At 35.4% G+C, this 72,089-nt stretch overlaps 6 protein-coding genes and 1 pseudogene across 8 annotated transcripts in view; 2 read left to right on the forward strand and 5 right to left on the reverse strand.

Moving 5' to 3' along the window:
* Nucleotides 1-1,399: 1,399 nt before the first annotated feature.
* Nucleotides 1,400-4,846, reverse strand: LOC132278437 (codeine O-demethylase-like; annotated as a pseudogene).
* A 2,135-nt stretch (nt 4,847-6,981) lies between these two features.
* Nucleotides 6,982-11,015, reverse strand: LOC132277353 (heparanase-like protein 3). Its single transcript, XM_059779205.1, has 9 exons — nt 10,517-11,015; nt 9,714-9,750; nt 9,434-9,617; nt 9,196-9,341; nt 8,776-9,006; nt 8,490-8,679; nt 8,276-8,401; nt 7,635-7,734; nt 6,982-7,554 (listed from the first exon to the last, which is right to left on the reverse strand). Exons 1-9 carry the CDS (start codon nt 10,763-10,765, stop codon nt 7,174-7,176), a joined length of 1,644 nt encoding a protein of 547 aa, XP_059635188.1. The 5' UTR covers nt 10,766-11,015; the 3' UTR covers nt 6,982-7,173.
* A 4,349-nt stretch (nt 11,016-15,364) lies between these two features.
* Nucleotides 15,365-22,034, reverse strand: LOC132277354 (protein OS-9 homolog). The gene is made up of 8 exons (XM_059779206.1): nt 21,825-22,034; nt 20,316-20,392; nt 18,661-18,864; nt 18,384-18,455; nt 17,586-17,701; nt 17,418-17,484; nt 17,223-17,329; nt 15,365-15,748 (listed from the first exon to the last, which is right to left on the reverse strand). The coding sequence occupies exons 1-8, from the start codon at nt 21,913-21,915 to the stop codon at nt 15,580-15,582; spliced, it is 903 nt and encodes a 300-aa protein (XP_059635189.1). The 5' UTR covers nt 21,916-22,034; the 3' UTR covers nt 15,365-15,579.
* A 2,072-nt stretch (nt 22,035-24,106) lies between these two features.
* On the forward strand, nt 24,107-32,483 carry LOC132277355 (protein S-acyltransferase 24). The gene is made up of 13 exons (XM_059779207.1): nt 24,107-24,684; nt 25,172-25,312; nt 25,747-25,859; nt 27,017-27,096; nt 27,239-27,402; nt 28,272-28,410; nt 28,551-28,650; nt 30,292-30,349; nt 30,554-30,631; nt 30,735-30,833; nt 31,327-31,405; nt 31,528-31,676; nt 31,933-32,483. Exons 1-13 carry the CDS (start codon nt 24,403-24,405, stop codon nt 32,362-32,364), a joined length of 1,914 nt encoding a protein of 637 aa, XP_059635190.1. The 5' UTR covers nt 24,107-24,402; the 3' UTR covers nt 32,365-32,483.
* An 18,929-nt stretch (nt 32,484-51,412) lies between these two features.
* On the reverse strand, nt 51,413-55,497 carry LOC132277356 (cuscuta receptor 1-like). Its single transcript, XM_059779208.1, has 6 exons — nt 55,047-55,497; nt 54,759-54,914; nt 54,445-54,519; nt 54,196-54,363; nt 53,859-54,005; nt 51,413-53,709 (listed from the first exon to the last, which is right to left on the reverse strand). The coding sequence occupies exons 1-6, from the start codon at nt 55,456-55,458 to the stop codon at nt 51,488-51,490; spliced, it is 3,180 nt and encodes a 1,059-aa protein (XP_059635191.1). The 5' UTR covers nt 55,459-55,497; the 3' UTR covers nt 51,413-51,487.
* A 5,192-nt stretch (nt 55,498-60,689) lies between these two features.
* Nucleotides 60,690-63,618, forward strand: LOC132277358 (protein ALP1-like). The gene is made up of 2 exons (XM_059779209.1): nt 60,690-62,102; nt 63,251-63,618. The coding sequence occupies exons 1-2, from the start codon at nt 60,790-60,792 to the stop codon at nt 63,441-63,443; spliced, it is 1,506 nt and encodes a 501-aa protein (XP_059635192.1). The 5' UTR covers nt 60,690-60,789; the 3' UTR covers nt 63,444-63,618.
* Nucleotides 63,619-68,136: 4,518 nt separating this feature from the next.
* LOC132277359 (cuscuta receptor 1-like) overlaps nt 68,137-72,089 on the reverse strand; it is a 4,529-nt gene continuing 576 nt past the window's right edge. Inside the window, exons 2-6 of one of the 3 annotated variants that reach the window (XM_059779211.1) lie at nt 71,965-72,089; nt 71,591-71,665; nt 71,327-71,476; nt 70,753-70,899; nt 68,137-70,621 (exon numbers count right to left, since the gene is read on the reverse strand). The exon at nt 71,965-72,089 is cut by the window's right edge and continues 31 nt beyond it. In XM_059779211.1, the coding sequence (XP_059635194.1) occupies nt 68,370-70,621; nt 70,753-70,816 (2,316 nt within the window). In that variant the 5' untranslated portion in view covers nt 70,817-70,899; nt 71,327-71,476; nt 71,591-71,665; nt 71,965-72,089 and the 3' untranslated portion in view covers nt 68,137-68,369. Of the gene's footprint in view, nt 70,622-70,752; nt 71,477-71,590; nt 71,666-71,964 lie in introns of all 3 variants that reach the window. The other 2 variants (XM_059779210.1, XM_059779212.1) reach the window with 2 other exon arrangements.

The following is a 72,089-nucleotide window of genomic DNA, read 5'->3' on the forward strand; positions in this document are numbered from 1 at the left end:
CCGTGCTCCTTGAGCTCTCCCATGATGGGTGGCTCGGGGAGAGTAGTTATATCACAGGACCCTTGGGCCCTTATCCCGAGTACTGCAGGAAACGAGGGACCTCCAAGTTATGGCGGGGCCTATAAGATTGGAGCGGGGTACCTCCTTGGAAGGAGGGTGAAGGGTAACGCCCCCCTCCTCTTGTGAGCTTAGTGCTCGCACATTCAGCCCTAATAGCTCAAGGTTTTTAGGGCTTCCAGAGTAATGTCAGATGGGACTCAGTATTGCCCACTCAGTGCTGACCAGTTGTGTAATATTATTCAGTGAGGACTCGTGGTGTCCTTCGCGGCAATGACCATCCACAATAGTTCAACTGCTTGCTTAGGTTTTAATTATTTATTTCAGATTTATTAAGATGATCAGTCCAAGACTACTTCATGTGTAGGTGTTGATGCCAAATCGAGCACAAAATTGGAGTAAGGTGAAAAGTACAGTTTCTTTTCTTTCTTCTTCTTCTTCTTCTTCTTCTTCTTCTTTTTTTTTGAAAAAAATACAGTGATTTTCATTGTTGACTTAAAGAATAGATAGCACACACATATTCTTCTTTCATTTTCAATTCCTTTTGGGTCAGAATCTCACCCTTCCGTGGCTCACAATTTGAGTAAATGAGCTATTCAACATGAAAGAGGAGAAGTTGACTGTAATATATGGTCCCAGTGGTTCAGTTTTAGCTTTGATCATATTGAAATAAATTGATTCTCAGAGCACTTGAGCCATAATTTAATATAATAGAGTATATATTTATATATATTATTTATGCATTTTTTTTTTTTTTAAATATATATTTCTTTGCGTGTATATATATTAGATGTGCATAGCTTTATTTATTAATTATTATTATTTTTTAAATTCCAAGTGCATATGTGCTGATTTGCTTTCTATACTGCAATTTAACTGCAACATTGAAAATTCAGGGTTGAAGTTTTTCAAATCCCATTATCTATAGGTTAAGGAGTGGGGAAGGTCTCTTGTTGAGACAGTTGCTGCTAATTTGATGCTGGCTTGCCTGAACTGCATCTGATATTTCAAAAGTGTGCTAAGAAACACTTGGCTCTTGAGTTTTGCAGAGAGCTGCTGGAACCAGATGGAAGATATTTCTAAACGGGTGTCTATAACTCCATTTCAATGCTGGTATACTTATATTGCATTTACCAAAATAGATAAGTCAGGGCATATAACATTTTGCATGTGTATTTATTTCCCTCTTTTAAAAGCTATTTGACATTCTTCTGTAGTTCTATATAAATTAAATTAATTTAGCACTAAGAATTGTAAAAGAATCATGCCATCCATGTTTTATAAATGAGTACACTAATCTGAATCCTCTTGCCTGTCCAACAAATGCTCATCAATTCTCATGCATTGATTATTAAAAACAAATCATCATCCTCGTCTTATGCTCATATAAATGGGGATTGATAAATATGACAACTTCAAATTGGAGTTTAGTATGCCAGTACAATTTATTTGCTTAAAATGATGAAATACTGATACTTAAATCTTTGCTGCTTCAATTGGTCTCTTACCTTGCTGGAAGTTCTGAAAATAGATATCAACATACTTCTTCACTTTCTTATATAACCTTGGCCTTTTCTCGTTGACCAGCTCCTCCACTGGTTCAATCTCTTTCTCCGGTTCTGGAACACAAAATACAGCCAGTGTGATCCCCTCCTCTACAGGGTTTGTCACTACCCTGTGTACTGGGCTCTTGAATATTCCATTACTCATTATCTACAGGTGCCATATATATATATATATATATATCGATAAGGCTTATAGCCAACCGAAAGTAATTGATCCAACTAGTACTGCTACTAGAAAGGACATTACTCACGTTTACAAACAGAACAATTATACCAATGTTTGCTTACAAACTATAGGATCCCAGCTTGGGAGAATTGAAACAGGAATAGACACGGTATTAAATACAATTAATACTAAGTGTATTTCTGTAAAAACTTCTCCTCCAGAAGCTTCCTTATATATATATATCGATAAGTATAGTTTCATTAGAAAATAGGGAAATTAAACTACACAAGGATCAAATAGGCTCCTCCTAAACTTTCAATGTACCCAAAAATCTACTCTCTCCCCGGTAAATTTACAATTTCTCCCCTAAGGAAATTTGATGTGCATACCCAACACTATCTACAAAGTGGATAGTGTGTTGACACGGCCATCCACTTTATTTTACCGATCATACCCCCTTTTGGTGTACAGCTCACTATTTATTTTATTATTTTAAAAATGTTTATTAAAAAATTATATTATTACTCAATTATTTTTGTTGAGAAGTTTAAAGAAAAAAAATATTTAAAGAAATATTCATTACATATTTAAAGAAAGAGACAATTAATTTTATTATTATTATTATTATTATTATTATTATTTTTTATTATTATTTTTTTTTAGGTGTGAGAAAAAGAGTGAAGGATTCTCCAAAAGTAAGAAAACAGCTTTTACAAATCTCTATTTGGTTTTATACATGTAAATATTGTAATGGATAAGGGGGTGTGGGACCGCTGATGTGGCTCGTCCTTTCACACCACAGCCTGAGCAATTAGATAACCATGGAGCTTTGGAGGCTAATTTGCAAAGTTATAGAGTTCTTAAAGTTTGAACTGGATATAGAAAAATATTATTTATTTATTTAAAATTTCAAGTACCACTCTTTTGCATAGAAGTACCATTCTTATGAACGTATTTATCATTTTTGTGCCAACCAAGTCACCAAAATGGACTGCACAAGAGTGGTACCACATACACAAACGTGATACATATGTGTATAAGGGTGGTGCTTACATGTATAAAAGTGGTACATCTGCACAAGAATGATCTCCCTGGTCACAAGAGTGGTACTTAAATGCACGTGCAATACTTACATGCACAAAAGTGATACCTAAAAATACTATGGGTAGTTTGGACAAACAAGTACTCTTTTCCATATCACCTCAGACTTTCTGGAAAATTTGTGACTGAAAAATATTGACTTTGACTCTATGACTTTGTAAATTGGTCTAATACTATGGGTAGTTTGGACAAACAAGTGGTGTTTTTCATATCACCTCAAACTTTCAGAAAATATATCGCAGAAAAATATTGACTTTAACTCGATGACTTTGTAAATTAGCCTCTAAAACTCCATTTTTAATAATTATTCCTGTATATATATATCAACTATTATAAGGGTCAGCTACTGAATTAGCAGAAAGGTGTAGTCATCTGGTATATTTGCTTTCAATTATATTGAATAGCTGAAATGTGAATAAACCAGGAGGCCTGTTAATAACTTAATATGACAGACAATCTAATTACCTCTGCTTGATCGCCAACATTAATGAGAAGAGCATGAGGAATGATGGGAACTCTAAACCACTGATCATCTTTCAGGACTTGGAGGCCTTCCACTTCTGTGTCTTGCAAGAGGAAGGTAATTGCTGATCCATCTGAATGTGGTTTGCCGCCGAGAATAAGATCACGCCTTGGACATGGAGGGTATAAGTTAAATCTTGCAACCATTGTTCCTCGTTCTCCATACTAGTTCAGAAAGCAGTTCTCCTCCAAGTTCAATGAATTCGCCATGGCCTTAAGGATGAGTTCGTTCATCTTTCTTAACTTCATGGTATGTTCATGTAAAATTTCCCTGCATTTATTTAAATTTCACTAATAGGAATAGCATGATCCATACACATTGAAAGCCTTTAGATATGGTAAAATGTGATTTGATTGAGGCTTACCCTTAGATGTAGTAGAATGAAAAAAAAGTAGTCATGTAATCCCCAATTAGTTAGAAAAAACATTGTTGCTTTAGTTTTTTAGAATTGAATCTTCTGAAACCATTTTTTACAATTTTATTTTGCATCAATTACACAAATTGACATATTTGGATCCGTATAAAATATATAGGAAGAGTGGAGATCACCCCGTAAATGTGTGGACCCCAATGCAAAGGAACTCCACACCGCGAGGGAATCTCCACCCTCTCAGTTCAGTACACGGGAGGATCTGGTTCTAATTAACTGGCTGTCTTAAGACGGCTTTCTTACAAGTATTTAATTTCAAGGAAGGCTGAGCTCACTTATATGGGATCTAAGGGAAGAATGATGATAATGATTTAATTTCAAGTCAACCTGCGTGATGAACATACCTAAAATGACTTTCGGGCCAAAGTTTCAGCTTTCTCTGATCCACTGGGTATACAGTAAGAAACAACCTATCAGACCAGTCCAGATTAATTTGATTCTCCAAAAGAACTGAATCTTTTCCGTACCCTTCAAAATCATCTAATGTTCTGGAGTATTTCTGTTTCTCTTCTCTAGGAAATGCAAAAAATTGTTTGGCAACTTTTTGCACTTCATCTAGGAATGAACTTGTTATTCCATGATTTATTGCCTGAAATTCCATAATTAAATCTGATTATTTTGCCAAGCCAATTAAGGCACTAATATGCATGGTTAATTACAAGAAGGAAAAATCAAAAGCAATTCGTTGATTCCTTGAAAAATATTAATTTTTACTCAAATTATTCAAAAATTTAGTATGTAAGGAAATAAAATCAAGACTGTGTAGATGGAAGAGAGACCTGAAAGCAACCACATGAGCTGAGAGCTGATTGAAGTTTCCCAAGCTCTTCTTTCCTGGTGGGTGATGAAGATGTCAGTAGACTAACATCAATAACTGGAACTTCCAGCAGAGGAGAAGATGTATCAATGACATCACCGCCTTTATAGACATATCTTTGTGGCAGTTCAACGCCATTAATGACCAGTTCTTAGACAGGCTTGGACGGTGATTCTATCTTTTGCATGGAGTTGGAGTTGTGGCCATTTTTCTGTCTAGGGCAGCTACATATTAATTCAGTTAAGAGCAGGAGTGGCAAAATGGGTCAGAAAACTCGTCCATATTCGCTCGCTTTTTAATGGTTATGGATGAACCATATTTAATTTGAGGGTCAAGATGGGTTGAATATGATAACCATATTTAACCCATATTTCATCTATCACATAATAAACACACAACACACATCTATTATTCTATTATTTATTGCACTCAACTCATTTCTTTCTCTAAAATTCTCTCATTCACAATCCTCTCTCTATCTAAATTTGTCTCTCATCAATCCTTTCTCTCTAAAAATTTCTTTTAAAAAAATAATAATTAAAAAATAATTTTAAATAATTAAAAAAATAAAAAATTTTAAAACCTTTCGAAAAAAATAATTTCAAAAAATTAAATAATAAAAAATGTTGATGGCTTTTTATCCTATTTTTTTTTATATAACTCCCCATGCATTAGCTTTCTTGATGGCTTGGATGAAAATCGAGTTGCTTAATTAAAGAAAGACAATAAACTATTTTAACCTATTAAAGAAAGTTGAACGTAACAATTGCTTAAGTTTATAATTAATTTTTACCTGCCCGACCATGTCCCAACAACTTTCTTTAATTTGTCTAACAAGTTCACAGCAATATACTGTTAGTAAAACTTATATTGTTCTGCTATAATTAATTTTATTTTAATCATATTTTTAATCCAAACAAGAATTGGTCAAAAAGTTATCTTCCTCAATCTGCAATTCATATTTCTTAAGAGTATGAAAAAAAAATCATGTTATATAAAAAAAATGTAAAAAAAATAAAATAAAATAAAAAAACATTCATGAAGTTTAGTACGTGCACATGAATTTTTGTTATTTGAAAATGTGTAAATTATTTTCTAATATTTGTTGACACTAAATTTTTTTTTATAGAAACCTCAAAACACCCTTATAATCTCTCTCTTTTAGTGTTTTTCTAATTTTGTTCTGTTTTAAGGATGTTTTAAATATTTCATTTGATATATATACTTTAATTTATAGCTTTCATATACTAATATACACATATACAATAATTAGTTGATGGTTCGTATTTAAAACTCCTATCTATTCATTACTAAATTTTCATTATTTTTCTGAAAGTATAAAAAAATTTAAAATTTAAAATAATAAAAAATAATAATTAATGGGTTCACGGGTCATAACGGGTTGACCCGTCTATTTTTAACCCGTTCTGAACGGGTTGAATATGGGTCTTGACCCATATTGACCCGTTCATTTTCAACCCAATCCAAATTCGGCCCAACCCGTCCATTTGCCACCCTAGTTAAGAGAGAATTCAATTTATATGGGTAATGTTTAAGGTTGCTGTAATTTGGATTGTTTCTGGGTGGTTTTTTTGAAGATAAGAACATGAGGAAAGCACAATTGGACTGGTTTACGATTACAATAAAGACTAGGCCCTTTTAATTATTTATTATTTCAGTTTTCAAAATCTGAGTTTACAATGCATGTTGTGTGACAGATAATGCATGGATTTTTCACATACGTGGTACTTTACATTTGGAATTTTTTTTTATATTTTCTAATGACACAAGGAATTTGGATTTCATTGACCAACAATTTGGGTACATTCTGAATCAACTGAGAGTTTTAAACCCCATTGGATTTGAGTCCAGCCCAGCCAAGCCCACCAGAGTTGCACCTTTATCTATAATTTCCCTTAGATTCGATTGCTTTTCTAATACTCATATTGATTTCATCCTCTAACCACAATTGCTTAGTTTTATATATTACTACATTCTAAAATATTGCAATTTTGAAAAGTAATGTATAATTGTGATGTATATCTTTGACCAAATTGGTGTTGCTTGCTCGGCCACCAATACATTGAATTAGCCTTTTAGAATTCCATTCTGAACAACCTTTTCAAGGGTCTCCATTCCACCATTTTTACCAAGTCTACAACTTTTGTTATAAATTCCAAAACGGTAGTTGAGACTATCGTTTCTTTCTTCACCACAAGAAAGTAACATTTGTACGGAATGGCATTTTATAGTATTAAAATAGAAATCAAGCAATAAAAATATAGTGTATTCTTTTTCCTATTTGATGCACAACCATTCACATTGTCTTCAAAAAACACACAAATACATGTATGTAAAATTTGTGGTTTCTACCAAATAATGGGAAAAAAGAAAAAGAAAAATAGTCGCACTCTATTTCTCCATAGGAGAAAGAATGAAAAAAATTGCATTTCATTCTATTTCTTATTTGATGAGAAATTAAATGGAACCAGTTTTTGTTCCATCTGTTCCCACCTACCTGCAAGCTGGATGAACAACGCTTGGAATGTGAGCAAACACAATAGAGAAAGGAGCCACGGTTATAGGCTCCCATGAATTTACATTTACAGGCTCCAAGGGAGGGATGTCCCCAGATGAATTTACTGCTAATATATTACCATTAAGCAACATGGTTTGACTGTGTAAATTCCCATCCTTTGCTGTCAGATGGTATTCTTCTCTGGCCATTCCACTTTTTTTAGTACCACGAGGAGGTAACCGAATAACATTTTTTCTATGACTATGAGACCTGTGTTTACTGTGTTTGTGTCGCAACTTCCAAGTACCAGTAAAGCTTATCTTGGCCTCAACAGTGGTGGAATTGTCTAGGTTGATCAACAACAGTGTGATTCCTTGCTGCAATATAATGAATCTGGTCAGATCACTAAATTAAAATATCATATTGTTTTGCCAAATTTGGTTTGTATTTAACTTACTGATTCTTTTGCACAATGAGCATAGGCGCGTATTTTCTTTGTACCAGAGAAGCTCGTAGACAAAACATTTCTTCCCATTAACCGGTGCCAAAGAAGAGCACTGCAGGAAGAAACCAGAATATCAAGCTATAATCTACAAGGACTTGGTAACAGTCAGATTTGAAGTTCTCTCAATGTAATGTTCTCAAGCTCAGGTTCTTAATTTCAGTAGAAACGAGAAGCTGGCAATGAGTTGTCAATCAAGTTTAATCAGATTAATAAAAGAACAGGCCATAAATCTTGTTCTTGAGGAAGTCTAATTATGTCGCTAATTTTAAATAGAATTTCTAGTTTACTGTTATGGTCCTGCTCCCTTCCTTGTAGTGATTGTGAAGCTAAGTTGATAAGGAAGTTATTACAAGACATGCTTATTAAAAACCGATAAGTCATTACAATTTACAAGACAAAATCTAAAACTTTGTACATTGAACTGAATCAAGTGCCAAATGTATGCATGTGTGATAAGATCTAGTAGATATATTGATTATGATATGAAAGAAATGTGTGCCGAAATAGCGAAAATTTTGAAAAATTATAGACTTAATGAAAAAAAATTGGTAATAAACAGGCCTATGTAATGCAAAAATTTCAAATTCAATAACCTGTAGTAGTCTGGATTTGGTACAAAGGTAGTAGTATTGAGAAGACCATAGTTTCCACCAATCAATGACTGTCTACAGTATGTTTTTGTATCATAAGCTGATGACATTCCAAGCTGATCCAGATACCTGTTATGTCAAAGACACCAATTACTGAGAAAGCAATCATAGCAATCCAAAAAATTTAGCTATAAAACATGAGCTATAGCTAAATTACCAGAAACTAAAAACAAATGCATTGGTGACAAGATTGTGGCCGCTGTTGTAAGCCCCTCCTGCCTCACCAACCCATGCAGTAGCCGAAGTTGATGAATTCTTGATGGTGCTTTGGAGTTTGCTAAAAGTATTGGCCTCGCCGTCAAGATAGGATGGATCAAGAATCTTGTCAATAAGGTGCTCATCAACTCCTATAAATAATGAGAAGATTAATGTTTCATTTTAAACCAATGTAAGAGCCATGCTACTCAAGAAGGGTTGTAATCAATTTTTGTTAATCAAATTACCTGGGCCAAGGTTATATATGTGGTGAGTAACAACATCCAATGATTTGGTTGTTTTATCTATGAATTCTTTGAACCAAACACCATCAAAGAATCCTCCTGGGGCTATGATTTGTGGCTTAATCTCGGCACTCTTATAGATATCCTGAACAATGTTCTGTAGAGCAATCGTGTCAGAGGCATACCGGTCTGCTGCAATTCTTACTCCAACTCCACTCCCACTCAATTCATTACCTGATAAGAAAGATATACCAAACAATTGGTTGACGTATAAAAGACCTCATGTCATTTCATATTGTGTAATATTAGGGGCTTCTACTGAATAAATCATTCAAATTTCATATCCATTTCATAAGTATATGTGCATGCAAGGCTGTGTGTGTAAAAAAGAAAAAAGCACACAGCAGTAACGGGTGTAATTACCTAGCTCCCAACCACGGATACTGTAATTCTTTTTGACAGTATAACGGATGAGAGATTCAGCATTTGTGAAGTTCCAAGGTCCTAAAGCAGAACCAGACTTTATAGATCTTCCAGTGAGAGCATTCAGCCCAAAAATTATTACAGCCCTGCATTACGACAGGATTATCAGATAGATGCTCAGCTTTCAGAATTTAAAGTTCAAGTTATAAACATGACATAGGAGGAAAAGTATTGTTACCCTGATTTCTCGAAGAAGGTGTTTAGTGCATCCCATCTAGACAAGGGAAGGCACCCCTCACTAAAACCAAACATCTCAGAGGCATTACTTGCAAATGGAATGCAAGGTTGCCGATGGTCTTCAGTTTCATAAATTAGCTTATCTTGCAAAGTACCGCCTAATCTAATCTTCAATGGTGAAAAGGCTGCATAATTAATGGAAGTAAGTAAAACTTTTAGGACCCTAGACACAAATTTTTGTGATTATTGGTGACTTCAAAAATCCTTGAAAGAATTCATACCTTTAACTGCATTCAAGAAAATATTGTTCTTAAGATCCTGCAAAACAGAGAAGGCCAACAAATTTGGTCAGAACTTCATCAACTTTAAAATTCATTTTTCCTGGTATACACACTCATATGAAAGTTTAGCATTCAAAACAGAACAGATAATTTTTTTTTTATTCAGCAACCATTAATGTTCAACATTCGAGATCAGTCTTAAAAATCAGATGCATACAAAAATTACAAACTGTAATGAAATAATCAAGCGAAACCAAAGAATTGGTTTTGATATCAACTGTATTGTATGAATGGCAATCCTAATTAACTAAAGTTACAATATAAATAATCAACCATTTTGAGATACATTCTATGAAGAGGGCAATTAAAATATTTTATATATAACTACACAATTAACCCTATGACTTATGAGAACCCATCATCACAAAATCAAGCAAACATTTCTTCATTTTCTTTTTTCCTTTTTTCTTTCCGGAATAATAACCATATATTTTCAATCAAAAGACCCAAAAGGTAAAAACCGAAAGCAGAGCTGCATACACCCATGCATACATATATATATGAATACATTATACATACATGTTTAGATGTATATCATGTATATATAGATGGATACCATAACAAAATCAGAGAAAAATAACTTGAGGAAAAAAGTCCCTTAATGTAAGAGGGCAATGAATACTGCACTATGAGTAATTTTAGACAAACTGCAATTATAAAACCATCTTAATGTACATTTTCTCTCTCACACACACACACATACAAGCAAGCAAACTTAAGAAAGGCATTTCACATAAACATACCAGATTAAGCAGAGAGGCATGATCCCAGCTACAAGTGCCATAGTCACACTTCTCAGGAGGCCACCAATCCAAAGTGGCACATATGAAATCAGCATCTGTCCTCCCAATGGCACTCTGCACATCTATTGAAACAATCCCTCCCACAGTTTCACCATTTCCTACTTCAGTCTGTGAACTCACACAAAACAAGCTCAAACTAAAGAAAAACAACAACCTACAAAAACCCATTTGGTAAATCATAAAACCCATATCAAATGTTCAAGATCTGTAGCTATAAATGAAGGACGAGGCTGTGAAATTTAACAACTTGGGTTAATAAAGAATTTTCCATTGAAGGCTATAAAACAAAACATATGGTAAGGAGTTTAATGAACTATAAATGAACTTGAATTGGATATATGTAAAAAAACCTATGTTGTGATTTTTATGGAAGTAAGAGAACAATTCAAGATTTGGTATTTAAACTTTGGATTTGAAAGATTTAAGATATTAAATAAAGTAAAGTTTGTTGGCAGTGGGCCTTTTTATGCTTTGCTTCAGGAAAGTGTAAGAGGTTGGCTGAACAAAAGGGAAAAAGATAAGTTGCTGTGAGGAAGTACAAGTGGGGTCCACTGGGTTAGGGTTTTGGGCGAGTGGAGCTGAATTAACCCTGACCCGGATGGGATGCCGACGGGGCGACCGGGTTACAGTTTACTTCAGACAGATTGGATCCGGTTGAAGGGCAATTGAATCTCAATGAAAAGGCTAAGGATGTATTTCCGTTTTGAGATTAAACTAACCCGATCCGGAATCTTATCTCCTAAGTTTCTTTATGGAACCCTACCTGTAGACTAGTTGGTCTAAGTTCTTATTAGTGTTTAGATTGAGATTATATTATGAAGAGTTGTTAAGTTTTCATTGAATTTAGGGCTAAGTTAACTTGTAGACTGAGGTTAGGTAATGAGGAGTAGTTAAGTTTTCATTGAATTTAGGTATAAGTTCTTAGTGTTCAAATTGAGATTAAATCCTGAAGAGTTGTTAAATTTTTACTGAATTTTTGTGGGTTAAATTGCTTTATGCTTGACAAATTGAAAAAATTAGAAATTGATGATTGATACTGGGAGGGAGGAGCATTGGTTGTCTCAATTAAATGAAAAATATATAAACAAAAAAGAGAAATTATTCAGTACTCTAGATGGTGGATAATGCAATATACACTTATAATTTTTGTTATTAATAAAAAATAATCACTTATCATTCATTAGTTGGGTCAATTATATTCCTGAAATAAATATTTTCACTACAGAATGTCATTCACATTTCGCGTATTATTTAAAAAAAGTAATTTATCAACCTGAATGGATCTGTTTAATGATAGTACTTAAAAGATAAATATTTAAGAATAGTGCATTTTTGTATCCTAGAAAATATAACTTTATATTAAAGTGCTAATTAAAATCTTGAATGACCCATTTAGATTGAAGAGAAGCCTTAAGATACATAAATGTGTTGCATTAATTAATATTCCATTCATTAAAAAGCTGTTGACTTCAATACCTAAACTTAAATCATGTACGCCTGGATTCACAAATGTGTTTAAAAGTCATGTTGGACTTGGAAAAACGAGTTATACTATAGTCCAAATTAAAATCAACATGACAGCAATAAAGGTATAAGGTGTTCCATAAAGTGCAGAGACATTCTGCAGATCACATGGGAACACACACACACACATATATATATAAAATAATAATTAAAAAAAAGGATAGGGCGTATGCAGTATCTAACATTGCCAATTGCTAGTGGAAGAGATTACAACTACGTTTAAGAATCATTTAATTGTCTTCAAGTGCCTGTAAGTATTATATCTCAAAATATTTATAGTAAGTACAATAAGGATAATATTTATTGAAAAATGATTCTTGTACCAAATAATTATAGTGATTTATTAGATTTAATTTTTTTAATTGGTCAATTATGTAATAAATAAGGAAATGTAGTCCTCCATTTAATTGTATTATGTATAAATAACAATTAAAAATTATTCGATTAGACAATGTAAGTATCTGGTGTGAATATCATTATTCATATTTATTTAGTGCAGAGAATCGAACAAATTGTATTCGAGCCAATATTCAAGCAAGTCAAGCCCATTGGGCCAAAATAATAATAATAATAATTGTGACACAAGATATCATGTCAGTAACTACAAGAGCATCTAATTAAAATGCGAGAAAGAATGGCATGAAGCATTGTGACACACATCCTTGAAGTAGGTATAAAATGTATCACACTATAGTAACCAATATTTTATGTGAACCAAAACTTGGATTATAATTATTAATCAATACAATGACAATAGATTTTTGTATAATTTGAAACAATGGTGCTTAGGCCTGCCAGATGTTTCTTTAGATATTAGTTTCTTATAGTAGGGTCCATTTCCAATTTTTTTACTAATCACTCCCTTATCTTGATTACAAGGATCAGGTGACATACCAAATTAAAGTGAATCACACAAACCAATCCATTTATTGTTTGACAAGAAGATGTGGAATTGAATTCAACATAACTCATGATTTGGAAATAATGACTTTTTGTGATGAAGTTAAAATTAATATATGCTACTGAAAGAAACCTCTGCTATGATTTTGGAAAAAGAAAAGATATGATACCCAACTTATTGGGCAATGCTATCTTTATATAATTGGAGTGTTAACGTGGGGTTTGGTATAAATCTCATTGAAGTTGCGATCACAACTATAATATTATATATATATTTTGAGACTAGCTTGTGTTTAGAAGGCAAAATTTGTATTACATCCAGAAATCATCCTTAAAAAATTCATATTCTATGTTTCTTCATTTTTAACTAATTAACTAATTTGGTCTCTTGTACGTTGGAGGCCAGGTAAGTTAACATGCGCATGAGTGGTGTTGATGTTTTCAGACCTAAAATTGAATAAGATGGGGATTGATTCCAAATTTAATATTGTATGCAGTAATAAATTGTCCTAATTAAATCTTCTTATAGCAAACCAAGAGTTCTGGTTTCTTACGGTCCTTGAGGAAAACAAAAAGTGAAACTTGAATCTTTAACTTGAAGAAATGAAAATATGCAAGTTGTTGAATGTATTGATTTTGTCTGTAAACGGAAAACCCATGCCCACTCCCATGTTGGTGGGTCATATGTTAGGTACCTAGATGTGTGACTCAATCAACTTTACTCGGTTGTTTGGTGATTTGAAGATGATAAAAATGATGCATGCAATTAATATGTATGCACACGTATATGTATATTGCAAATAGAGCACAAAGGAAGTAAGGTTTCACATGTCGTCATTGTTAAGAAAAAGAAAAAAAGAAATAAAAAAAAAGTAAAATCAGTGCACGAAGTTCTCGTCATTACAGAATTTGAAAAGGATCAAATATACATAACTTTATCTTAACATACAAAGTGGGCAATTTCCTTATTTTAAATAGGGATACCTCCAAATTATAAGGATTTCACATGTCATTGTTACTAATTGAATCACTTTTAAGTGAAACATAATCATATTTTACAAGTCTGTCTATGTTGAATATTTTCATCATCCCTTCAGTCAAAATAGGTGAAACTTCTCATACATCAAAGTCACCATCATGGCCATGGGTTGTCCCCTTCCAAAGCCCACCCGAGAACATGAGGAAAGACAAACTGGGGATCCTGAAGAAGGATTTTAGTGGATGATCTGTTTGGCATATATATATTTGGGTTCATTAGTTATCCACATCATACCATGTTGTTTACCAAATTTTTGTTACACCTAATGCTTGTCTTTTCTTGTTGTCCCAGTTACAGTAAAAGAATTTCCCCCATGCTAGCTATTGAAGATATACAGACACGTGGCATGACAAGGATTAAATGCTGTTTACTAAAAAAAAAAAAAAAAAAGACAAGGATTAAATCCTAATATTTTTTTTAGTTTGCTATCATTATATTAAAATACTCTAAATAACCAAACAGGCCTGTGGACAATTCTTTTGTCGGCCCATAGACCTTCTACGCCATGCTACCAAACTGCATTTTCATTTGGTCATTATGAGCACTTTCTGGCCCATTCGGCCCATAGAACTTCGACGCCGCGGTACTAGACTTCAGTTTCTTTTGGTCATTATGAGCACTTATCTGGCGCATTGTGTTGGATCGATCCATCTATTTTGGTCTACGACACAAATTTATGATTGAGCCCAATCATGAAAGAAGGCCAGAACGAGGAGGTGATCAGTTTCGTGTGTTAAAAAGGTCGTGATATCTGCTGGTCCAAAGTAGAGTTGCCTTAGGTAGCTTGAAACTTTCGTCACGACCATTAGAAACATGAATCTTATGGAGTGGTTTGATTGAGGCCATCACCTTAAATTCAAGGGTGAAAACATAGAATTGACGTAGGCTAATCCAAATACAACGGAGGGAATAGGGATCCGTTAGGAAAGAGAAGGTGTCTCCCCTATTTTTGTTTGGTTGAATGAAATAAAAATAATAGAAAGAACGGATAGGGTGACAGTTTTTTGTTTGGTTGGATACAAGGAAAGAGAGATTTTATATATTTGTTACCAATATACCCTCTTATAAAATAATAAAAGGTAAGTATCCATTTAAATTTTGTTGAAAGGGTTAAAATTATAAATTGTATATTTGTAGGTAGTTATTCGTTTTCTCTCCCCCTTCCCTCTCAAAATTGCAGAGATAGATACATGAAAGAATATGCTTCATCCCTATCTTCCCTTTCCTCCAACCAAACATAAAAAATTTCATCCATCCCTCCTCAATCCTTCTCTCCCCTCATCCATCCCTCCAACCATAGTATAAACGTCTTCAGTGACATCCCATTCTCTAAATACACAAATCTTTTCGGTAATATCTGAAACATCACAAAGAAGAATAATTTGTGTGAAAAATGATGCCAACCAAGGATAAGAAAACTACACAACTGATATGAGTTTAACTAACGAAAATACATCTCAGATTAACAGCAGGTTTGTTTAGTTGGTATTGACAAAGTTCCTCTTTCCAGTAATACACTCAAAAAGTGTGTGAACACCACTTATGTTGCATATTCTTCAGAATCCAAAGTAGATGGATATTCATGGTCTGTGACCATGGTAATCCGCCCATCTTGATAGCTGTCTTCCTTCTCTTTCGGTTCCTTGTAATCTTTTGGGAGAACCTTACAGCTAATGGTGTGCCAAACGGGTCTCTCTTCTTGGAACAATCTAAAAGTGAAGAGAATCAATCAGAGTAAGTAGTGGAAACCATCAAAGATACATGCAGGTGTACAATGTATATAGGCAGTGTTGAACAGTAACATGTTTCCATGGATAAATGCATCCTACGCTCATTTCCTTAATTAATTCTTTGAAGAGCATGGCGTGCAATCACACACAAGTGCAAGTTGATGATATAAATGTAAAGATTCCAGCTTTATGCAAAATACAGGCAAAACCAGTCTATTAACATGCTTATACGTGTGTATATTTGTGGCGCCACAAAATTAATAAGCTCTTATCGTGGGCCAGAAGAATGTTTAAATTAGTCCATAATTAAACTAAATCAGATTTAGCATAGGAAAAGCATAACAATGGTTCATTCCATTCTCTCACTCAATCTTATTTCATCAGTTTCTGTATTCCACTGATTATGAGACCATCTGCTGTGTCTAATGCTATCCCCTTTCTTGCCACCGTCACACTCACATTACAAATCAATCTTGCCAAAACAATTGCTGACTTTGCCAGACCACACTATATGCCAAGGCTTTTCATGAATATAGAAAATACACGTCCACGCACACATGCGCATGCACACACACGAAGGCTTGTTTCAGTGCCAAATGGAAGAAGGAAAAGACCAGTGATGTTTGAAGAGGTATATCTGTGGTCATATTGTTAGTTTGCTAATTAAATGTAAAGATTCCAACTACAAAGAATTATTGTTCGGTTGCATGAAATTGGTGCATTGGAATTGAAGAAACTTTACTTCAAAGTTTAAACTAAAATTTCTCCAATTCCATGCAACCGAACATAGCATTAAAATATTTCACACATTTCATGCAAAACAACCACCACCCCCTCACCCCTCCCCCCCAAGAAAAATTGTCAATTTCCGAGTAAGCATACAATCTCTTGTGAAGGAAAAGCAATCTTGTGCAGCATACATATAGTGTCATTATATGTGTGACCATTTGTGGGATATACTTTACCATAGAACCAGATACACCAGTTAAGCGATAAAATAAGTCAAATAACTTAAAAAGGTAAACCCGAACCCTGTCAGAAGAATGGGGTTGCAGCAGCATGTTCCTATTTTGCAAACATTATCTTCACATGAGAGACACATTATTATTATTGAAAAAAAAAAAAAAAAAAACTGAAAAAGGAAATTGGTCACTCCACTGTCCAAGTTAACCACCCAATCATCTAGATTATTAGACAACACACTCTTTTCGATTAAAGATGGGACCTATTAATGCAATTAAGACGAGTAACGAAAAAGATAGCATCTGGATGAGCTTTAAAATTGAGCATTTCAGTAGAGATAGTTTGGACAGTCAAGATCAATAATGCCAAAAATTTGAGCCAGCTGTTGTATCTTACATTTACTGCAATCTATTATAACAGAGAGCGAGAGAGAGAGAGAGAGAGAGAGAGAGAGAGAGAGAGAGAGAGAGAGAGAGAGAGAGAGGCTTACGGGTGCTTGCAGAGCATTGGGCATTGAACCGTGAGAGCGTATTTGCAAGTAGATAACTCTGTAATAGAGCTAATCATAGCTCTGGGCTCAGAGCAAACGAATCGCACCTAAAAAAAAGAAAAGCACAACAAAGATGTAGAATCATACAGAGTAAAATGAAGAGGAAGCCATAAGGCTATTTAGAATATTTCCTACCTCAGTTTCTCGAGGCTGACCTGTAAGATCACAGATGGTTCCATTTCCATACTGATGAGCATGATACCTGCATGACTCATGTGATGCAATAATCAAATTTCCTTTTCTTTTTCTGGAACTCTCTCTCTCTAAGTCATCCTATCTATGCTCATGTATAAGATTTCATACCTTTGTGATGCATCTCTTGAGCGAGGATCTTTCAGTGTTGAGATGTCGGAGAGGTTCTGGTTGTAAGCAGCTGTAGCCTCAGGATCATACACACCCAAGACAAACTCTTGAACTGCCTATGATATAATCACAAATTACTTTAGACACACAGAATTAGATGCACTTGAACTACCTACAACATAATTCAAAACTTGTGTCACACACAGACAGATGCCGACATATTTACACAAACACAACCACAGACAAACAAATATACCTGTAGGACATCTCAAGGTACTCTCCTTTCTATCTCCCGTTAGAGACTTTAATTTCTATTGGTATTGTTTTCACACTATCTGGAACTCATTATTGACCTATTACTAATCTCCATATGGGCAACTCAAACTAATATGATTTTCTAAGAAAAAAAAGAAAAGAAAAGAACAAATAATAATAATAATAATAATAATAATAATAATAATAATAATATGATTTTCTAACCCGAAATCTCAGCCTGAGTTGTGAACCTGAATTCAACTCAAGTTTAAAAATCCAAGGATGGGTTGGGCTCAGTTGAAGGTTGGGATAAGATTGGGTAAAGGTTGAAGATTTCATATATCAGATTGCGAGTTGCACCTCCAACCCGCCTGAGTTGCAGCCTAATACATTTCATGCATGCAACTTGTTTCTTCCCTATTGTTGAAGTATGATTTTACTACTATAGATGATGAAGGGAGAAAAATTATTGTTGTGATCCAATTCCAATTACTAAAAGATGGTCTGTTAATAATTGAGAACACCTTGAGACTAAAAGGCTACCTTCTCATCCTCCAAGTGAAGTTGACGCAACTTCTTCTGATAACAAAATTCATAGGTCCACCAACCCTCTTGCTGCATAAAAAGATTGAATATGTAAGTATAACAAATCTTTGATAAGTCATGATAGATGAAAGTAATTGTGTCTTGAATTCCATTGGGCAAACAAGGATTCAATTAATATTTCATTGTTTCCAATATTTCAAGTGATATTTGAAATCTAAGAAAGCATATTTCAACATAGGACAATAAAGACTATCTTAGGGCAATCAATACTGACTCTGACAAAGCATTGATCCTTTAGTACTTCAAGTAGCTCATCAGGTGTCTTCAATTTAATCCGCTTTTCAGTTTCCACAATCAAGCTGCTTGTATTCTGTTGTGTGACAGGCTTGCCGCTCTTAGATTTCTCCATTTTAGGCAAAAAACATAAAAACTTCTCTCCATTTTTTTTGGGCATAACCACAGACTCCTGGTCTTCGTCCTGCAAAGAAAAGAATATATATCATATCTTTAAATGTACTTGTCTTTCTATAGCCAGACAAGAAGCTTTATAAACAAGCAAAGATGAGTTCTTACTAAATTAGTGCACCAAAATTCAACAGAAGGTAGCTTGGTAACAGATTTCACCTAAGATCCACCATGCCTTAAAGAGGATGGACAGGAAGAGCCTAAATAAAGGACTTGCCACGTTTTGCATGCTCATTTTTTTTTCCTAGTTGGGACTCACACACACTGCCTCCACTGAGGTTCGAATCCCTGACCTCCCTTTGGAAAGTAGGAGCCTTGTACCGCTAGGCCACAGGCCACAAAATACGCATATATAGCACCTATAATGTTTACAATATAATTAAGCACCTTAACTCAAAACTCTAGAACCCTTAATATCAATTCTCAAGATAAGAAAACTAAGCCACTATCCCTACAGTCCATTTTCGTAAGAAGGATGGAGAACTGGAAGGGAAGGTAAAAGGGATGGAAAAGATATCCCTAAGAAAAAGAAGGGACCTTTGAGTCACCTTCTCTCATTTTGTTTGGTTGAGTAGAAATAAAAATAGGAAAGAAAGAAATTTTACGAAATGACCATAATGGCCTTGTACAATAAAAAAAGATTTATGTGCTGCGCAAAAAACAGGATTTATTTAAATCCCAAAACCCAAGGATATAGGAACACAGTTAATCCGTCTTTGGTTTTCTATAGTAAAATAGGTAGTGTCCAACGAGACATGTTTGACACATCCTATACCCATACATAAGACTCATGTGGCTGACATGGGAACTTCACACGTTTTAGAAGAATTCATGTAACATAGATTTCAAATCAAGATTATTGATGGTTTGCCCTAGGATAACAATGAACAAAGGGATAATATAGGACTGGTTTTCAAATCAAGAAGATGGTATTACCATTCGGATTGTGCAAGCCCATAACAAATATGATACCCATATTCTACCAAAAATGTCTTTCCTGTGTCTGAATGTACAGGTGTTGCTATATGATGTACGATACCAAGAGTAATTGTAATGATAAAGGGGTGTGACACACATATGAAATCATGCTAACGCTAATATATTGTCAATATTTACCACCATGTTTCACAACCACTTTTTAATTACCAACTAAAATCAAAACAGGGAAAAAAAAAAAAAAAAAACAGACATTCTGAGAAGATCAAGTATTAACCACTAGAAAAATTGGAGTGTTTGCATAAGGAATTAGGGAGGAAAAAAGAAGAAGAAAATTGTCTAAATAATGCAAATTACAAATCTGATGTACCAATCTAGCACTAGGTGAACTGCTTCCAGAAAGAAGTTACATGTGAAGCATAAATATATATTAGAAGTGCATCTGTTCATATTGGAAGGATGCTCCAACAACATGGCAATATCTACAGACTAAAACCAAATAACATGAAAGTTATCATGCTTACTTACTGGTTGAAAAGGTGAGTCTTCTGGATAGAATTCAATCTTGTACTTTGGTTCTCGATAGCTGCGGCTAAATGTCCCACCTGATGATCAACAGTTACTAAAAGAGGTAAGGAAAATAAGAATCAAAGAATCTGAAATCAGTAGTAAGACAGCAGCTACTAGTGGCAAAAATTAGTTGGTTGGCACAAAAACCATTGGACAACCTGACGCGGGTAGCACCAAAGACACAAAAACCGGTAAGAAACTAATTATTGAGTGTCCATAACTTTGAATGGAACATCCTATTAGGACGTTCAGATATTTAGGATTGCGTGATTGCTCCAGTTAAGCACATGTGTGAATAACTAGCACTTCTGGCATCTCATGCTCTGTGCCTAGTTGGTCCTTTTGATGAATCAAGAGAAATATACCAGTAAAAAATTGAAGATATTAAGCTAGATTTACTCACCCTAAACAAACGAACCAATAGCAACAGATTAAGAGAAAGCCATAAAGGCTGTTCCTCCTTCCAACAAAATTTCTACAAACTAAATGCAAACCCTAATGCTGTCACAAAGATATTGCAACTAGCACAATAATTAAAATCCCAAAATGCCCCTGCTACGAGGGTAAGAAATTCCTAATACAGCCACCGAACTAATTGGAAAAAAAATAAGACAACCATAAACTCACAAAATTTGGCGAATTTGCCACTTGCACTATAAATAAAATAAATATGCTAATTTTAGCTCATTGTTGTCCTTAAGCTCCTATCTTGTTTTGAGATTGTTAAACTTACAAGGAAGACTGCATTTTGGCTGCATCATCATGCCAATAGTGGTAACCTACAGTTTGGTCTGTTTAACCATGCTTGCCTATATACTCCTTCTGGGGTTTTGGTGCAAGAAATTTTAGCTTTGAGCAAGCAACTAAAACCTAAACAAAACTTAAAAATCCCTAGGACCTGAGAATCAAATTAAACTCAACCATTTGAACCACTATGATACTAACACAAACAATTAGAACCTGAACAACACACCAAACACTCTATTGGTGATTGGTGCGTTTGTTTAGGTTGCTTGCCTAGATATGATGAAGAAAGTAAAAGCAAGCCATTGAACACACAAGATGTGTCCAGTGTTGATTTATACTGGTAATCCCCTTACAAACCTTGACATGCCCCTTCCATCTTAGTGGTTAATTCATATATTAAGATACGTATATCGTGAAACTGTTCATTTGCGAAAATCGAGTGAATAAACAAAAAATTTTAAAAAAAAAGACAGCATCTCAATATATATATACATATATATATAGAGAGAGATATATATAAAAATTTTAGTTTTAATATTTAATTAAGAGATGTGTTGTGTGTGGATTGAGCGCCTACTAATATGCCCTCGACATAATATTTGGCTTCTATATCAAGCATTGTGAAGGTATTTATGCTAGCGATTTAGGGTTGGTATATTCTGCTCTTTTCATTATTTATTTTCTAAGCAACCAAACAAAGGATTGGGATTATGTATTTACCTGCATGAGCAGGGAAGATCTGATCGGCTAAGACGTCGCGGTTGTACAGGTTGATAGAGAAAAGTAGGGCCCACCAAAACACCATTCTCATCTTCTCCCTTCTACGTTGTTTTTTGTAAATCGAAACCCTAATCACGAAGATTGTGATCCGTGCTGTGCGACACAGAGAAACGTTTCTTGACTCAGGCCTCGTCTTCTTTGAAAGAAGACGGTATTAGCTTTCGCTAGTAGTCATCTGGTGTGGCAGATGATGATAGGACGCGATGCGATTTAACAAATGGGAGATTGCCACGTAACAAAATTGACGAATTGGGGATATGGCACTTGGATACTGATTTAATTGTCACTGAAATATGTGTCACCACGAGGCAGCTTGTTAAATACTGTCTTCGTTTCATATTATTTGTCCAATTTAAAAATTTTGATTCACTATTATTTTTTATTTTTAAATTATTTAAAATTATATATTTTTTTATATATTTATATATTACCTATCTGATAACAACTTTGACTCGCAATGTTTTAAAAGGTCAATTAATATGAAATGAAAATTGTATGTGTTAAGCTCGCTGACCATTGATGGGCTAGAGTTGAAACTTGAATCACACCCATAAATGTTCTGACCTGTCTAATTTAAAAGCTGCTATGATTTAGGACCGGGTCAAGCAACATCTTTTGTGCCATCTCATTTTAGAGTGCCCAAAAATTCATTGCAGTTCAATTCTGAAATTAGTAGCAGTTCAATTCTGAAATTAAAGAACCATTATATTACAATTTGATTTCGGTTTCAACTTTCTAAGTGTTTTATGATCGAATCAAACCATTAAAATTTTTACATAAATTACTTATTATAGAATCTATTTTTTTGTTCTTATTATTATCATGCTAATGCAAGTTTCACAGCATCATAAATATATACATACATAAGGCATAATAAGGTACGGACTAATATACAAACAAATTGTATGATAACTTGAAATCTGGATTAGCACGAATAATACCAAATAATAAAAACCGAACTCAATCGGTTATTTATGGTTATGATCTATATGCTAATGGTTCAGATTTTTATTTCAAAAAACCATTAGAAACAGTTCGGTTTCAAATTATCTTATAATCAGATTGGACATAATTCGGTTCCAAATTATCTTATAATCAGATTGGACAAATAATGTCCATACTTCCATGATGAAAGACAAAAATATATACTTATTTAACTATTAAATTGAGATAATTTTTTTAGAATTGTGAAAAATCAAATGAATCATTTAATAAATATTTCAATTTAGTAATTAAATAAGGAGAGTTAATTACAAGACCACTCTTATTATAGCATTACTCTTGTATAAAATAATTTTCAAGTTTTTTATTTGTTTGATAAGAAAATTATTGAAAAATTAATTTTACAATAATATATGTTTTTTAAAAGAGTGCTATTATATTTAGTAATAGCATTTTATATAAAAAAATAAAAAAAAAATTAATGAAATTGTGAGAATAAAATTGACAGAGCCTTACCCTAAATATGAAAACCTTTTTAATTTTGAAAATTTATTTTATTAATATGCTCTTCTAAACTAAAATTTGTAGTGATTAAAAATACTTTTAATGGTTAACACATATTTAGACTCCGCTTACTTGGATGTAAAATATTTTTTAAAAAATATTTTTATTTTTATTTTTTTGGTGTTTAATTGTTAAAATATTTACAAAAATATATATATTAAAATTTAACAAAAATAATTTATCTATAAATTTTCGACAAATTATTTTACATGTCCCGTCCGATTGACTCAATAGTAAAAATAAAAGAATATTTTACTTGAAAAAGAAAAATCGTCAAAACAAACTGAGGCTTAAAAGAAATTTTAAAATAAGAGTAATCATATTCACAGGTGTACTAACATATTAAAATTCTTCAATTCTCTATTTTGCTCAAATTCTTAGAGTTTAAAATTATTATGGTTGAAATAAACTTGGTTCAACAACAATTCCATGACCGGGACACATTGAAAATGCAAAGTTGAGAATTTGGAGGGCCTATGTAGTATGCACGTCTAAAATAATGGAGTAACGAAAAGTAAAATATTAAAAAGTGAAAAAAAATATATTGCCTAAACACATCATTCCTTCAACTTTGTGCTTATTGTCCTATGAAAAAAAATTCCTTTCTGATATAATTAATTCTCTTTAATTAGTCAACTAAATTAATGAACACGAAATTGACAATAATCATGATTTTGAAGTAACACCATGTAAATAAAATTACAGGAAATCTTCAAAATAGCTCTCGGATAATTCATCATAGGCTTCTGGTTTCTATTGTATCTTCGGAGAGCCCAACGCCAACCGAACCCCCAGTCAACGCGGGCTCTCTTTTTCTCTCTCTCTCTATACTTTCTTCCTCTACACCTGCTTTCAAGAAAAACCCTAGAACCTCCCATTTCAATACATACATACAAATATATAATAGAATTATTGTACATAATTCACTGGTATTATATTGTTAATCGTTTTATTTGTATCGATTTGGCGTATTTCAATGCCTTTGAATGTTAATTAAATCAGTATTAATTTAATGGCGTCGGAGATCGAGGTCGTTGACGAGGTCGAATCTAGAGATCGAGAATCGGCGGCGGCTGGTGGAGGCGAAGGAGAGGCGAGCGGGAGTGGAGGAGCGGAGGATGATAGTCTGCGGAACGACGTGTACACGGCGGCGGCGTATGGAGATTTGGAGAAGTTGCAGAGATTGGTGGAGTGCGAGGGTTGCTCCGTGTCCGAGCCCGATGGCCTTGGATACTATGCGTTGCAGTGGGCTGCTCTGAACAATCGCACTGCTGCTGCTCAATATATCATTGAGGTTGAATCAAATCTCTATCCCTCTCTCTCTTTCTATGTATGTGCTTGCGTGTACATGGGTACATCATGTACACATATGTGGGTATTTATATAGACTTTTATTTAGTTACATATATGTGCTTTTGTATTTTTAACTATAGTTATTAGGGTAATTAGACCTCTGAGATTTCAGTTAAAGCCACAAATTTGTGCATTTGATTTGTTCAATTTACTTTTTTAGGATAATCAAGTCCGTTTCTTGCAATACTTTAGTCACAGCCATGACATTTGTCTATCTATTTCTAAAGCTTTATCTTGTGTTGTGGATACGTGCATATAATGAGTTGTGTATACTTCAGATAATAGATGAGAATTTATCTTTCTAATTTTTTTTAGCTGTAAGTTGAAAAGAATTGATTGAATTGGAATATAGTTTTTTCGTTTCTTTTAATTATTATTATTTTTGATATGGAAGTTATTGACAATTATTGGGTAATAACATTTGCCAGCATGGGGGAGATGTCAATGCTGCGGATCATACTGGCCAAACTGCATTACACTGGAGTGCGGTTCGGGGCGCAATACAGGTTGCAGAGCTTTTACTCCAAGAGGGTGCTCGGGTGAATGCCGGGGACATGTATGGATATCAGGTTTGTTTTTTTTTTTTGTACCCATTCTTTGTCTTGAGCCATTGCTTAGTTTTTTAAGAAACAGATTAGAGTACTTTTAATAGGTATTTCAGGTGAAAACATTATGTGAAAAAAGCTAACATGCCTAATATCATTTTTAAAATGGAAATTTGTTCTTACAAATGTTGGACTCAATATTGGGCAATTAATTGGTTTTATAATATACCAACATAGGTTCTCAGAACCAGTTGTACAATTTTGATACGCCATATTGGCTTATAGCTGAATACTCCTATAGGCCAGATACCTTAACTTATCCCTTAATACATAGTTTTTCTTCCATTTTATTTTTTTAAGTCTCTCTCTCCCCACACACAAAACAACCAACCTTCCAGTTTTCTTCTTCGTGAAAGACTTGCCTATTGATTGTAATGTCAAATTTGGCTTAATTGCAGACAACACATGTTGCAGCACAATATGGTCAGACAGCTTTCCTTTATCACATTGTTACAAAATGGAATGCTGATCCTGATGTTCCTGATAATGATGGAAGAAGCCCTTTACATTGGTACTTGGAAATTTGACTATACCTTATTGATCTTTATTGATAATGAAGAAGTATTACTTTGTCTTCAGTCAGTTGTTCAATTTTATGGATGTATATGTAGATTACTTTGTAGCTTTCTTATTAGTTGTATTTGTTGTTCACACTTTTTTGTAAAATTAGACATCGAAAATACCCATGCTAATGAGCGTATAATTCCAATACTTCTCATGAGTCATGTTTACTGTTTTTGTTTGGAAAATTTTAACTTTGTTCCCTGCCATAGGCATTAGAATCATGAGTCGCCATTGATGAAATCTGGTTGTTCCAACTCTATGATTTCTGAAACTCTGTTATTCAGAACTGGGCATTTCATTGGTTAAAATTTGATACTCAAATGATTTGATATTCAAATGAATAATGGAGTGTTGTAGCTAAAGACAAGATTTTATCAAGCTTCGTGTTTTTGTGAGGGTTCTGAATTCTATTTTAAATACCTTGGAATTGATGGAAATTAAGATATTTGCATATGAAGATCTTCATCCATTTGGTTAAACGTCCACAGATCTGTAAGTTCTTGTCTTGAGATCCTGTGTAATGAACATAGAATGGAAGGAACACAGCTAATGCTTTTTGATTTGATAGTTGATTTTCTTTCAAAGCTAAGCTTTGTAAAGATTTAACATGTTCCTTTTGTATTACAAAAAAGATTTTAAACATTCATGTACCACATCATCTTCTTTCGGACAAAATTTTCACATTCTACATGAAACATATTCAATTCTATCCGTTTCTTAACTAGCCTAACATGTCCGAGGTAATACAAATAAATAAATAAACAATAATAAATGATTTAGATGTGCTCCATGTGGATGAAAATATGCCACTGTATTATTTATTGCATGTAATATGGATTCTGTATTTATGGATGGTAAATTTCCTATTGGTGATACCTGCATGTGCAATTCACTGCCACATCTCTTTGTTGTGAACAATATCAGTGATGATTCATTCTTCTTTTTTCCCTCTCAAGTCAATAAAATTTAATATGTGCATATGCTAACATTGCAGATGTAGATATCTCACTGCAATCACTATTAATAAATTTTGAACAAATAAATCTTCTCACACGTCTTATTCAGTAATTGAGCCAATGATGGATTATTTATGGTGAACTGTAGGGCTGCATATAAAGGTTTTGCTGATTGTATACGGCTTCTCCTTTTTTTGGATGCATATAGGGGACGTCAGGACAAAGAGGGTAAATTCTCAGTTTAGTCTTAAAATTATCTTTTGTTCTGAAAATTTTACATTTTTGCAGCTATAAAGAGCAAGGTACAGTTCTGTAGAACCTGACAGGAAGTGTGTCTCTCTCACTTTTTTTTCTCTCTTCATAATTTTAGGTTGTACTCCTCTCCATTGGGCTGCTATTAGGGGGAACTTAGAAGCATGCACAGTCCTGGTGCAGGCTGGGAAGAAGGAGGACCTGATGGTGACTGATAATACTGGCCTTACACCGGCACAGCTTGCTTCTGATAAAAATCACAGACAAGTGGCTTTTTTCCTTGTAGGTATTCGTTAACTAGAGCACTTACAATTATCTAAGTAGTTTGTTACTTTTCTGTGAAATGTGGTACCTTCTTTTCATCAAAATAGAAGGTAAGGGCACCTTCTTATGGGAGTTGAGTTTGTTCAACAGCAAACCTTCTTAAGCAAAGTTTTTCACTTCAACAATACCTAGAGCGTAACATATTCAAACCTCTATGTTGCCCACTAGTTAAAAGAACTAGTTGTTTGGGACTGTTATCTTCTAAGTTCTAATGCCTTTGTATATCCTTCTGCATTTTCGAACTTCTTTTAAGTTCTTGCACTTCTGAAATCTTGTTTGAACTCATTATACAGGTGAATTGTTTCTCATCCATATTATGGTTTTATGCATGTACCAAGTTTAATTTACTGAAATTAATTTTTACATATATTTTAAAGTTCAAGAAACTTTTTTTTATATCTATTTCTTACTGAATTTTGTGAATTGTAATCATTGTTGAAAGTTATAGTCATGTCTCCTGGTTATCAACTTATCTTCAGATACTGTATTTTCTTTTGAAAGGTCAAGAGCTTGAAATAACTATACAGGAATATGTGGAATTTTTTTCGTATTTGCATCTTGGAAATTTCCAAGCCGCTTGTAATAAAGATCAGTGTGTTGTCTTTAGTTACGGTTGCTTAAAGGGCATAGATAAATGGGTCATCCATAATGAACTTTTAAATGCAATCCTATAGGCAGGTCTTTTTATGTTTAACATCCACTGCATTTGTTTGGAAGACATTGGATTACGGTTTCAGATTTTTGTAGAGAATAACATGGACATAGAATTTTATGGAATTGAATCATGCTTTCTTTATTTTATTTTATTGAAAAATCTGAGTCTGCAGGGAAATGCTAGAAGGTTGCTTGACAAACGTTGTGATGGGAATAGCCGTCTTGGTCAACTGTCGAAATTAGGTCTTGCACCTATGCTTTGGTGCATAATCTTTCTGCTACTTGTGACCTATATTCATTCGGTTATCATGGGTATTCTTCCTGATCTTTGTGTGTAATCTTTAATTGGCCTTTTATTTATTATTATTATTATTTTTATATAAGGTATTGTGCTTTCCATCTTCTGCTACTGGTGACCTATCTTTAATAATTTTCTCTTTATTTTGCTGCAGCTTCGAATCTGCCAAAGCTAACTGCTGGTTTTGGCCTTCTTGCATGGTTGGGTGTTTTCCTTGCAACTGCTGGTCTAGTTCTGTTTTATAGGTGTAGCAGGTGCGCTCTATAGACTTTTGTCTATAAGGATTAAAGGAAGGAGTTTTTGAATACTTATTTTTGTAGGTTGGGAACATGAGTTAAAAATGGCGTATATTGTTAATATAATTTCATCTCCCCGTCAATCTTTTAGACTACTTATTTCTCTGTTAGGGGAAGTCTGCCAAAAATATAGAATTTCCTGCCAAATATGTACCTTAATTCTCAATGACATTGTACATGATTTCCTTTTAACCTTCCGAAAAAAAAAAAGATATGGCTCGCTTCATTAGAGAACCAAGTTGACCTTTTTGTTCTGTCACTATAGTTGACCTCTACATCCATTCCATTCCTTTTAGTTCTCAGAGATGGTTCTATTGATAGAACGCTTAGATTTTTGGTACCTTCCTGAGAAGATTTTACTTGAGACTTCTTTAATTTCCCTACTGAGATATGTTAGGGTTCTTTGTTTTCACGTACTCTTGCCATTCAATTTCTGGTCTCTCCATTGTATTCTCTTTGACTATTTTCCAAATGATTTTTCTTCCTGTTCCAAATTTATGAAGTTTTTATTTGTTATCTAACATGTAAATGATGTGTTTGGGCATTATAATAATACGGGGATTTACTAGGCAGAAGTTGTTTTTTCAGTGAAGTTGCCTTCACTTTATTATGTTGCTACACTACTGTCATCTGTTTGCCCTCTTTTCTGAATTGGTCAAATTTTCCTCATAAATTTTATCAAGGCACACTTTTTATGCATTCTTGCCTTGATATTCTAAACTACCATCACTAATGTAGTACTCATCTTCAATCTTGCTGTCAATGATCTTCTGCCTACACAATCAAATTATTTTAGTTGACTACTTGACTCCTTGTTGGTCTCCCAGAAGGGCTTCAATTTGTGACAGTTAATTCCAATGACGTCTTTCAAAGTATTACTTGGGGATGATTATCTGAACTTCAGCTGTGTGGTCCTTGAGTGTGATACTTCAATGTCTAACAGGTTATAAGCAAACAACAGCATTATTATTGTTAAAAGTATTTTTTGAATGTGTTGGGGGATTTGGTTGGTACATGCTTGCTGGTGGTGGTGGCATGGATGATAGAACTGTTGAAATGTTGCTTTGCTTCTGCCTTCCAACTCTTCTAACTGAGTAAAGTGTCCGTGTTGGACACAATTAGGTGTATTGATAAGATATGTGGCCAACAAGTCTGATTGGGCATACACCAAAAGAACACATCAATTATTCAAGTTTATTATAATTGCACATAAAAATTTCTTGGTATTTTTTCAGTTACACTATTCCTTAAAAAAAGTGAAGTGTCCGTTGCATGCTTTATATTACATCTAAAGACCATTTCTAATGTAAAATAAATGAAAATTATCAAAATAGTATAACTTTTTGGTAATATGTACTATGTACGTATACCAACCGACACCTATACCAACCGACATGATGACACCTGACTATGTACCAGGGTCCATGTAGCATAGCGCATAGGTAAAATTCAAGTGAAACTCAGCTTGATATCGATAATAGAAGAATCTGCTTTTACATACAATTTCTGCGAATGTTTATATTTCATAGTCAAATTCATTAGGATATGAGTTCTTGCATTTATTGTTGTCTAAATCTTTGTTGGTCTTTTTGTTTTCAGCAAAGATCCAGGTTACATCAAAATGAATGTGCATGATCCACAAAATATGAAAGATGACGTAAGCCATTTCTTTTTTCTCGTTTAAATCTCTCATATCCTACCTTTATCCATGCTTCGGCTCACATCAATTTCATTATTCGGACTTCTTTTCCTTTTGAAATTTCTGGCTATTTTTTTGCTGTATATTTTATTTTGCAAGCTTAGTGGTTTTATTAAATGGGTTGCTAGTGTGTTTAATGTGATCACTCTTGTCTGTCGCTAGGAACCTTTATTGAGGATTGAGATAAATAATCCTGCTCTGCTAGCTGGAAATTGGTCTCAGCTCTGTGCAACATGCAAGGTGCTGTTTACTTGTGGTTGTTTTTACCTTCACGTGCTATTCACTCAATGATTGTTTGTTTGAGTACTTTCTGATGTGATTTCATTTATTTCTTTTTTGTTAGATTGTCAGGCCTCTTCGTGCAAAGCACTGTTCCACCTGTGATCGTTGTGTTGAACAATTTGACCATCATTGCCCTTGGGTATCTAACTGTGTTGGCAAGGTGATTTGACATTTATGAGTTGCATCTTTATTTTTCCATTTTTACCTGAATCTTCATGTCTTGAGGAAATATATATATATGAAAACCATAATATAGGATATAGGAGGAATATAAGGCCATCTTGACTGATTAAACATCTTTTCATGACTTCCCATTTGGCTTGGATACTTGTGTTCATAATTATATCGATGAATAAGCATTCACTTGCATGTATACATGTGCAAATATACAATAATATATGCTTGTGTGGAGAGTCAATTGAGAATTTTGTCTTCTGATGATTCTGTTAACTTGTTTCTATGTTTAAGGCTTTATGCCATATATATGAAAATAAGTTGATATGGTTTCACTATCATGTATCAAATTTTTACCCCTGTCCTCTTCTCAATATGAATTTTGCTTTGTTTTTGCTTTCATTGAAGATAAATGTTGTTTTCTTTCTTCTTACATTGCTCTTATCAGAATATTAATACTTTGTCAATGTGAATCGCAGAAAAACAAATGGGACTTCTTCTTGTTTCTTATTCTAGAAGTTTTTGCAATGCTGATAACTGGTGCAGTCACCATTACACGTAAGTGTTTTTTTGTTTCAATGGTAATATTTTGAGCCACTTTTAAGTCACTAGTGGATATTCTTTATATATATCTTTTGGGTTTCTTCACCCGCTTGTTTTTTTATTAATTTTCTTTTCAGGAGTTTTGACTGATCCAGTGGCTCCATCTTCTTTTGGAGCATGGATGAGCCATGCTGGTAGTCAGCATCTCGGTGCCATATCATTTCTGGTTGCAGATTTCTTCCTCTTTTCTGGTGTGGCTGTCTTAACTGTTGTACAAGCTTCTCAGGTATGTCTAAAGTCCTGGTTGAAAATATGTTTTGTAAGTTTGCCAATTAATCCTCAGAAGATGCATGTCTGAATCTTTTCTCGTAATGTGTGTGAAACAAAATGACTTTATTAGATCAAATAGGTGCCGATAATTAGCCGAAGCCTAATTGCCGAGTTATATCCGATGGATGAGTCAACTGTGTAGCTTTTTCCCTGAAAGATATTGTAGATGTATTTTACTTGTATTTGTAATGATGGAATTTTTATTGCTCTAGATTTCCCGCAACATTACAACAAATGAAATGGCGAATGCAATGCGGTATAGCTACCTTAGAGGAGCAGGTGGTCGGTTCCGTAATCCATATGATCATGGGTTGAAGAAGAACTGTTCAGATTTTTTGATCAATGGGTACAATGAAGACGTGGAGCATAATGAAGAATCAGCAGCTCAATCTGAGGAGGGGATTGGAATGATGCATATGGCTAGGAATTCAACCCTGCAAAATGGAGTTGGCCATTCTCATCAAACCAATGGAAATAGCCATGTGGTGATCAATGTGAATAACACCACCACAAAAACCCATCAAGGTCATGTTCATTCTTCCCACTGTAGCCATAATAACAACCATGGCAGATCCGATTCTGTTCCTATAGGCTTGGGTCTTGGCTTGGGACGGAATACTAGTCGTTCTGTGGTGGCTTCATGATATAACACTGCTTGTAGTGGTTGGAATTGGTGCCATGTTTTGTATCAGTAACTGTGTGTAAGCATACAGCAGGTTTAGCTTTTATAATTCAATTGATCATTGTTTAGTTGTGTGGTGCATACGCATTGTTTTCCAGATTTGGCTGTGTGTGTTTGTTCCGTGGCATTCATGTGCAGTTGGTTTACAACAGTAATTATTTAGGCTGAAAATAGAAAAGGCGAGGGAAAGGAAACATCTTTTTGGTTATAATGTTCATGATTCATTATTATATACCATATGGTTGAGTGAAATGACCTAAAACTTACACGTAATACTCAATACCGTACGGTTTTTTTTTTTTTCATTATTATTATTATTATTATTATTCTAGTTTGTGTTTTTTTTTCAGTACTGTTCAGTTGGGCTGTTTGATGAATTTTTAAAATTAGCATATTTGATAACATTTATTTTACTGCTTAAAATATTACGCAGTAACTTAAAATAGGTCAAAATTTTAAGTAACGCTTATCGCAAAGGATTCCAATCAAGCAATTCCCATGTTCTACGTTAGCAAAACAATGGCTGATCTGGAGAGAAGGTACTCAAAGGCTGAGCGGGTGATCATATCATTGGTAAATGTAAAGAGAAATTTGTCGGGAAGAATGACAAAGTAGGCCATTGAATTAAGCTCGTTTGATATAACATATGAACCCCGAACAGCCATAAAAGGCCAAGTAGTGGCTCATTTCCTACTCGAATGCAATATAGAAGATGTGGAAGAAGACCTCGGGGATCAATCGTGGAAGCTCTTCATTGATGGGTCTTCTAACCAAATGGGGGCAGGAGTGCGAATCAAACTGCAGACCCCAGAAGGCACAACACTGTGTCAAGCGATCAGACTTGAGTTCAGAGCAACTAATAATGAGGCAGAGTATGAAGCATTATTAGCAGGTCTGAGACTAGCCAAAGAAATGAAGGTCAAGAGTTTAATTGCTTTTAATGATTTGCAGCTAGTCGTTAGGCATGTGACTGGGAAATATGGTACCAAAGATGAAACAATGGAAACCTATTGTTCTGTTGTTATGCAGGAAGCAAAAAATTTTGATCAGATCAAATTCATCCGGCTGCCAAGAGAAGACAATGATAATGCCGAAGTAATAGTGAAGGTTGCTCTTAAATATTATATTAATATTACTTTTGAAATTAAACATATTGACGGACTTTTTATTGCCACTTTGCATTTTTATTCCCATTCGATTGATTTTTACTTTTAGTTTACTCCTATTTCTCAAATGTTTCATTGTACTTTTCATTCTCAAATAATGTAAATATAAATAATATTCAACAATATATATATATATATATATATATATATATATATATATATATATATATATATATATATATACTGCATGGTTCACTCAAGTTTATAATCAACAACATCACACCTTTGTTATGATGCAAATCTACTATATAAATAAAAATCGAATGATTTGTGCGTGAATTCTAATCTCCTTCTCATAAATAATTCATTTTCATAAATTATATGTTGATTTTGAAATTTTTATAATCAGTTTAAATATTACTATCTATTGTTAAATTGATATATTTCTTTGGTGAAATTTATTATTTTATATACTATATGTTTATGTTTTAATATAATATCTTTTGTAATAATATTATCTGTAGAAGATATTCAAGGCAAAAATGTAATATATACAACATTCAGATTTTAGCTTTTGCATTTAACAAACAATCTTAATGAATTCAGAAAATTAAGCACTGGAAATTTCAAGTACTGAATTTTAAGCGCTGAAATTTTAAGTGCTGAATATATTAACTTGTAAACTTGTTTGATATAGTATTAATTTCAAACACTGAATTCATTAAGATTGTTTGTTAAATGTAAAAGCTGAAATCTGAATGTTGTATATATTACATTTTTACCTTGAATATCTTCTACACATAATATTATTACAAAAGATATTATATTAAAACATAAACATATATATATAATAATAAATTTCACCAAAGAAATATATCAATTTAACAATGGATATTAATGTAACGACCCGAACCCAAGGGTTCGAATCGCTAACCGGGTTCTTACCCGAACCCGAAGTCAACTAAGGACACTATTGTCCTTTCCTATGTCAATACATAGTATATGTGTCATCCCAGGGTTTATAAAAATAAAAAAATAAAATAATAATAATAATAATAATAATAATAATAATAATAATGAGATCATCACTACAAAATATGCCAAGATAGTTCACTAACCCCTCAAAACCTGTGGAGGAACATCATCAACCACATCTTTCCCGTGACCTGATAAATGTTAAAATGTTGGGGTGAGCATAATGCTCAGTAGGAAGGGTCTAAGACACCTTTCTTAAGACCCCATGAATCCATACAATGAATAGGATACGAGAGAACGAGATCATATCTTGGGAAAAATAAGCAAAGTAACAATAATAATCAACAAATACATACGCAAGTCGTCTAACCACCAAATATACAATGTATGCCAATGCAATGTCATGCCATGCAATGTCGCTCCCCATTTCCGAAACAATACCATTTCAACTTCCAAACCGTTAGTATAATCCGACCCAAGGCACCTCCAAGGCGTCACGAATAGAGGGTTAACTAACTATCCACGACCACAAGGCATCTCCAAGGCGTCGCATCCAGCCTAGTTAGCTCAACCATACTCCTTTCTAGACCACACTAACACCACGGACCACTAGGCGCCTCATAGGCGTCTGATTTTCACAAACACTTTTCAAAAACTTTTTCTAAAAACAATTTCATTTATTTTTAAAACAACTTTTCCCTTTACTATCCCAATGGCCATGTATGAATTATGCAATTCCTTCAATGCTATGACAATATAAAAATTTCGTACATATCATCCATATCATTTAGGCATGTTTAAAATATGAATTTTCACACAATATTACATTCTCATATTTCTAAATCATGGCATTTTACATATTTCAATTCGCAAATCCAACAACTTAATTACATGAGGCATAAAATAAAATCATTTATTTTCATAACTACAACATCATTTTTCATAGCAATTTTAAATCATAGAGCATAGAATACATCAACACTAAACATGCTTCTTCACCACAAGAATTTAATCATATTCATAAGCTCAATTAACATATAATATGCCTTTATCACCTTAAATACCAACAACCACAACAAACATAATCAACATAATTAAAATTAAGCATGCTTAGAGTCAAATTAAGGGAAAAATTCATAAGAAATCTAAGAAATTGCGGATTAGAGCACCCCTACCTCTTAATTGTAGAAAAGCCCCAAAATCCCCAAAGTGAGCCAAAAATTTGAAATCCCTAGAGTGCACCATAACTGAAATTGCTTACACCCACTTGAAGATCTCACCAAGCTCTTCGATTTGCCGCAAACGGCACCCAAAAATTCCCAATGATGAAGGAGAAATCAAGACTTTAGTGCAAGAAAAGAAAAAAGAAAATAGAAACCAGAGAGGGAGAGAGAAACCGTAGCAGCATATAGAGAGAATGTGGTCTGTAAAATGACATTTGGTCATTTTAATAACTAAAAATGCATGTGGGTCCCACGGCCTAATTATAATAACATTTAACATTATTTGTTATATATATATATATATATATATCATAAATATTACAACCTACCCTCCTTAAAAGATTTCGTGCTCGAAATCTACCCTCCTTAAAAAAGGAGGCCCACGACCACACACATTCCCGAAAACACCTCACAAAACCCCAAAACCATGGACTCACCAACATTATTACCTTTGACACCGGGCGTCACCAGGCATCACATACCACTGCCGCAAAAATACAATGCTCACCACCCTTTGATGGTACTCATTACTCACGACATCATAACACAAACTAGCTGGATTTTATACTCGACTCAAAACAGACATCGGCCCACTCTACACTGCTACGCAAGGTTCCAAAGCCCAAGGAGAACTGTCACAAGACCACCGAACATGACGATATCTTGTCTCAACTCCTCCCTAAAAGGACATACAAAACCCCAGACAAGGAACCCCGTCCATCTCATAACCAAACTCAACTCTAATCTACACATCCCTGTCAGACCAAACACTTACTACCTAACACTTAACTACACTATTATATACCTGTACAATGACTACCTACCATACCAAGTGGCAATCACTAAACTTATCATCCTCAAGATGACTAAATAATGAATCTCTCAATGACTATATAATCATGAGTCACCAGAGCAATAAAACGTACTATCCTATACTTAGAACCCAAATCCTCAAAACAAAATCTTCGATAATTAATGATCAAACCGCAAACCCTTTACCAGACACTTGGTACTACCTAACACACACCGTCACCCAAAACAAACCATCCGAATCCACACTGTCACACCGACACAACCCGTGATACCGTACTTTCACTGTTCCTGACAACCCAAAACAAAAATGGACCTTTGACCCGACATCGTGCTAAAGAGGGAATAATTCAGGAGAAATGGTTGGCCAGGCCATTCTCATCCTTGATTCGGTCTCAACACAGATGTCGTTCCTGTCCTCAGGTTTAAACCTCAAATACATCCCCACACAGTCCACAAAACAAGCAAAAGATCCACTCACTATCCACCTATTGTTCTATATAACCTCAACAACTATACAATCACATATCAACATGCTAAAAGCAACACGACAATCATTCCTCAATCACACAATCATTATAAGCTAAAAGTAACACGACACCAAACGTCAAAATCATCAACCAGCATTAAAGATCCCTAATTTCCTCATAACATCCACACCAGGTAAACAACTCATAATATTACTCGATTCAATTCCTACCCAGTCAAAACACACAATGCGACTATCTCATGCCTGAAACCTCAAAACTAAGGTCAATCATTCCTACAATTCTTCAACGGAATCCCATAATCACGCTTTAGCTGCAAAACATTTAAACAATACCAACACTTGTCCTCAAGACACTACTAAAATCAATCACCTGTAAAAACATCCAAATACATGAGTCACATCACATCACCTAATTATTCTTAAGCTGCGATTCGCGACACATTTCCTAACCATCACCATTAGTACTAAACATCAGAAACACAACCCCTATTCAGCAACCCGTGCCTCACATCTTACCAGTCAAAACCACACTCAAAACAAACACTACAAAAACTGAAGACTTCACCTCCCCCCGTGGGAGTGAGTCAACCCCTTTAATCAGGACCTCAATCAATGAACTTTAACAGCGTAACAAACTGCTCACAAATCCGTCCACCCACAAAAACGCACAACTCCTAGATGGAGTACAAGTTTCATAACAAACGACGTCCTTGCCAGGACAATAACAAATGGAAAGGGTAACAAACCCCGCTCTCACAAGAGACTGACGACTCAGACCTAAATGCACCCGACACCTTGTCACATGCTACATACCAACTGTCCAACCATAGACACCCAATCTCACCTGAGAGAAACTATACTCCTTACACAGAAAGAGAAGAACTAAATGGATACCCGTACAGAACTACGAACTCAACCCGCAACACCCATGCTAACCAAAACCAATCAAATCTCTACCACCCATTCGTCGAGTATTAAGATACAACTCACAACACAACCATCAGACAAGAACATTAATGCTCACAACACACCAACACTAGAAACGATCATAACCCATCGGACACTGCATCCCGTCATTCCTAAATGACAACCCCTATGCCATAAAAATGACATTTTACCGTCCGTTCAATCACTACCTTCCCAGACGATACTACATCGATCACCGTGCACACTCAACTCGTGACCTCAGTCACAACAACCCACTGACTCGTCAAAAGAAAAAGGTGCCTAACTGGCAACATCGTCCTTACAGGCTCTAAAGACTAAGTTGTTCACCATCACCTCGACTGATGCACAACCTCCATCACTTACTTGAAAACATACAACAAACAACTTATAATCTCCAAACCACCCTCTGATCATACCCCAAACCATTCTGCTCATCAATACTAAACATCACACCATAACGCCTCTACTACCATCATCCTCGAATGAAAACTCAAACCTCTCATCTCACCACATCACCAAGTCACCACCAATCAATTCAACCGATGACACTATGATAATAAAAGAATAAGCATTACTCTCGATACCTTCCATAACAACCACTATTTACCATTAGGAAAGAACCTCCATACGATAATGCCATGTCGACAAATCCTTAAAACAAATTGAGCACAAGTCTCAGAATGCTCAACACTCAACTATCACCTTAAAACTATCAACGAGGCAATCAATCACAAACGTTTACTTGGCTATTCAAACCACTCATCCTAAGATAATCTACGTGCCTAAACAATAAAACTTCATACCCCAAGTTCAATGTCACTACCTCCCCCTCTTCACGGTTCCTCAGAACACTCTTGACCCCGATAAAAATCAAATGGGGCTACCAACTAGACCTACAAGATCACCCTCGTTCCAATTATTTTAATCATCTGCCTATCTCTTCAGATCCTTAAACAACATGTACTACTTCCCCGTACCCTAGACACAACATAAAATTCAACTCTAGTCCACAACTTTCAATTTCAAAAACACAATCCATTAGATACACTGTACTTATCCTCTTTCACGTAGTCCTCAAATGACCCAGTACTCCAATGACCCTATACTACCTACCTTATCATGCAATCCTACACTACACAGCTAAAATTGTCCACTATACACCACCTCGAGACTCTCTCGACAACTGTGACAACCTATAATCCCGCTCAGCCACCAAGCCATGCAATCAACTCACCGAGAGTTAATTACTCGCAACATGCTCCTGTATCTTCCCGAAATGGGAATCACCCTTGACTAATAAGTCTTTAAGACATACTCTTACATAACTACGAAATGATCCACATCCCGCAACCAGTCCTATGTTACCCTAGACCTTCAGAGTCCAACAAGTCCCATTAACAATCAAAACCAACATGCTTCCTTAGACCGTACCAGAATACCTAAAATACACGTCTACAACCCATAGACTACACTCGTGACTCAAGCAACCTCTATGACACATACCACAAATCGGTTCGAAGAGAACCTCAATTCTAAATCGTGACCTAAGTCACAAACACTAAACTCCTAAGGTCATACATTTCTCTTACAAAACCCTCACTCGTGCACTTGACCTCCACTGTCACAAGAACCCACACACCGATGCATGAAACTCACACACAACACAGATATCGTGCCATAAAATATGAACCCGTTCTAAAGTTACGCTCTAAGCACCACACAAAATGCAACAAAAAGCTCAAAATGACTACATACTGCATAGTTCAATCCAAGAGCTAGAAATCCAACCCATTCGTTCGATAAGAACCGGCACCCCAAATAAGCCTGGAGCAACCGAGCTCCTCGCTTACTCAGGTCAAAACTCACACAACCATTCATACTCAACTGCATACTCCTATACATGTATACATATATATATAATAACCGTATCCCATACCATGATACAATCATGTCCCATCATTTAAATTTATTTATTTATTATTATTATTATTATTTTCAAACATCCCGTCTTTCATTTATAAAAAAAAAATACTTGTATAACCATGCCTAATAACCATCACAATACCAAATGAGACATGTTTGCACATATTAGGCTCATTACTTGTCACATTAGCATAAAAGAAAATTGCACCAACAGTGCTTACTGCTTGCCACCGTCATGTATCACATATTTTTCACTTTATCATGTATAACATACTTTCAAATACTTTCACATTTCATTTACATATAATGACAATTTAAACACGTAAGCACTTAGTAAATAGGCATGCCTTTTAAAACCGTAAACACATAAACAATTAGGCAAGTAAGTATGCTTCTCAGATAACGAATACTTTAACACATAAGCACATAAACAATGCAATCCACCTTCTACACAGCCCTAAATAGGCCTCTACCCGTCGTCTTACTGGTTTTCGAACCAAGGCTCTGATACCAATTTTGTAACGACCCGAACCCAAGGGTTCGAATCGCTAACCGGGTTCTTACCCGAACCCGAAGTCAACTAAGGAAACTATTGTCCTTTCCTATGTCAATACATAGTATATGTGTCATCCCAGGGTTTATAAAAATAAAAAAATAAAATAATAATAATAATAATAATAATAATAATAATAATAATGAGATCATCACTACAAAATATGCCAAAACAGTCCACTAACCCCTCAAAACCTGTGGAGGAACGTCATCAACCACTTCTTTCCCGTGACTTGAAAAATGTTAAAATGTTGGGGTTAGCATAAAGCTCAGTAGGAAGCGTCTAAGACACCCTTCTTAAGACCCCATGAATCCATTCAACGAATAGGATACGAGAGAACGAGATCATATATCGAGAAAAACAAGTAAAGTAACGATAATAATCAACAAATACATACGCAAGTCGTCTAACCACCAATAATACAATGTATGCCAATGCAATGTCATGCCATGCAATATCACTCCCCATTTCCGAAACAATACCGTTTCAACTTCCAAACCGTTAGTCTAATCCAACCCAAGGCACCTCCAAGGCGTCACAAATGGAGGGTTGACTGACTATCTACGACCACAAGGCATCTCCAAGGCGTCGCATCCGGCCTAGTTAGCTCAACCATACTCCTTTCTAGACCACACTAACACCACGGATCACTAGGCGCCTCCTAGGCGTCCGGTTTTCACAAACACTTTTCAAAAACTTTTTCTAAAAACAATTTCATTTGTTTTTAAAACAAATTTTTTCCTTTACTATCCCAATGGCCATGCATGAATTATGCAATTCCTTCAATGCTATGACAATATAAAATTTTTGTACATATCATCTACATCATTTAGGCATGTTTAAAACATGAATTTTCACACAATATCACATTCTCATATTTCTAAATCATGGCATTTTACATATTTCAATTCGCGAATCTAACAACTTAATTACATGAGGCATAAAATAAAATCATTTATTTTCATAAATACAACATCATTTTTCATAGTAATTTAAAATCATAGAGCATATAATACATCAACACTAAGCATGCTTCTTCACCACAAGAATTTAATCATATTCATAAGCTCACTTAACACATAATATGCCTTTATCACCTTAAATACCAACAACCACAACAAACATAATCAACATAATTAAAATTAAGCATTCTTAGAGTCAAATTGTGATACCCCTCGGATCCGAGACACGGGTTGATCAGGCCCAAACCCAAACCCGAGGGAAATATCAAACAATTAATATGTAATACGAACACAGATGACAAAATGAATTTAATAAATAAAGTTTAAGCTGGAAGAAACTAAAAGTAAAATCCATTATAATTAAATACTTAGAATCTGATAATCCAAAACTCCATCAGTTTAACAACTCGAGAATCCATCTCTAGTGGACCCCTAATAAAAATCCCAAACTGAATGAAAGTAAAAACTGAAAATAAAATCCAAATCTAATATTTGGAAAGAAGTCCTACGTCGTCGGTAGAATGGAAGATCGTCCATGCTTAACACGAACAAGCTCTAGACTGGAAATGTCCGATACCTAAAAAATGATGAGTGGGTCAGGCCCACATGCAAGTTCTATACTACTACTACCCAAGTAGAGACCCGATACGCATGTACATCCTAACCAATCCAACAATAGCTAATAGTCCGTAGATAAATATATATATATAATCACACTATAGGACTCTCACTGGACTATAGGTTCGTCTCAACCTGACTAGTAGGCACCATGCGAAAGCGCACCCAAAGGTGGGCATGACTACCTAGTCCTAGCAGGGTACACATCCAACCATCATAGCCAGCTATGCATCCCAATGCATATACGCTCCCTAACCAACGACTCTGAGACTCAGGCTCATATCGTGGCATCATAAAAATATATTTAAATTCCATTCCAAACCAAAGTGTCACTCAATTATTTATTGATCTGACACAGAAGATAGGTAGGACTTAACTTTTGTAGTTAATCCATCCCTTATTCCAGAGTAGGTTGGACTTAACATTTTTAAGCTAATCCCCCTAGTATGTCACCGTCCCATACCGGTGCATACAAAAACATCCATCTAGAATTGATAATATATATATGACAGCATAACATATCAATATCAACATACCCAACCATAAGCATAACAAGAATGTTTAACTAGCATGCTTGTTCAATACATCCAGTACCTGATTCTCTAACATATTTTAAATACAGAGAATAAATATAACCATCCTGTAACTCACAATAAGCATAATAATAACATTAACAGTATCTACATGCTTACTTGTAATTACTCCACAACATCCCACAAGTTGACATAAACAATTGTTTTGGTAACCATCAACTAGTTCCTCATTAAGTATTAACTGAATTTATATTAGTTAATAGGCTTAATCCCATACCCCTGTTATATGATTTACATATCAAACTCCTAATTCAATTGCTAAATTAAAATTACACAACTTGAATCATCCGCACATGGCAACCATGTAAACTTTCTTAATAGTTTCATAACATCCCTTCTACTAACCTTCTATGGTATAATATATATTTTCATGCCTTCTGAAGTTTTAGTAGAATTTAAACATTACTGAGAACCTCTAATTAAACTCTCAGTTGCCCCTGGAAACCCATTAACCCAAGCACAGTAGCTAGCAGTCTCGCAGAAAACCAAAAAAAATGAAAACCCACAAAGGAGCCGGCTCCACCCAAAGTGGAGCCGCCTCCACTACCAAGTAGAGCCGGCTCCACTTTTTAATTGAGCCTGCTCTACTTGAAATAGAGCAGGCTCCTTCCCCTGTGCGTCGTTTTTCTAATTTCGGCGGTGTTCGGCTGTGTTGATCCTCCAAACTAAATTTCTTGCTGATTAAAATTAAGTCCTTGGGTGTTCAAAAGTTAATTAACTTCCTTGATTAATAATCACATTCAGTGGGAACAAGAATTAAATAAAATAATTTAAAAACGATTAACATGCACCTAAAAGAAATCATACTGTTCAACTTCTTCTCCAACTCCGGCAACTTTGTTCCTCCAACCCAAGTTTCTTGTTGATTTAAAACTAAGTCCTAGGGTATTCCAGCGTAATTTAAATTCATCATTCATTAATTGAATTCAATTGGAACAAGAGTTACACAAAACAACTCCTAAGTGGATTAAAATCCATACAAGAACAAATACTGTTTCAGATATCTAGCCCTGCGTCCCAGATTAATTTTAAGATTTCCCATTATGTTTTAGAACTATTAAAATTCTTAATCCATCAATTGACATCCTTAAAATCATGAATTAAGTAAAACAAAACAGTAAAACAACAACACTGTAAAACAAATAATCTAACAGATCATAAACATATGTTTATTAAACAATGCAAGCATGCGAACCAGATTTGTTTTAATCCTTATTTCATCCTGAGATTGTGTTAGGGATGTAAAGAACACAGGTCAAAGAGGTAGAGCTAGTTATAAAACTTGCCTGTGAGACTCGATTCAGAAATCTCAACGTCTTTCTTCTAAGTTTTCCCGGCGCCTCTTTGGTTTTCCTCCTCTCTGTTTCTTCTGTTTCCACAACGTGGTTAGGGTTCTAAACTCTTGACCGCCTTATACAGATATATTTATAGGTTTATAAGTTTACACAAAACCCTAGTTTAATTTAAACCCTAAACTAAATCCTTAGTTGGCCCATATGAAACCTAATTAATGCTTAATTATGTCGGCTACATACGTGACTTCTAAAACCAAAACCCTATGTGACGACCTTGTGGGCGGGTGTGTGTGAGCGTGTGCAGGGGGCACCAGTAGGCGACCACACTGGGCAAGCTACAGGTGCACAATCCCACATCGTCTGGGTATGGATGGGGCAAGTGCTATATGTAGATTCAACACCCTTCTATGACACAACGCATTTTAAAGCCGTGATGGCCGTGAACCCATCAGAACTCTGTAGTTAAGCGTGCTTAACTTGGAGTAGTACCAGGATGGGTGACCCCTGGGAAGTCTCTGGTCTGAGTGAGCCAAAAGCGGACAATATTGTGTCTGGCTAGGGTGAGGGTAGTTACAAATGGTATCAGAGCCTGACCCAGCCGGAAGTGTGGCCAACGAGGACGTTAGGCCCCCAAGGGGGGGTGATTGTGGCGACCTTGTGGGCGGGTGTGTGTGAGCGTGTGCAGGGGGCACCAGTAGGCTACCACACTGGGCGAGCTACAGGTGCACAATCCCACATCGTCTGGGTATGGATGGGGCAAGTGCTATATGTAGATTCAACACCCTTCTATGACACAACGCGTTTTAAAGCCGTGATGGCCGTGAACCCATCAGAATTCTGTAGTTAAGCGTGCTTAACTTGGAGTAGTACCAGGATGGGTGACCCCCTGGGAAGTCTCTGGTCTGGGTGAGCCAAAAGCGGACAATATTGTGTCTGGCCAGGGTGAGGGTCGTTACATCCTAATTAATCCTACTAACGTATTAACTCATTTACTTAATTAAATCATTTAATAATTAATTCTATTTAAAGAAAACAATTTCATCAAATAATTAAACCCAATCAATAAACAATTAGAGAATTAAATAGAATAAATAAATTACAACACTTAAACAAGTCACAAAATTCAAATAATTAATTAAATCCAATGAAACCATTAAACCAACAAATTCACAACTAAACACATAAAACAATTAATACAATAAAATGAGCAATTAAACAGATAAAAACAAATAAACAGGCAATTAAAACAATTAATTTAATAAAAACGTAATTAAATACAATAATTAAATTCCAGAACTGTCCTTTTAAAATTAGGGGTATTACACAAATTAAGGGAAAAATTCATATGAAATTTAAGAAATTGTGGATTAGAGCACCCCTACCTCTTAATTGTAGAAAAGCCCCAAAATCCCCAAAGTGAGCCAAAAATTTGAAATGCCTAGAGTGCACCAAAATTGAAATTGCTTACACCCACTTGAAGATCTTGCCAAGCTCTTCGATTTGTCATAAATGGCACCCAAAAATTCCCAATGATGAAGGAGAAATCAAGACTTTAGTGCAAGAAAAGAAAAAAGAAAATAGAAACCAGAGAGGGAAGAGAAAACGTAGCAGCAGAGAGAGAGAATGTGGTCTGTAAAATGACCAATAACTAAAAATGCATGTGGTTCCCACGGCCTAATTATAATAACATTTAACATTATTTGTTATATATATATATCATAAATATTACAACCTACCCTCCTTAAAAGATTTCGTCCTCGAAATCTACCCTCCTTAAAGAAGGAGGTCCACAACCACACACCTTCCCGAAAACACCTCACAAAACCCCAAAACCATGAACTCACCAACATTATTACCTTTGACACCGGACGTCACCAGGCATTACATACCACTGCCGCAAAAATACAATGCTCACCACCCTTTGATGGTACTCATTACTCACGACATCATAACACAAACTAGCTGGATTTTATACCTGACTCAAAACAGACATCGGCCCACTCTACACTGCTACGCAAAGTTCCAAAGCCCAAGGAAAACGGTCACAAGACCACCGAACATGACAACATCCTGTCTCAACTCCTCCCTAAAAGGACACACAAAACCCCAGACAAGGAAACCCATTCATCGCATAACCAAACTCAACTCTAATCTATATATCCCTGTCAGACCAAACACTTACTACCTAACACTTAACTACACTATTATATACCCGTACAATGACTACCTACCACACCAAGTGGCAATCACTAAACTTATCATTCTCAAGATGACTAAATAATGAATCTCTCAATGACTATATAATCATGAGTCACCAGAGCAATAAAACGTACTATCCTATACTTAGAACCCAAATCCTCAAAACAAGATCTTTGATAATCAATGATCATACCGCAAACCCTTTACCAGACACTTGGTACTACCTAACACACACCGTCACCCAAAACAAACCATTCGAATCCATACAGTCACACTGACACAACCCGCGATACCGTACTTTCACTGTTCCTGACAACCCAAAACAAAAATAGACCTTTGACCCGACATCGTGCTAAAAAGGGATTAATTCAGGAGAAATGGTTGGCCAGGCCATTCTCATCCTCGATCTGGTCTCAACACAGATGTCGTTCCTGTCCTCAGGTCTAAACCTCAAACACATCCCCACACAGTCCACAAAACAAGCAAGAGATCCACTCACTATCCACCCATTGTTCCACATAACCTTAACAACTATATAGTCACATATCAACATGCTAAAAGCAACACGACAATCATTCCTTAATCACACAATCATAACAAGCTAAAAGTAACATGACACCAAATGTCACAATCATCAACCAGCATTAAAGATCCCTAATTTCCTCATAACATCCACACCAGGTAAACAACTCATAACATTACTCGATTCAATTCCTACCCCATCAAAACACACAATGCGACTATCTCATGCCTGAAACCTCAAAACCAAGGTCAATCATTCCTACAATTCTTCAACGGAATCCCATAATTACGCTTTAGCTGCAAAACATTCAAACAATACCAACACTTGTCCTCAAGACACTACTAAAATCAATCACCTCTAAAAACATCCAAATACATGAGTCACATCACATTACCTAATTATCCTCAAGCTGCGATTCGTGACACATTTCCTAACCATCACCACTAGTACTAAACATTGGAAACACAACCCCTATTCAGCAACCCGTGCCTCACATCTTACCAGTCAAAACCACACTCAAAACAAACACTACAAAAACTGAAGACTTCACCTCCCCCCGTGGGAGTGAGTCAACCCTTTCAATCAGGACCTCAATCGATGAACTCTAACAGCGTAACAAACCGCTCACAAATCCGTCTGCCCACGAACACGCACAACTTCTAGATGGAGTATAAGTCTCGTGACAAACGACGTCCTTGCCAGGACAATAACAAATGGAAATGGTAACAAACCCTGCTCTCACAAGAGACTGACGACTCGGACCTAAATGCACCCGACACCTTGTCACATGCTACATACCAACTGTCCAACCATAAACACCCAATCTCACCTGAGATAAACTAAACTCCTTACACAGAAAGAGAAGAACCAAATGGATACCCGTACGGAACTACGAACTCAACCCGCAACACCCATGCTAACCAAAACCAATCAAATCCCTACCACCCATTTGTCGAGTATTAAGATACAACTCATAACACAACCATCAGACAAGCTCTATGACTCCGACTCGGTAGTTTTCACAGCCCTCGCCGACTCTGGCATCACAGCCACCATCTGTAGTCACAGTTCTGACGTGATGCCTACTGGCGACTCCCTCCTCATTTTCGCCTTTGAGTATATCTCCACCGCTACAATAAAGGGCTCATCGGCAATAATTGTTGCAATTTGCGTCGGCGGAACGCTTCTTCTCTTTCTCTTCCTGCTTCTCATCATTTGTGCGTGGTTTGGTCTCTGATGTTTCTTAAACAATTTTTCACCGTATCATAACCAGATCCATATATTATTTTGTGGGTGGTATGTTGTTTCTCAAATAAATTTTCACCATATCACAACCAGATCCAGATGTGCTATTGCAAACGAATAACCATCCGCAGACATGATGGGAATTAGAAAGAGAAAAAGAAAGAGGAAAAGCACCCAGAGGTGAGAGAGAGAGAGAGGAGAGACCGGGGAAGATGAATGGATTGCACGCAAGCCCATTATTTTTGCCAACTAGACGCCACCTAGGATTCTACATAACAAATCGGCCAAATCCATCGGCGTAAATGTCATTTTCCATTCTTATTTTATCATTATATATATACACGTAATTTTCTATAACAAAAATCATTAATTTTAGTAATTTATATATATATATATATATATATACTCCGTATATATTAACAACACCAGTCACTAGATAATTAGAATACAACATATGCTTGGGTTGAGAAAAAGAAAAAATAAAAATTTATGTTTCGGCATTACTTAGTGGCTTACTTGATAGAACACCCAACTCTCTCGGTGTGTTTGCACGACCAGAAACTACACTCTTGATAGAAAAGATGAAACTTGACCGGCACCGGTGTGATGCTTGTCAAGAACTCTCCAATAATTAAGTCAATTATCGGAGCTCTGAAGTAAAGTAGGAATGTAATGTGTTAAATATTTCATCCCTCTAATTAGTCCAACTTGTCCTTTATAACTAATAACTCAAGCTGTTGTGATCCTGTAGGAATTCTTGGAAATCTCATATTGAATTTGAATTAACCGTTATTCTCGATCATGATCTTTATCATCTGGCACCAGCTCACTATGGTGGCCTCTTTAAAATATAAATGTGCAACAACTACTTATCTTTATTCTTACTTGAAATTCAAACAGGACTTGCCTTATTTATTTATCAGTGACTCTTGGACTAATTGAACTATTCGGTTCAAATACTAATTTTTAATTCTCCTTGTCACCTTATAATTCATATCCTTATTAATCAACCAACTAATGTGTAATCATAGTTCGTTATTTCTCAACAAATTTCTTAATTAAGGTGTTCTTGCTATTCATTGCTAATACAGTATTACACCAATGGGCCAGACTAGGAAAAAAAAAAATTGAAATTACTACATGAGTATTTATTTATTTATTGTATCCTCAATTTAATTGCACCCTGACCCGCAACCAATAAAAAGTCGGACTTTTGACTTTTCTACCCCAGCAGACTTCCATGTAATGTGTACTCACACGCTCTTGTTCATCGCGTGGTTTAATCTAACACCAGGATGAGGATCCAATGCGTCATGTCAAAATTGCAATTTTTTTAGAAGAAGCGTTGATACAAATTTTAGAAGCAAAATTGCAATTCATTACCCCAAAAACCTAAAAACTGTTGAATGTAAAACCCTAATTAATTTTTATTACTAATTAATTTTCACACTCGTTCGGACACTAAATCCACCCTGATCCTCTCTCTCCTTTGTTAGATTAAGATCTTTGCTTGTTCGGAGTATTTTTTGTTCCTCTCTCTAAATCTGATCTATAATGTAGAGTATTTGAGAAAAAATTAGGGGCAATGGAGCTGGGTATTTTCAGTTCAGATATTGTTACTGTGGAGTGGAAGATGGCGTGCTCTGTGGTGCTTGGCTTGTATGGTGGTATGGATTTCCATTTCTTTTTTCTTTTGGTTAATATGGAGTAATATAAAATAGTTCAGAATTACATGATATGGTTTTGGATTTTATGATCTGTTGTTGTTTTTAATGATTATTTGAACAGTTTTTGTCTTTGTTGTTGTATTCATTGTGTTTTTTCTCGCATTTTAAGTCTAGTTCCTATTTAGTGCTTGAATGTTGGATTTTTTCTACTTTGCCTAGTTAAATAATACGGAGTACATTTTTTTTTTTTAATTTTATTTGCATGGGGTTTTGTTCAAAGGTGGATTTTCGCTTGAAGTTGTTTCTACCTATTATATAGCACTCACTCTGTGTCCTGCTCCTTTTTCGCATATTTTAGTTTTAGTCTTGGTTTGGTTAGCTGGATCCTTTTGAAATTGGTTGCCTTGGGTAATTTTGAAATTTTGGCTCAACTGTTTGTGTTTTGGAATCTGTATATGGGTACTTGTGTCCTGAATGCACTTGAAAATGAACCTGTCCCTGGGGCTGTGGTAGGAAATACAGCACTTATTTATTTATTTATTTATTATTATTTTTTTTTGTGTGTAACGAATAATCAACCTATATCATTTAAGGCGGAGTGTTTTTTGGGCTTTGTGAGAATCGAATCCAAAATGTTCGAGTTTATCATTCGTCCACCAGCTTCCCATTTTTTTTTTTTTTTTTTTTTTTTGTTTTTCTCCCACAAGTTTGATAATATGGAAGTTGATAACAGAATCTTGACTAATTAAATGCTCCTCGATTGATGATTTCTTTGATCTTTTGGATTCTATTGGTCCTTAGATCTTTTCTCTTGTATTAGGGATGCGTTCCCTTTTTGAACGTTTTTCTAATAAATTTTTACTTATCAAAAAAAAAAAAAAAAAAATCCCAGAAACAAAGGGAACAATGTATAAATCTTCCCATAGAACAATGAAAATAAATATCACTCCTCTATCTGCAGTTCTCAAAAGACCTTGAAAACTACAACACACATACGTCCCAGCCTCGACCTGAACCCTACACCTCTCTTTTATTTTGTATTTTAAAAACGAAATTGCTGTGGGATTGCATTGTTGTGTTGTACTTGGATTAAGTTTCTGTGGATTTGAGTTTGCATTGTGATGTTTTATATTTAATACATATATTGCAGATTTGGAATAGCAATATGTAATGGTTGCTTTCTTATTTGTAAAATATTTGTCTCAGCTCTCTTACCGACATGAGCTAATATTTCAGGCAGGATATCTTTGGAAGGATATCAATGTGTTGCCAAAAATTGATTGGGAATGATGAAAGGTAGTATCATTTGCATGAAACATGTGGTTCAGTGGGTTGAAGGGGAAAATTCATGTAATACTATCATTTTGCAGGTTTCCTGTGGACGAGCTTCGTAAATTGAGAAAGCCTGATCCAGAAAATAAAGATGGTATTGATACAGAGAATGATGATGAAGAAGATGATGACAATGCCGATGATCAGGACAATGATGATGTTGATGATGATGGTTATTGTGCCTTTAATGCTATAAAATATGACTTCTACTGTGAGACGGGTCTGTGGTCTTTCCAAGGCTTCACTATCAAACTGTCTGATATCTAATAATAACTTAGTTTGAGTTTTGAACTCTCCAAACAGAGAGAATCTACAGCTTCCTCGGAAAGCTTGTGCAGATTATGAACTATTTCTGGAATTTGAACTAAAGCTTGAATCAAGCAGCTCTCTAGCAGCAACGACTTTGCGTGGTTTCTGGATCAATCCCTAGTGTATGCTTTTATTTCTTTATTTCTTTATTTCTTTCTCTCTCTCTCTCTCTCTCTATATATATATAACAATATAAATTATAAGTCATATACAAGTTTGCTGAAAAAACATCTGGGTCAGACAGAGAATGCAAATATATTAATTCGAACTTAAATTTGAAATTGAGGAACATACAAGTAAAATAAGTATTTGAGTTACATGTTCCTGCAGTGGGACAGCTTATGGAAGCTGTCAATAACAAAATCGCAGCAAGAGTTTATACAGACTTCAATGAAGTTGAACCATACCCATCGCCAATAAGGATTTATATACAAAACTAGTGCAATTCCCAATAACACTGTTATATAAGATGCTGAAAAACTCGCATAAAATGCACCCTCGTCCATGAAACCACCATCATTCTCAGAAATATTTTGCATTTGTGAAGTTGATCCCGTGTCACTGCAATTGTTAGGTAATGGAGGTCCGCAAAGATAGAAATTTCCCTCATAGCTGCTCTCATTGAAGGTTGCAAACTGAGCTTTCATGTCTGGTATTTTACCAGATAAGTTGTTGTGTGACACATTGAAATCCGCTAGAAAGGTCAAGTCAGTTAATTGAGAGGGGATACTCCCGTTCAAGTTGTTATAGGAAAGATCTAGACTCTCTAAGTTTCTGAGGTTGGAGAATGTTGTTGGGACTGATCCTATCAGATTGTTATGGGACAAGTTTAGTGTATGGATCTCAGTTAAATTCCCAAGTTCCAATGGGATTTCACCTGTCAATTGGTTGCAAGAGAAATCAATTCCAGACATCAATTTAAGCACAGTGCCCTCATATGAATAGGACCTAGACTTTGTTGTGAATTCCACCTCTTCTTTGACAGTCAAAAGGCGAGATTGTCGATTGAATGCAAAATGGAACTTGAGCCCTAGCATTCCCAAATAAGGCATCATACCATTGAGGGACGTCTGTAGTGCCCTCCAATCAGGGTTACCCAAATAATAGGTTCCCGAGAAAGATTTACTCTCACTTGCTTTGAAAGTAATGTTAATCAGGCAATGTGGTATAGGACCAGAAAGATTGTTATGAGAAAGATCAATCAGGCTTATTTGGTTCAAGTGGCATAACTGTGAGGGAACGACACCTTTAAAATGATTAGCCTTCAATATTAGAATGCTTAGTGCTGAAAGAGTGCCAATCCAACCTGGAATGCTGTCAGTTAAGCTGTTATCTCCAAGGTCTAATGTTACCAAAGAAGTGCTTCTGTCGAATGCACGAGTCCAGGGACCACTCAGTCCATTTTTATTTAGATGGGCGTATCTTATGGATGAGGGACTAAAACAAGAAGGAACGGAGCCAGACAGATTGTTATCTGAAAGATCTAGAAACTCGAGTTTATTGAGTTCACAAAACTCAATGGGAATGGGACCTTCAAGCTGATTTCCAGACACATCAAATTCCTTTAAATCTAACATATTCCCCATCCACTGTGGAAGCATGCCCGACAAATTGTTATTACTAATATCCATCGCCCACAAATTGGTATTAGACAAGCTATCTGGGATCTTTCCGTCAAATTGATTGTTGTCCAAATATAACCATGTCAACTTGGTCAGGTTAAAGGATTTTGGGAAAATTTGACCGTACAAACGATTATTTGATAATCTGAGCAACCTTAAGGAGGAGATACCCATTGCCAGATGTTCTGGTATTTTCCCTGAGAAGTTGTTTTTGGATAAATCTAGGATCAATAAAGGGCTAAGATCACCTAAAGAAGAAGGAATATTACCTTGAAACATATTTCCGGACAGGTTCAAATATAACAAATTTGGAAATATTACATTCAAATTTGTAGGGAGTTCACCACTTAAGCGATTGTTAGCAAGATTTACTGAGGAAACTTGAGGTTGAGGAGAACAAACTAATTCAAGAGGGCCTGTGAAATAGTTATTTTGTAGGATGACTCCTTCCAGTCTCGTATTGTTCTCTAACAACCAGATTGGTAACTTACCCACCAGCTGGTTGTAGGAGAGATCAACCACTCTTAAACCAGTTTGGTGATATAGGAATCTGGGAAGTCTGTTAATGGTACAATTTGAACAGCTAAAAGCCTCCAGTTGGAACCTTGGAATCCATGATTGGAACTTATTTTCAACACTCAGAATGTTGCTATCACTTAGAATGACCTTGAGCTTTGAATGGTTGAAAAATGAGGCAAACGAGAATTGAACCATGAATTGGTTATATGAAAGGGAAATGTATTCAAGTGCCATGAGACTAGTAAGAGGAGTGTGGGCAATATTTCCATTGAAATGGTTCAAAGAGAGATCCAATTGTCGGAGAGATGTCAAGTTTCCCAAACATGATGGAAGTATCCCCACTAATTCATTTTCACTGAGATCTAGCGCTTGGAGGTTTTTAAGGTTGCACCAGCCTGTAAAGATGTAAAAAGTAGGATAGAATGAATTTTCATTTCAATAGAGTTGATCAACCTTATTGAGGCCTGAACAACTTAAATCAACAAGGAAAGAAATCAAAGCAATTAATGGTACATGTGACAGATTTATTCATGTATGTACGTACCTTGAGCTGGTAGGTTGCCACCTAATCCAGAACTTCGCAATGATAAGAACCTTAGAGAAGTCATCACTCCAACATTCTGAAGAAAGTTCCCTTTGATGGACGACAAATCTAAATCCAAGTGCTCCAATCTGATCAAGGCTTCCAAATCTATATATATAAGAAACCAAAATAGTTATAATTAATATGGTGTCTGCTACAGAATTTAAATGATATCTATATGGATCATATATAGGATGAAGTACAAAAACAGTTTGAAAATTGATGTTAATAAGATATTATTGGTAATTCACATTGAGCACGGGATGGTAGTTGCTAAGCAATATGGACACTAAAATACCTTTTACTGTAATCAGTCCCTTCACACTAACACTCAAAGCCTTAAGAGATGGTAAGGCTCCCAGGGACTGTAAAATGCTTGAACTTAGATTTGAGTACTGGAAACGAATTGCATCACAGTGTTGACATTTCAAGGCAAGAACTCGCAGCCTGCTTAAGCAATTCGTACCTGCATCCACGAAAATATGTCGCAAAGTTGACAGCACCTTCAATTCAATTATGCGATCGAACACTTTCTAACTTTTCATACCTCTTGCAATCACGAGGCTGTCAATCCAGTTATAACTCAAATCAAGCTCCTCCAAGTTGCTCATATCACAAAAGTCTACAAAAAATGAAAATTTTGTACTTTATATTTTATTTTGTAAATATACAAAACTCAGTTTCATATACAATTGGGTGCCCTATTAATTGTCAGATTTATGCTTTATGCAATTAGCATCCAAATTTACTCTAAAAACTTGGGGACGGTGTAACTTAATTATTTGTATGATTATTACTAGCATGAAAAAATATGGAAAAAAAAAAAAAAAAAAAAAAACAATTATTGAAGAAATGACTTACCTTGAATATCAATTGATCCATCCAATTTGTTGTGCATTATACTTAGTCTCTCGAGTGATGAAAGCACTCTAAGTGATGGTAGGATGCTGTAATTGTAAAAATTATAATCCAAGATAAGGGCCTTCAGCTTGTTCAACCCAATTAGTCTTTCAAATCCTGTAAAGGGAGATCCTGTTTCAGTCATTATCTTCACAAATATTTATAACTACAATTCAAAGAAATTATATAAAAAAGATCATAAAAAGTTTCACCAAATAGGATTTAGTTTGGAAAACAAGAATTACAGACCTTGTTTTGGAATCCAACCAATAAGCCCATTACCACTCAAGTCAAGAACACTGAGCTCTATGAAGGAAAGAAAAAAGGAGGCATTGAAATCCCATTTCTCTAATCTTTTATTTTCATTTTGCTGCAAGTACCATTCCTTAAAGCTATGATACCTTGTAAAGTTCAGAGAAAGTTTAGTGACACGCCTTGTGGTTGCGTTGCACTCAACTCGTTCCCAATCACAACAGTCAGTCACTGAATCACCCATGTCTTCCCAAGATGGCAGAGAAGTTCCATTTGGATAGTTGATGGAAGCTTTGATTTGCAAGAGAGCCATCCTCTCTGACTCCAAGCAACCAAAGGATCCATTAACATGGATGTGAAACAATATCCAAACCAACCCAACCCACCGCCACAAACCATCCATCTCCATATAAATACAGTGTCTAATGCTCTCACCTTACCCTTTCTATGAGCCCAAGTTTTTTAGTACTGCTTCTTATCAATGTGGTTTAAGATTATATAGTAGAACAATAATGTAGGTGTAGTAGGTGCTGTCAAATGCTGATAGTCCCCTTACGGCTTTACCTGCAATTTTCAACAAAAATTCAAAATGGTCCAACAATTCCTTGTTTAAAGTCAAGTGGTTTAAATGCATGAATAAAACATAGTTGACCTCAAATTGATCTCACAAAATGAGGGTGGCCTTGCTTGCAATGGGAATTATAAATGGTTTGCTTAAAGATTTCTAGATTTAAGTATAAAGATGTACGTGGCAAGAACTCCTCCACTCCAGAGTGATTGAAAGGTAAGTGGACGATTCAGAGTGATTTGGGCAGAAGAAGAAGTGCGGCATGCATTAATTTAGATAACAATTTCTTAATCTTTGAACGATTCAGTGAAAGTCTGATCACAACACTCATGGACGACTTATAAATTAGGAGAATTGACTACCAGCAGTACTAGTGTTATTCCCAAATTCAATACACTTATTATTGACTTGCATGTATATATATATTATGTTAATTGTCTTTAAATGATCATATCATACAAAAAAACATATCATATCAAAATACCATAATATACTAGCTAGTCGAATCTGATAGTTCAATTTGTCAGAAACATGTTATTTATTTGTTAGTAGGAAGGGGAAGTTCTAGCTCTCCTTGTCTTTATAGTGTAGCTAGTATATTTATCTTGGGATAGAGTTTAATTAGCATAATTCAATTGAATGTGTTCAATATTCCAATATCTAATGAACACATTGTGCATTGTCACTTGTTATTTTCTCGCCACATTCCATTCTATTCCACCACCGGGGTAGGACTCTTTTGATAATTATTTGTGTATGGCTTTAAATATATGTAGGTTTTTAATAATGGAATGTTAGTAGCTACTTCATAATTTCATAACATTGTCGCTGAAAGCACTTCATCTAAATTGTTTATAAAAGCTATTGGTGAGAATTAGCAGTACAAATATATATATCCAAGTCCTATATATAGACTCTCTATATTCCTTGGGTTGGAGAATGTTGTTGTGCCAATTGATTCCTATCTGGGGCAGGGTTAATTTTCAGGTATTTCACCTGTGAATTGATTGCAAGAAAAATCATTTTCAGAAAATAAATTGAGGTTAATATTCTTATTTTCACAGATTTTTAACTCCATGGTAATAAATTATACTATTACAAGTGATGCAATTTTTAAAAATATAATGAATAAGTACACCAAAAAAATTGTGATGGTTCTTATCAATGTGGTTTAAGATTATATAATAGAACAATAATGTAGGTGTAGTAGGTACTGTAAAATGCTTATAGTCCTCTTTACCTGCAATTTTCAACAAAAATTCAAAATGGTCCAACGATTCCTTGTTTAAAGTCAAGTGGTTTGAATGCATGAATAAAACATAGTTGACCTCAAATTGATCACATAAAATGAGGGTGGCCTTGCTTGCAATGGGAATTATAAATGGTTTGCTTAAAGATTTCTAGATTTAAGTGTAAAGATGTACGTGGCAAGAACTCCTCCACTCCAGAGTGATTGAAAGGTAAGTGGACGATTCAGAGTGATTTGGGCAGAAGAAGTGCAGCATGCATTAATTTAGATAATTTCTTAATCTTTGAACGATTCAGTGAAAGTCTGATCACAACACTTAAGGACGACTTATAAATTAGGAGAATTGACTACCAGCAGTACTAGTGATATTCCCAAATTCAATACACTTATTATTGACTTGCATGTATATAGATATTACGTTAATTGTCTTTAAACGATCATATCATACAAAATATATATATATATATATATATATATATATATATATATATATATCATATCATATCAAAATACCATAATATACTAGCTAGTCGAATCTGATAGTTCAATTTATCAGAAACATGTTATTTATTTGTTAGTAGGAAGGGGAAGGGGAAGTTCCAGCTCCCCTTGTCTTTTTTTTTTTTTTTTTTCCTTCTAATTGAGTACTTACACACATGCTTTCACAAATGTTCGAACTCCTGACCTCTTTTTAAGAAAGAGGAGCTTAGTACTACTAGGTTACTGGCCTGTTGGTAGCTCTCCTTATCTTTATAGTGTTGCTAGTATATTTATCTTGGGATAGAGTTTAATTATGAAGTAATCGCTGCATAATTCAATTGAACACATTGTGCATTGTCACTTGTTATTTTCTCGCCACATTCCATTCTATTCCACCACCAGGGTAGGACTCTTTTGATAATTATTTGTGTGTGGCTTCAAATACTTGGGACAGGGTTAATTTTCAGGTATTTCACCTGTGAATTGAATGCAAAAAAAATTATTTTCAGAAAATAAATTGAGGACAATATTCTTATATTCAGTCTTTTAACTCCATGGTGATAAATTTACTATTACAAGTGAAGCAATTTTAAAAAATATAATGAATAAGTACACCAAAAAAATTGTGATGGAGAGATATTTAAATAGAAGTCTAAGAAATTTTTAATACAAATATTAATTAGTGTAATTTTTATTTATTTATTTTTGTTTATTATGGTAGTTTGAAAAATCTTTTTATCTTAACTTAAAAAAATATCTACATTTGGGCTCCGTATGTTTCGATGTGAAAAATATTTTTTTTTTCAGATAAATTTTATTTTATTTTATGTTATTTTATTTTATTTTTTGTTTTTTTTGTGTATTTGGCAAATGTCTATGTTGAAATTGAAGTTAAGTCTATCGGACGGGACATATAAAATAACTTGTCTAAAATTGATGAATAACAAATATCAAAAAAATAAAAAAATGTTTTCTAAAAAATATTTTACATCCAAACAAACCAACCCTAGATGTTCAGAAAAAAAGTTGAAACTTTTTATTTCCTTAATACAATTTTATAAAATAATGTCTTTCGAACGAGTTAGTGACTCGGCTATACCAAACCCCTACTTCTAGCAGAAAGGTCATGAATTCATGTCTAAGGCTGTGTTTGGTAGGGTGGGTTCAAAGGGAGAGGATAACAGTAGTTATGAGGTAAAGGGAAGGGAAGGATAATTTTAATCTCCTAACGTGTTTGGTTGATTATTGAATAGGAAAGAAATGGAAGGATAGGAAGGAGAATTATTTTAATAAATTTACTATTATGCCCTTTTATATTTTAAAATATAAATATATATATATTTGTCTCCTATATAAAGGAATTTTTTTTTTTAGGGCAAATCATTTCAGCCTCCATTTTTTTAGGGCAAATCATTTCTGCCTCTATTCTTGTTCTCAACTCCATCTCTCTATTCTTGTTCTCAATGCCAAACTTCTCTTTCTCTATCTCTCTCACTGCAACTGCAAACTACTATAAGAATCAGAAGTTCAAAATCCATATATTTCAGTTTGTATATTTGTCTGCAAGAATCAAAACTTCAAAACCCATATTGGTATCATTTCAGATTGTTCAAAAAATCAAAACCCATATCGATCAAAACTCATATCAGATTGTTCAAAAAATCAAAACCCATATTAGTTTCCATCCCCCGCTGTTCCAATTCGGGTTCGCCGTTCGCAAGCTTCAGCCGCTGGCCCTCTTTCTCTCAACTCTCAAGCTTGCCCCCCTCTCTCTCTCCAACTGCTAAATCAACTAATCAAGGTCTGTAATTCTTGTTTTGCAAACTAAATGCACATGTAATCAAGGGCAAATTTGGCATCTGAGATCACACACCAAGCCTCTCTTTCCCTTTCCCTTCATTTTCTCCCATTTTTGGGAGCTTAAGAAATTTACTGTTGAAGCCTTTTGTTAACCCTCCAAACCCTTCCCTTTCCTTCCAACAATTTTTGCTAAACACAAATTTTTAATCCCCCTCCATCACCTTCTCTTTCCTTTTCTCCCTTTTTCATTGCACCAAACTGACCCTAAGTGAAACTATGACCTGCGTTATTACTAAAAAAAATTAAAAAAGAAAAAGAAGAGTTTTATTTATTTCTGAGCAATGCTTGAATTTGCCCTATCAAGACAAGTTTTGTCCTACATCCTGATGTGGCCCTATGAAAACTTGACATCGGTCTCTTCTTCAATATTAGATCAAATTGGTTACCCGGGTACAAATCCATCACACAAACCCATTTTCTCTCACCTTCAGTTCTTCCTCTCTCTTCTTCGCTACCTTTTTTTTACTTCTAAGGCCAAAAAAGAGAAACATTGAAACCCAACACAACATCATGTCACAGCCGTCAAAGTATTTCCTTCATCGCGCATCGCTACCGGAAAATCGCAGTCATCCATGCTCGCCATTGTTCGGCATCCAACACCAAACCTTAAATTACAGGTGCCAATAGCTCCAACTGCAACTAAAGTACTAATACGTAAACAATAATTGCAGTGACCCCAACTCCAAACCTCACAATTCCATCAATCCAAACATACCCAGAAATCCCACCAAAATTCATTCTCGATTTTTATGCAACAATTACAGAACCCATGAAAGTACAGATACATATATATATATATTCCCCAACACAAAGCTACAACTGGGTCTTTTTTTTTTTTTTTTTTTTTTTGCCTTCCACAAATGGAAGAACTAGAGGAATTTGTCATTACTTCTTTGCCAATTTGTAAATTGAGCCGAAATCCATGTGATATTCACTGTGCAGATCTGTAATTATTCTTCTTCTTCATCATAATCATAATAAGGGCTTTAAACCCAAAAATATAAACCCGGCTTCCTAAAATGTTTCGTTGAAGCTGAATAGAATCAAACCAAGTAAAACACCGGCGGAAGCAAGGTTGGCAGTGCACCGAACAAAGGCGAGCACGGTTGCCAGCGATTTTCCGGTGGTGATGCCCAATGAAGGAAATACTTTGACGGCGGTGATAAATTTGGGATTTTAGGGTGGAGGGTGGAGAGACGGCACCACTTGTGGCGGAAGAAAGGGATGGTACATGGAGAGGACTCGGCGCGTTGGTTAGTGAGGATAAGCCAAAGCTTTAGCCAAAAAACCCGTTTGTAACGGGTTGATCCAAATACTTTCCTTTTTTAATATAATATCATATTTAAACAGTTGTCAAGTTTTTCATCAGGGTAAAGGACAAAACTTGTCCTGGTAGGGTATAATCCAAACATTGCTCTTTATTTATTACTTCATAAATTAGGAGGGAGTCAAACTCATATATAATACTGCAGTAAACTTTTTGGTGTTTGTTTATGCAATTAACCCTGTAACTATAACAAATTACTGAACTAACAACTCGTGCTGGCTGCTGACATCTCAGAGACAGAGCACAGCAATCAGTCATGGCAGCGGGCGGAGGAAAGCAAAGCAGCGCCAAGTCCACCACCAAACGCAGAAACGAAAATTCCGGAAATGCCCTTCGCCACCGTCACCGTGAAAACCTGACCCACCTCATCACCCTCGTCGCTTCCGCCACCTCCGCCGCCCATTCTTTCCTCTCCCAAAACGACCTCCGCCTCCATCCTTCCCAAACCCTAACCCTAGAATCCCATATCTCCTCCACCTCCCTCTCCATCTCCAAACTCCTCTCTCTCCTCTCTCCTCCATCACCACTCTCCTCCTCTTTCTCCTCCTCCTCAACTCCCCCTTCCTGCTGGTTCCACCGCTTCCTCTCCGCTGCCTCCGCCAACTACGACTCCCGATGGGTCGACGCCTTTCGCATGTCCAAACCTTCCTTCACTCTCCTCCTCAGACTCCTAACTCCTTCTCTCAACTCTCTATCTCCGATCCCTCCCAATTACGCTCTCGCCGCTGCCCTTTTCCGCTTATCCCACGGTGCGTCCTATAAGTCCGTCGCCAGGCGGTTCGGCCTCGATTCTGCCGGCGCTTGTCGTGCATTTTACATGGTTTGCAAGGCAATCAATGAGAATCTGGGACATCTTTTCGAATTTCAGACCGATATCAAACGAATTGTAGTGGGTTTCGGTTGGATTTCACTTCCCAATTGTTCTGGTGTTTTAGGATTTGATCTGTTTGAGATTGATGGTGAGTTGTTGGGTGAAAATGGATCGTTGATGGTTCAGGCATTGGTGGATTCGGAAGGCAGGTTCTTGGATGTTTCCGCCGGGTGGCCTAATACAATGAAGCCTGAAACCGTTTTACGGCAATCCAAGTTGTTTTCGGGTGTGGAGGAATCGAGGGAGTTGTTGAATGGGCCATCTTTTGAGCTCAGTGATGGCAATTCTATTCCACAGTACATATTGGGTGACTCTTGTTACCCTCTTTTGCCATGGCTTCTCACTTCTTTTGTTAAATCCGATGAAAGGAGTAATTTAAGTTCATCAGAACGAGCTTTTAATTCAGTGCATAGTCGTGGAATGGAATTGGTTGGCACAGCATTTGGGAGAGTTCGGGCTCGATGTCAGCTTCTATCGAAGCCTTGGAAGGAAGAATGTATCGAGTCCTTTCCATTTGTTATCATAACGTGTTGTCTACTTCATAATTTTCTGATCAAGTGTAGTGAGCCATTTCCTGATGAAGAGGCATGGTACTCGAAGGATCAAGAGCTTGCAGTTTACCAAGGAGAGGTGGATGAGAATGGGCTGCGGATCAGGAATGCACTTGCCTCACATCTGAGTAGGGTGAGTCAGAGGAGGTAAATTCTGAATTTATGAATGCAGTGGATCGTCCTTTTCTTTTAACACTTTGTGTTATATATAGTAGGAATGGGATAGTAGGAATGGGTTAATGTGAATGAGTTTTGTGTTTTGATGTGATCTACTTCAAGATGCGTTTCTATTCAGATGGATCCCTCCCTCTCTCCCATTTAACTGCTACGCTAATATCTATGTGTTTGTGTTCATAATTCCTCGTTATAACATTTGAATGACACGAATGCTATTGAACTATATTTTTGTTGATGAGGAAATGCATTTCGATGGGGCTAGGCATGAGGTTCTCAGAATGTATGCTTTGGATTTTCTGAGTTTTTGCACATGCCCTAGGTGACTAGTGAAATAAATAACCGTTGAATGCAAAAGTGATCCAAAAATACTTGATGAGTGGCTCTGAAGAAAAGAGGCTGATATACTTCACCAGTAAACATATTAAAAAATGGATACATGTTTCAACTGAATAACAGTTTTGGGCTTTAAACAGAAAGTTCTAACAGTTACATGTCTAATGCACCTCTATGCGATAAAATCATAAGTGTTGCCAATGTGGATTTATGTATAAAATAGCAGAAATTCTGAACAGCGTGGTTATTCAAGTCGTCATGAAGCGATATAGGATGTTTCCTATAACTGAACTTGCTATCTTCTTCATTGCCTTTTGTGGATGTTGACATTGTTGATCATAGTTAGTTTTGGCAATTTGGTTGATCGGGAAATTCTATATGCCAACTTTGTGGCAGAAAATGGTCATAGGGCGTAATCTCGCATGATGCTTGGTGTGGGAGATGTTTCCTCGAGAGGTGTTCTTGGTCTTTTTTAGTATAGCCTCTGGTAAGGAAGTGTTGGAACCAAATTATGTCAGGTTCTCTAAGAGTGAAGTTGTGTGAGCTCAAAATTAAGTAGGCCCGAGTTAGTGAATGCTTCCGTTAAGATTTTGCATGGTGCCTCTATGTGGGTAACAGATTTACAATAGTGAAAATTTTTGCGAGACGATTTTATAAGGATTTGTGCTGGGGATGGAGAGTGAATTTCCTTGAAATGCTTTTAGCATGTCAAAGTGCTTCCCTACGTTTTTTCTTTACCTCAATCAAGCTGCAGCCTTATGGGTGATATTGATTATTGCTGACAGGAATCACGGGAAGAATATTCATCTGAATTGGCGTTGTATGTGTAAGGAAGCAAAGGAGATTGTCAACTATCTGTTGATTCACTTTGTGCTAATTCGATATTTAAGTTGTAACTGTTCTTTCAGTTTGAATAGCTTTGAAATTATCCTATTCTTGGTTGTTGATTTACTTGTTGTTGGCAAGGGGCTTGTGTAATCAGAAGAGTCTGGCTGTTCCAGAAGAAGTTGTAGACTGTATGGAACGAATGGAACAGCCACACATGAATGATATTGAGATGTTGTACTGCTATTAGATACAAGTTTTAGGTCACCTAATTGTTTATACTCAATTATAGATTTTATAGGTTATTTGTGCTTTTTATTTGAGCTTAGACTTTGTTTGCTCTTACATACTTTAAATGGGTTGGACATCTTTTCTTGCTCACAGTTTAACTTATTCTTACTTGCACACCCTAAACAAACAAACCAAAGAAAAAAAGTTCCATATTCATTAGTCCTTTGTCAAATAACTTATTGCATTGCAGTCAAACAATCTGGGATTATTGTTTGGTTGCTTAAGGAATAACAATGAGAAGCAACCAAGGGTAGGTGCTCTATTAAGTGAGTTGGTTGTTGGACTATCCTAAAAGCCTTGCAAAATTAAGATGACCTGTTGAAGAAGAAACTTGCCTTTACACGTACCTTAGACACATGATATATTTTTGAACCTGGAAGAAATATGCCAATTTTGAGTGGACTGTGGGTTTATCAAGCTACAATTGTGAAAAAATTAACTTTTGTTGAAAATTTGGTTACACTGATACTCAGTTACCACAATAATTTGTTGCTATCACCCTCAATGACCATAAGTTTTACTTTTTAGAAATTGATTTATCCGATATTGGGATTAGGAAGTGGTTGTATGGAAGGCATAGTTATCTGAGGAAAGGACTGATGAGCAAAAATGGTTCCAGTAAGAGAGCTCAAATAGTTGATGGGATCTCAGTTCCTCTAAGCATAGGGCAGGGTATCCTTGTCACAACTGCCACTGATATCATGCTCTTGGGGATTTTTTTTTGTCTCCTTTGCACAGGCCTGCTTATTAGTTTGATTTTTTTAATGAAACAGGAATAACTGTCTGAGTGTAGTAAGGAGTATTTTTCTGAAAGATGAGCGATAAAACCTCAAGATGAGTAAGTACTTTTGAGGGAAGAACCAAGAGATATTTGGTTTTAAGGTATGAGAATGCAACCGGGGACTGTAGTAGACTGCTATCGTTGCTACTGAACTCTCCTTGCAATATTACCTTCAGCTTGCTCAATTTGATGGCTGTACTGTTGTGATGGAAATCATTCTGCTGCTTAAATAGTAATAGACATGAGATTGAGGTAAAATCATTCATCATCGCCCCCCCTTCTCTCTCTCTCTCTCTCTCTCACACACACACACACACGCACGGACACAAACAAAACAGACAAGCAAAAATTTATTTGACAAATAAGTATAATTGTAATACAAACCGAGAGGATCCTTAAATAGGCATATATATATATAACTATGAAGATGCATGTAGTATCTACACACCTCTTTTGTTGGACAACTTGAGAAAGCAGTCAAAAACAAAATAATTGCAAGAGGTCCCATAAACTTCGATGGTGTGAAACCATGCTCGTCTCCAATAAGGATTTATGTACAAAACTGCAACAACTCCTAAAAATGTTATAAGGAAGGACACTGTGAAGGTCACATTGAAAACATCCATGTCCATGAAACCTTCATCTGAACAATTTGGTAATGTTGATGGTGAATCAGTTTCAGTACAAATGTTATGTAATGGAGGTCCACAAAGAAGAGGATTTCCCTCGTAGCTGCTTTCTTCAAATGTCGCAAACTGAGCTTTCTGGTCCGGAGTCCTACCATACAATAAAGACTTCCAAAAAGTTCGAGAGGGAATTGCTCCATTCAAGTTGTTGTAGGAAAGATCCAAACTCTCTGTTTGCTTTAGCCCCAAGAATGTTGTTGGGATTGAACCAGTGAGATTGTTATGTGACAGGTTCAGTGCAAGGATCTCACTTAGCATTCCGATATCAGGTGGGATTTCCCGTCAGGAAGTTGCAAGATAGATCCACCCGACATGTAGTCAAGGATATTGCCTTTGTAGGCATAAGAAATCTTTTTTGTTGTGAACTCCACTACTTGTGGCACACTGTTTGTTAGGAAATCTTGAAGGTCAAAAAGATAATGATAATCTGATCGTGCTCCATCTAACGTTGATCCCACCATGTAGGACAACGATATGTCTCTTGGATCAGCAATTAGGTAGTCGATAGGTATAGAAGATCTTCCCAAGGTTGCCTCAAAAGATATGTCACTAAAGCAAGGAGGCGTGGGACCAGAAAGATTATTTTGAGAAAGATCCAAGATGCTTAACTTTTTCAATTGGCATAATTCAACAGGAATGTTTCCCTCGAAATTATTAGATTTGAGGAGAAGAATGCTCAACATGGAAAGGTTGTCGATCCAACTTGGAATGTTACCGGTTAAGTTGTTCTCTCCGACGTATAGCATTACCAATTTAGAACTGTTGTAAAATGCATGTGTTAGTGGGATGTTTAACTTGTTTTGGTTCAGATGGAGATGCTCTATATGTGATGTGTAGAAGCAAGATGAAATAGTTCCAGACAAATTATTGTTGGAAAGGTGTAAAAAAGAAAGCAAATCAAGTTTGCAGAACTCTACTGGAATGGGACCTTCAAAATGATTTTTGGACATGACAACTAACCCAAAATCATGCATATTCCCAACCCATCTGGGAAGATTGCCTGACATGTTGCTGCTAATATCTAATACCGACAAAAGAGATATGGCAGACATGCTGTTTGGAGTCTTTCCCTCAAAATGGTTGTCATTCAACCCTAGAAAGATTAGTGAACAAATATAAATGAAAACATTTGCGGCTCATTTTGGTGAAAAAGTAAATAATATAGATAACCAAATATAAGTTGGATTCCTTAATTGAATGAATGGAAATTTAAATTGAGTTCATAGGATCTTTGTTGGGCATGTCAGTAATATCTTTTGTAACAAATCCTTGCAATTCATTTTGTTGGAGATGTAATTCCTTCAGTGATGGTAGAGCACCCAATGTTTGTAGAATGCTGACATTTTTAAAGCTGTTAGAACTCAAGCTGCAGATTTTTTTTAGCTTGCTTAAACTCTTCAAACCTGACAAATATAAAAACATTGTTAATGTTTAGCATCTTGTTGGTAATTTCATCTCAGCTATGCAAATGAGTAGTAGGATGACATCTAAAACTAGGTCTACCAACATGTATTTATGCTCCTTCTTTCCGGTAAAACTATTTATGTGGTTGCCACTCAAGTCCAGTTCCTCCAAGTTGCTCATGTTATGAAATGCTGGTTGGCAGAGGAGTTCCATATGTATAGTTAGTTATTGATGGAAGCTTTGATTTGCAATCCTCTCTTGCTCCAAGCAACCATTGCATCCATAATCCATTACAATGACTCTTATCTAAATGCATACCACTGAATCTTGTTACATTGTCGACCTTTATCTTGCCCCTTCCTCACTCCAACGGCTTAATTAGGAGGAGACTTGACTACCAACAGTACTAGCCATATTCCCATATTGAATACAGAGGAGTGTCTTACGGGCTAGACTTATTGAGAGAGACACAGAAAAAAACAAGGCTATCAATGAGCTGTAGTTGATGGCATTGATGGCATGAGTTCTTCAACTTAACACGTTTTGAATACCAAAAACGGATTATGAATACCGTCGTCACCTTACTTCTGTTTAAATAGTCCTCTCATAAAAAACTTTAAAGAAATCACATTTAAATATCATAAAATAAAATTATACTAGCTAATCTTTGTAAAACTCATTGTCAAAAACTCCAAACTGTGGTACATTTTGTAGATAGTTTTGATGAGCCCGTTTTGATCCGCTAAGAATTATTCCCGATTGAAAGTGGCCGAACAATGGATACTCACGGGTTATACTTGTGATATATGCTATTATTTAGCTGAATTCATTCGTTTAGGGCTCCAAAATCACATTTTTCTGTCATATAGAAATATTTCCCTATGTTGTTAGGTTTTCTTTATTATAAATACATGTACTACAAGGCGAAATTTGTCATTGATTAATAATATTTTTATAGTTCTCTTTAATTATATTTTGTGAATTCAAAGTGAATTTATATTTTTCTTTCTGAACATTCATTATATTTCGCTTTGTCACTAGTCAGATGGGATAGTTCAATTTGTGCAGAAGAAAGAGAATAAAAGTTTATAAAAGTGTGTAATAAATAATTCTCATAATGAATTTTTACTAAATAATTCTCATAATGAATTTTTTTGCTAAATAATCCTCATAATGAATTTTGGTATGAAAATTTTAATGTATAATCCTCATATTGTTTTCCTTCAAAAAGTCAGGTCTTTCTTTAAAAAATTATTTGTAACAAGGTGAAAAAATTGAGAGCTCATGAGTTCTATATGAGGTGCACCTCATTATAGTTTTTTTCATATATAATTCTTTCCTTTTAATTTAATTATTGTGTACGGAACTGATCATGTCAGATTTATATTTGTTCAATTTCTAACGATTAAACAGTCGTTGATGTTTTTAAACCATCTATCTATTAATCTACTTTTATGAGGTAGCATTTGTGTGCTAGAAATTTTTTCACTATTACGATATAACAGTAGCTTCCCATAATACATAGAAAAACCTAATTATTGAACATGAATACTACCAATTACTCCCTTGTATATAGCAAAGCAAGTATTTGTTTTCACGTAGGTCCTGCTGGTTATTTGGCTACATGATTCATCCTTTCCTTTCCCCTCCTCCTCTCCCTCTCATACTAACACACACCCCAGTGTTTTCACGTAGGTCCTGCTGGTTATTTGGCTACATGATTCATCCTTTCCTTTCCCCTCCTCCTCTCCCTCTCATACTAACACACACCCCAGAGAGAGAGAGAGAGAGAGAGCACAAATTATTTGTCATATATATATAATCATCATTATACATTACAAAAACAGACAATCCTTAAATAGGCCTATATATATATATATGTACACACACACACAGCCATGAAGTTACATAAAAGATCTAAACACCTCTGGCTATTCTGTTGAACTGCTTGAGAAAGCAGTCAAGAACAAAATAATAGCAAGAGGTCCCATAAGCTTCAACGATACGAAACCATGCTTGTCTCCAATAAGGATTTATGCACAGAACTGCAACAACTCCTAAGAACGCAATTATGAAAGAGACGGTAAAAGTCACATAGAAAACCCCCATATCCATGAAACCTTCCTCTTCTGAAGAGTGATGAGGCAATGTTGATGAGGATCCAGTTTTAGTGCAACTGTTAAGTAATGGAGGTCCACAAAGAAGAGGATTTCCCTCATAACTGCTTTCTTCAAAGGTCACAAACTGATCTTTCCGTTCCGGAGTCGTACCTGATAAGTTGTTGTGTGACACACTGAAGACTTCCAAAGAGTTCAACTCAGTGAGTTGAGAGGGGATTGTTCCATTCAAGTTGTTGTAGGAAAGATCCAAACTCTCCACTTGCTTTAACATTGAGAAAGTTGCTGGAATTGAACCAATGAGATTGTTATGCGACAGGTTTAGTGCACGGATCTCACTTAGCATTCCGATATCTGGTGGGATTTCCCCTGTCAGGAGGTTGCAAGAGAGATCGACTCCTGACATGTAGTCCAGTATATTGCCGCTGTATGCATACAATCTACTCTTTGTGGTGAAGTCCACTGCTTGACGCGTCGCAACTATACTCGGGTAATATTCCGTCTCCCCAGTAAAAGAAGCTAAAAATAAAACATTCTTCGCAGATAATCCTGTCCCCACCATGTAAGACCAAAAATCTTCTTTCCAATCCGAATTATAAAATGCATCTGGCCTTAAGGATTTTGTATCCATTGCCTTGAAAGGTATGTCACTAAAGCAATGAGGTATGGTACCGAAAAGATGGTTTTGAGAAAGATCCAGTATAGTTAACCCTTCCAAGTGGCACAATTGTACAGGAATTTCACCCTCGAAACTATTAGATTTGAGGAGAAGAATGCTCAATGAGGAAAGTTTGCCAATCCAACTTGGAATGTTACCAGTTAGGTTATTGTGTCTAAGATCTAACGTTACCAAAGAAGAACAGTTGTAAAATGCATGTGTCAATGGGCCCGTTAGCTTGTTGTGATTCAGATGTACATATTGTATTTGTGATGAGTTGAAGGAAGATGGTATAGGTCCAGACAAATTATTATTAGAAAGGTCTAAAAAGGAAAGGAAATCAGGTTTGCAGAACTCTACTGGAATTGGACCTTGGAAAAGATTATTGGACATGACAAGTACAAGTAAGTAAGGTATACTCCCAATCCAGATTGGAAGATTACCAGACAAGTTGTTATTGCTAATATCCAATGCCCTCAAAGAAGATGTGGTAGACAAGGTATCTGGAATCTTTCCTTCAAAACGGTTATTGTCCAAATATAAATAGAACAAACTTGTTAGGTTCAGAAGTTGGGAACCTATCAGGCCATCCAAAATATTATTGGATAGTTTGAGGAACATTAAAGAGGAGCAACCAATTGCCAAATGTTCCGGTATTTGTCCTGACAAATTATTGTTAGACAGGTCTAAAGTCTCCAAAAGTTGTAGATCACCCAAAGAAGCAGGAATGTTAGCTTCCAATTGGTTGATAGACAAGTTTAAATACTTTAAATTCGGAAAGATGGAACCTATATTTGTTGGCAGTTGACCTTGAAGTTGATTGTTAGAGATATCAATCGACTGTGTAATGTTGTTGCAAGGATGATGAGAAAGAGAGGGTAAAGGCCCTGAGAAGGAGTTACTTCTTAGATTAAGATATTTTAAATGTGTATTGTTGGTTAACAACCAAGAGAGAAAAAATGTCCCACCCGTCAGATTGTTATGTGATAGGTCAACTACTCTGAGGTCATGCTGATGGTAGAGAAAATGGAAAAGAGTTTCATTGACATTGCAGTTTGACAAACTGAAAATTTGGAGTTGGAACCTTGGAGTTGACGAGGGAAACACCATTGGGTGGGTACTTAATCTGTTCCCATCACCTGAGATAACCTTAAGCTTTGAATGGTTAAAAAATGAGGCAAACGAGATTGGGATCACAAAATCATTGTGTGGAAAGAATAAATATTCGAGTGATGTGAGACTGGTAAGTGGAGAGGTGTCAATACTTCCAGTGAAGTTATTGAATGAGAGGTCTAATAAGCGGAGTGATGTCAAGTTCCTCGTGCATGAAGGAAGTAAACTTAATTCATTACCACCTAGATCCAACACTTCAAGCTTAAAAAGCTCACACCAACCTGACAAAAACCAAACCCCCAGTATTAGATTTTTTTATTTCTACAATCCAAATTAATCAGCCAAACAGTGTTATGAAATTGATGTATCATGATTAATTAAAATTAAATATGGTATAAAGCATATAATTAACCTTGGTTTGGTAGTCTGTAGTTGAAATGAATGTATGACAATGATAACACTCTGAGAGAAGTCATCACTCCAGCATTATGAAAAAAGCTCACATCAATAGATGAACTATCCAAATACAATTCCTCCAAGTTGCTCAATCCTTCCAAATCTAAAAACAGTTAGAAAACAAAATTATTTTGTACAAAGATATTAAGATCGTGACAAGAAAATTCCCGGCTTAATCGTGGGAAATCAATGTATCGTGATTCATGACCTACCTCTTCAAACCAAGGATCAAAAGAACAAGATAGAAAAGATATGTGGCTAGTGGTCCTGAGTTGTATTTTTTTTTATTTTTTATATAATACGTAAAATTAAATTACCAATTAAATAGATTTTAGGTTTTAAAACTATTCTAATAGAGTACGTAAAAACCTACGCTTCACAGCTTAAAAACATGATCTGTTCATCTTAGCAAAAGGGTAAATTTATACTCCTATTTAGTGCTTGAGCTGACATTTAAAAAATAATAATAACAAAAATTTGAATAAATGCTATTTCAAATTGAATTCAGAGGCATCTCAATGATATCTTACCTTTTTAGGTAACCAATCCTCTCAATTCATTGTACCACAGATCTAACACCATTAGTGAGGATAGAGCACCCAATGATTGTAGAATACTAACATTTTTAAAACTGTTCTGCTGCAAGCGTAGGATTTTCAACTTGCTTAAGCTCTTCAAGCCTGATAAATATGCAAACAATATTGTAATTAATGGTTAAAATCCAGTTGGTAATTGCATCTTAACCTGGTCTCTGAAAATTAGATCAACCAAAATGCTTTTATCTCATTTTGTACCTTCATTTCCCGTAAAACTATTTATCTGGTTGCCACTCAAGTCCAGCTCCACCAAATTGCTCATGTTAAGAAAAGCTACAATAACACCAAAAAAACTGATATCAGAATTTATACACTTCAAACCATTCATAGTAATTTAGAGGCAAATCCTGCATTATTTTTTTTTCCTTACACTAATATGAGGATAAAATTGCTAAGGAATAATATGTAATTATATTTTTTTTGTTTAATTTAAATTGCAGTTAAATAACATGTAGCTTTCCTCCAAAGTTATAAAGTATGTATGAAAAATGATAATATTAAAGCATATTGAGAACAAGAACATATGTTTTTTTGTCAACCTGAAAAAGGTATTTCATTTTTGAATTATTCACCTTGGGTGTCAATTGATCCATTCAACTTGTTGTAGGCTAGGGATAGAGTTTTGAGTGATGAAAGTGCACCAAGAGATGATAGGATGCTATTATTAAATAAATTTTGATCCAATATAAGCACCTCT

This window comes from Cornus florida, unplaced genomic scaffold (genome assembly GCF_030987335.1).
Source record: "Cornus florida cultivar Cherokee Brave unplaced genomic scaffold, ASM3098733v1 CherokeeBrave_3.0.0_Hap2_Chr10, whole genome shotgun sequence".
In the NCBI taxonomy this organism is placed as follows: Eukaryota; Viridiplantae; Streptophyta; class Magnoliopsida; order Cornales; family Cornaceae; genus Cornus; species Cornus florida.

Bases quoted from the DNA above. Each gene is read 5' to 3' on its own strand.
- LOC132277358 (XM_059779209.1), top strand. From the start codon at position 60,790: ATGGCAGCGGGCGGAGGAAAGCAAAGCAGCGCCAAGTCCACCACCAAA. The intron at 62,103-63,250 runs GTAAATTCTGAA...TATTGCTGACAG, and splicing joins AGTAGGGTGAGTCAGAGGAG to GAATCACGGGAAGAATATTC.
- LOC132277356 (XM_059779208.1), bottom strand. From the start codon at position 55,458: ATGGAGATGGATGGTTTGTGGCGGTGGGTTGGGTTGGTTTGGATATTG. The intron at 54,915-55,046 runs GTCTGTAATTCT...CTCCCTTTACAG, and splicing joins TGGTTGGATTCCAAAACAAG to GATTTGAAAGACTAATTGGG. The intron at 53,710-53,858 runs GTACGTACATAC...ACATCTTTACAG, and splicing joins TGGCAACCTACCAGCTCAAG to GCTGGTGCAACCTTAAAAAC.
- LOC132277354 (XM_059779206.1), bottom strand. From the start codon at position 21,915: ATGAGAATGGTGTTTTGGTGGGCCCTACTTTTCTCTATCAACCTGTAC. The intron at 18,456-18,660 runs GTCAGTATTGAT...CTTTTTATGCAG, and splicing joins AGGATCAATGCTTTGTCAGA to CAAGAGGGTTGGTGGACCTA. The intron at 17,330-17,417 runs GTAGGAAATATT...TCTTTTTTTTAG, and splicing joins GTCAGCCTCGAGAAACTGAG to GTGCGATTCGTTTGCTCTGA.
- LOC132277353 (XM_059779205.1), bottom strand. From the start codon at position 10,765: ATGGGTTTTATGATTTACCAAATGGGTTTTTGTAGGTTGTTGTTTTTC. The intron at 8,680-8,775 runs GTAATTTGATTA...CATTATTTATAG, and splicing joins CATATATAACCTTGGCCCAG to GAGTTGATGAGCACCTTATT. The intron at 8,402-8,489 runs GTAATTTAGCTA...TTGACATAACAG, and splicing joins GCATTTGTTTTTAGTTTCTG to GTATCTGGATCAGCTTGGAA.
- LOC132277355 (XM_059779207.1), top strand. From the start codon at position 24,403: ATGGCGTCGGAGATCGAGGTCGTTGACGAGGTCGAATCTAGAGATCGA. The intron at 25,313-25,746 runs GTTTGTTTTTTT...GCTTAATTGCAG, and splicing joins GGGACATGTATGGATATCAG to ACAACACATGTTGCAGCACA. The intron at 30,632-30,734 runs GTGCTGTTTACT...CTTTTTTGTTAG, and splicing joins AGCTCTGTGCAACATGCAAG to ATTGTCAGGCCTCTTCGTGC.